At 40.7% G+C, this 72089-nt stretch overlaps 2 protein-coding genes across 5 annotated transcripts; one reads left to right on the forward strand and one right to left on the reverse strand.

The window, feature by feature from the left end:
- Positions 1–23861: 23861 nt before the first annotated feature.
- Positions 23862–56051, forward strand: LOC131245689 (sterol 3-beta-glucosyltransferase UGT80A2-like). Of its 4 annotated transcripts, XM_058245299.1 has the most exons (15): positions 23868–24279; positions 30639–30826; positions 31012–31254; positions 31466–31577; positions 34087–34257; positions 35086–35196; positions 42572–42635; positions 42920–42977; positions 43065–43242; positions 43941–44071; positions 53059–53161; positions 53284–53360; positions 54139–54186; positions 54281–54430; positions 55735–56051. In XM_058245299.1, exons 1-15 carry the CDS (start codon positions 24063–24065, stop codon positions 55915–55917), a joined length of 2034 nt encoding a protein of 677 aa, XP_058101282.1. In that variant the 5' UTR covers positions 23868–24062; the 3' UTR covers positions 55918–56051. The 4 variants fall into 4 exon arrangements, with proteins under 4 accessions (XP_058101284.1, XP_058101282.1, XP_058101283.1 ...); XM_058245300.1 differs by lacking the exon at positions 35086–35196 and having other exon boundaries at positions 23869–24279; XM_058245302.1 differs by lacking the exon at positions 30639–30826 and having other exon boundaries at positions 24054–24279.
- Positions 56052–65233: 9182 nt separating this feature from the next.
- Positions 65234–66294, reverse strand: LOC131247248 (zinc finger protein 4-like). The gene has a single exon (XM_058247655.1). It carries the CDS (start codon positions 65875–65877, stop codon positions 65365–65367), a length of 513 nt encoding a protein of 170 aa, XP_058103638.1. The 5' UTR covers positions 65878–66294; the 3' UTR covers positions 65234–65364.
- Positions 66295–72089: the final 5795 nt, after the last annotated feature.

Here is a 72089-nt window from a genome sequence, read left to right on the forward strand (position 1 = left end):
TTGTAAGATGGTTGGAATTAGATTTGCATACGAATGTTTGATGGGTTGGAGCGTACATTAACAAATGTGACACACATTCCTGATCTGAAGAAGAATTTGATATCTTTAAGGGTGCTTGATGCTCTTGGATGCAAGTTCTCTGTCTATGATGATGTTTTGAAAGTTTTTAAGGGGGCGTTCACTATAATGAAGCGACATAGAAGCGGAGGCCTCTACAGGTTGATCAGTAACACTATATTGGGTGGAGTTGCAGTAGACTCCACATCGTCACGTTTATGGCATGCTTGCCTGTGCCATGTGAACGAGCAAGTTATGATGGCACTACTTGATCGTGGTTTAATTCGTGCTTTTAAGAATTACATATAAATGTATGTGAGCACGGCATATATGATAACTATTCAAAATTTTCTTTTAAAACTATAAAACATAATAGTAAATGATTACTTGACCACGTACATTTTGATGTGTGGGGGCCATCGTCCATTGTTTCTGGAAGGGGGTCATAGTGTTTTGTCGGGTTCATAGATGACTACTTTAGAAAGTTGTGGGTTTATATTTTAAAATGTAAATCCAATATTTTTACCACTTTCAAGTAGCAGAAGGTTATGGTGGGAAAACATATAGTGCGGAAACTGAAAGTACTTAGAACTAGCAATAATAGAGAGTTCACTTCTACAAAATTTAATTAGTTTTGTAAAGATGAGGGGATCATATAGTACAACATAGTTAAGGACATACTAGAGTCTAACGATTTGGTTGAACGTATGAATCAGATTCTCTTGAAAAGAGTCTGAAGTATGTTGATCAATGTTAGGTTAGGTAATGAGCTACGGACTAAGGCCATTAACACGGCTTGCTACTTAGTGAATCAGTCTCCTTCTACGTTGTTTGATTGCAAAATTTCATCAGAAGTATGGAGTGATCATAAAGTTGGTTACTCGAGGTTGCGTATATTTGGTTGTGACGCTTACTCTTATATACCTTCGGTTGAGAGAGATAAGTTAGACCAAAGAGTGAAGAAGTGTACCTTTGTTTGTGATGGTGATGGTGTGAAGGGATATAGGCTGTATGACCGAGTCACACAAAAGATCACAATTAGTCGTGACGTCAAGTTTAATGAGAGCTCCTTATTCCGTAAAGATAAACACAATAAAACATAAAAGCCGGTGGTAATTTATATTAAAATCAAAAAGGGTGAGACACGGATAGAAGCCAAGCCGCAATAAGAGGTACAAGAGTAGGCAAAGCAACCACTTGTCAGAAAAAATCCAAAAAATAAAAATAAAAATCACATAATGTCATTGTGATACATGAATGACTCAAACGTTGCGTTTACCTTAATTACAGATGAGGGGGATCCATCTATCTTTTAAGAAACATTAAACAATATTGATGCTGAGAAGTGGATGGCGGCTATGTACAATGAAATTGACTCCTTGTACAATAATGATACGTGGGAGCTATTAGAGCTTCCGTTGGTCGAAAAGTGAGTGGATACAAGTGGATCTTTAGGAAGAAAACATGATATATATATATATATATATATATATATATATATATATATATATATATATAAAAGCTAGATTGGTAGTGAATGGTAATGTGCAGAAAGAGGGTATCGACTTTTGTGAGATTTTATGCTCGTGGTTAAGCGGATATTTATTATATTAGTGTTAACATTGGTTATCCAATGCAATCTTGAATTGGAACAATTGGGATGTGAAAACTGCTTTCTTACATGGGGAATTGGAATAACATATTTACATAAAACAACCAGAAGAGTTCAAGGTAAAAGGAGCAAAGAATAAAGTTTACAGGTTGAAGAGAGCATTATATGACTTAAAACAATCTCCTGGGCAGTGGTACAAAAAAATTGATTCTTTCATGGTAATTTATCAATTTACTAGAAGCGAATTCAATTATTGTGTTTACTTCAGAACATTGAGTGATAGAGAATTCATTATCCTGGTATTATATATTGATGATATGCTTACTGCCAGCCATAGTATGTATGAAATCAACATACTAAAGGCCCAGTTATCAAAGACATTCCAGATAAAATATTTGGGGGCTGCAAAAAAAATTCTTGGTGCCAATATACACAGGGATAGGGAAACGAGCATGTTATAGTTGTCTTAAGCATAATACTTTGAGAAAGTCTTAGTCAAGTATTGTAATGCCCCGAATTTTGGAGGGCCGAGTAGATACTCGACTCCCAACATCCCAGGTGCCGCTTATGTTTTGCGGAAGGAAAATTTTATAATTTGTTTCACCTGTCATTTTAGTAATTCGTAGAATTAAAATAAACTATGCGATGTATTACGCCCCAAACTCGGAAACCGGGCTCACAAAATTCTCGATCTCCGAATCCAGCGTCGATAGTCTCCGTAGTACCCCATTCTCGGCTCCCAACGCCCATTCACTAGGTTCCGATCCTAAGATGCTACGATGAGAATTTTCAACATCAGTTTGATTCGTAATAAGCATAACCAAAGGCATAACCCACAAACAACAACCAAAAACTCCATCACATTTTCACTATGATCAAAAACTTTACAAGTACAATGAGCATAAAGGGAAATACAATGATAATGGATAAGAAGATTCAAGATGATCTGCTATGCGCTCCTACCTCAGCGCTGCTACGGTCCAACGTCACCTGCACACAACGGTCATGCATAAGTTTATAAAAAGCTTAGAGGGTGGTGAAAGTATGTGCGCAAGGTAGTAATACAGTTATGCAGTATCAGAATAATGCGGAACATGCTGGTGAATCCATGAATACCGTTAGTCGTACCAAGGCTATGCGATGCAAGGCATGAATGATGTCGTCCGTACCAAGGCCATGCGGTGTGAAATGCAACTCAAGCATGTGAATCCTCATCTAAGTCCACATATCAATACAGCTCAACTCAGGAATATGACTAGGGTTTAGTACACTCCGAACCAGATTGTCGCTCCATCGCGCGCAATAAGGTGAGTGGAAGAGATCTCACTATCCGCCTACCAATATCGGGCTCGACTCATCAATAGCAAACCCTTTCTTCGAGCTGGTCAAACTCAGCCTAGCTTTACCCCCTCCTCTTGGGCGGGTAAGGTCGCACCCCCTTCCAACCGACCACGACAAATGGAAAGCATGGTCGTCTGGTAATCGTTACTCGGCGCTCATGCACCCACTCGGTCTAGACGTTAGAGCAACCTCTTGGTACCATAAGGGTTTAGGGACTTTTATCCAGGGATATCTATAGCACCCCATGTAGAACAAGATTTTCGGTATCTCATCCTGCCAACTACGATATGCCTGTGGCGGCTATGGCCCTGATGTCGCTAGGGCGTACAATATACATGTCACACAATGCGAGATGCATGAATCACACAATCCAGTCATAAAGCAACCATGCGCGTACCGCACGCTCATGTGGGCATCTCCTTTTTTCAAGGAGTCCCATAACAATATGCCCAATGGCATGTGCTATGATCAATCACTCATCTCATCACAAGTATGCAGATGATGCGTATGTGCATGTATTATGATGTTATATTGTCACGTACTCATAATTGGTATCGATAATCAACATCAATAATCGGTACCGATAATCAGGGTCGATAATCGGCGTCAGCCTCGACAATCGGCACCGATAATCAGCATCGATAATCGGCACCGATAATCAAGGTCAATAGTCAGCATCGGTCTCGACAATCGGCAGATAAACAAAGCGAGGTCCATAGATGATCAGTCGATCAACCATAGTACAAGGATCGACACCCGACCGTGGTTATATCAAATTCGATAGTACGGAGTCATCCGTCTACGGCGAATGGGGTCTTCTTATTTGGGTTAACCCATGAAGAGAATGGGCCTAATAAGGCCTAAGGGAAGGTCACAATGAGGACATCTAACCATCATTGCCCACCAATGTGGACTTTAAACCAAATTGCTCCTAAGGGGTGGCCTACGTACGGCTAAACATATAGTGGGCCCCTGGCCTCACGTACAATCATGATGGGCCTCATTTACGTCACATATGCCTCGTCGTACGGGCCAATATACATCACATCGGGCCTCAAATACACATAACAGGTGGGCCTCGCACTAGGGCCTCGAATACATCTCAATGGGCCTCTTATGTCAAGCAGGCCACATCACATGGGCCACACTATATGGGCCACACTGACGAGCTTCATGTATATCAAATATGCCGCACCAATGGGCCTCATTTATATCAAATCGGGCCCAACCTTATGTATATTTGAGACCTAACATATTCATAAGTTAATATAGGGATAGATGAAGTGAAAAACAAATATTAACTTGAGTGGGAACCACCGTGGCCCTTAAGAAGTTTTTAAACGGTGGATGTCACTGTACCCAACTATTTATTGCAATTGGTGGGGTCTACTTGAACTTTGGATCTCACTCATTTACCCCATGTCCTAAAATGATCTCACCGATGGTTGGACGGTTTGGATACAACACATGCACTATGGTGGGTCCCATAGATAGACGGTGTGGGTGAAACAGATGGGACCCACAGAACTAGCTGCCGACATAGCTAGAGAGAAAGAGAAAGAGAGACAGAGACACAGAGAGAGCAGCACGTGGAGCAGCATAGCTGCTTTTTCTTTTACTTTTTTTTTTTTTTTTGCAACTAAACAGAGGTGGGTCCAACGTAGGGCCCACCACAATATCATATATGATATATAATATATATATTATATAATATAATATATCATATATATAATATAATATAATATATAATATATATAATATAATATAATATATGTTATATACTCAACGTCCAGGCCTTCCAAGGCCTGGACAGCAACATACCTTATGGGTTGGCCACACGTGAGGTGGGTCCCACCGTCCTTGGACGGTGGACACAATACATGCATCATGGTGGGGCCATCTTATACGGATGGATGACACGGATTCAACACATGCAATAGGGTGTGGCCCAACTGAGTGGATGGACGGTGTGGGTGGGTCCCATGGACCCCACCGTCCAATCACCTTCTCTGCTAGCCACCTCCACTAGGGAGCCGTACCAAGACCTCAACGTTGAATGAGGTATCTTTCACTCCGTCTGCTAGTTGAGCTATGGATCTGGGCGTGTACACGCACCAAGGAGGGCCCACACGGACGTGGGCCCCACCGTCCAGGGGTGATGGACGGTTTGGATAAAACACATACAGTATGGTGTGGCCCACCAAAAGGGATGGATGACGTGGGTGGGTCCCATGGACCCCACCTTCAGTCCACACCCATGTCAGTACACACTCCATGTTAGCCACCACCATAGGGATCGATACCAAGACCTCCAGTGTTGAAATGAGGCATCTTTCGCTCGATCTGCCACCTGAGCTATGGAGCTGGGGTGGGCCCACGTTGGATCACACTTCACTAGCAGCCACCCCCACTATTAGATACCTCAAGGTGGGCCCTCCCATGGACGGTTGGGATGGCATAAAAACATCATGGTGTGTCCCACATGGATGGGGTCCACCGATAGATGGCATGGATAATATACACTCATTATAGGTGGGCCATAATCATAGAAAAAGAGAGAGAGAGACATCAACGAAGATGGAGGTGATGGAGGGGCCCCGCCACTATGGGCCCCTCTTTGATACAAAACATACATCAAGGTGGGTCCCACATATATAGACCCTTAAATCAAACAAATGAATGAAATACAAAATCTAAGATCACCCACCGCCTTCTTTTTGCTCCATTGGCTTCCTTTGCTCCTTAGCTTCAATCCTAACGGAGGAAATGAAGTTTTGATAGTTGAGATGGGAGACGAGAGGGGAGGAAGTGGGTCACACTAGAGTTTCTCCATGAGAGCTTGGGAAGCTCATACGTGGGATATTTTTTGTTGCTTGGAAAAGTAATTTGAGGAATGAGAGAGGGACTGTTGTAAAGAGAGAGAGAGATGTGATAGAGTGATGGATGGGAGAGAGAGGGATGAGTGTGTAAGAGACTTTATTGACTTTTGAGGTATTTTGTGTAAGAGGGTTATGGGGTGTGTAAGAAACTTTTGACTTTAGGGGTTGCTTGGGGAAGGGTGAGAGGTGATGTGTACTTGACATGTACTTGACATGATGGGATTGAGTGATTGATTGATTGAGGTAACAAGTCGTAGAGATTCTCTTGGAATTCGCACACGCGGCTTTTTCCTCGCACCGAACGCTGGCTCACATCTCCTAGCCAGAGTATTGGATCGGCGCGCGAGACGTGGCATCGAAACCGTGGCGACAGCACAATCGCAAGGGTATAAGTCTCAGGTTGAGTCAACTCGGTTGACGGCGTGTGACGGAGGATCGTGCACATGCCGGTTAATGGTCGAAGGTTGCTGAAATTTGACCGGGAAGACCGCGGAAGTCTACGGAACGGTACGGTCTAGGATATGGGGCTTACAACTCTCCCCTCCTAATAAAATTTTTATCATTTAAATTTATACAATCATCACAACTTGGCATAACTCATGAGAGATAAGAAACATAATCATCATCATATAATATCAGAGATAATATGTAAAATACAACACATAATCAATTATCAAAGAGATGGGCATAGTGCTTTCGAATTTCGGCATCGCACTCCTAAGAAGCCTCCTCAATAGAATGTCGACCCCACTGAAGCCTCACCAACGAAATAACCTTGGTTCGGAGGACCTGTTCCTTCCGATCAAGGATACGGACTGGCTGCTCAATATAGGAAGCTTCCTCCCGAACCTCTAACGGCTGCCAATTAATAACAGGAAAAATGTCTGACCCACACTTCCTCAACATAGAGACATGAAAAATGTTGTGGACGGCAGACAACTGAGATGGTAAGACAAGCCGATAGGCCACTGCGCTAACACGCCCAGTGATTTTAAAAGGTCCTATGAATCTCGGGGTAAGCTTGCCCTTTGCTCTAAATCGAACTACGCCCTTCATGGGCGAGACCTTGAGATACACATGGTCCCTTACATTAAACTCTAAGGGACGGCGCCGACGATCAACAAAACTCTTCTGTCGGCTCTAAGCTATGCGCATCATCTGCCTGATGATATCAATAACCTCTGACTTCTCCTGCACAAGCTCGGGACCTAGAAGACGGCGCTCTCCAACCTCGGTCCAACAACTCGGTGATCTGCATGGTCTGCCATATAATGCCTCAAAAGGAGTCATGCCGATGGTCGCCTGATAGTTGTTGTTGTATGCGAACTCAGTCAATCGCAGATGCTTATCTCAGCTACCTCCAAAATCAATCGCGTAGGCCCGAAGCATATCCTCAAGGATCTGGTCGACCCTCTCAGTCTGGCCATCGGTCTGCGGATGGTACGCAGTGTTGAGCTGTAAATTAGTTTTCATTGCTCTTTGGAAGCTCCCCTAAAACTGAGACGTGAACCTCTGGTCTCGGTCAGAAACGATCGAGGCTGGAACGCCATGTAGTCTCACAATATCCTCGATGAATAATCTCGTAAGCCGGTTCAAAGGCCAAGTCGCACGAATCGCAATAAAATGTGCTGACTTCATCAGACGATCCACAACAACCCAGATGACGTCATGACTGCGCTGAGTCCTTGGCAAGCCCATAATGAAATCTGTCGACACGTGCTCCCACTTCCACATCGGGACACTCAGCGGCTGCATAGACCAGGGGGTCTCTGATAATCGGCCTTAACACGCCGGCACGTGTCACACTCGGCCACAAAACTGGCTATCTGGCGCTTCATCCTCGCCCAAAAATACTGTTGCCTCATGTCATGGTACATCTTCGTCGAGCCAGGATGGATAAAAAACCGTGATCGATGTGCCTCGGTCATAAGATCTCTGCATAACTTAAGAATATCTAGGACACATAATTGGCTTTTGAAGCGAAGTCCACCATCTGTACCGATCTGTCAATCTGCCTGACTATCACATGTCGCCTCAGCCATATAACTCTCCAACGACTCATCAGCCTGCTGAGCCTCGATCACCCTTGTGACAATTGCACGATAGAAGACTGCAGGCCAAACTCAAAATCATACTCTCCTATATCCTCAAGCATCATTTACTCACGGATCATCATATGCGCCACCAGGCCTCATGGCTGACAGCTAAGGGTATCTGCCACCACGTTTACCTTGCCCAGGTGGTACTGAAGATTAAAATTATAGTCCTTCAGGAGCTCCATCCAGCGCCTCTGCCTCATATTCAACTCAGACTGCGAGAGGAGGTACTTCAAGCTCTTGTAGTCGGAGAAGAGCTCGAACCTAACCCCATAGAGATAGTGTCTCCAAACCTTCAGTGCGAAGACAACTGCACCCAACTTCAAATCATGCGTGGGGTAGTTCAGTTCATGGACCTTGAGCTGACGAGATGCGAAGGCCACTGGTCTCTCGTACTGCATCAGAATAGCACCCAAACCAATATGTGAGGCATCGGTAAATACAATAAATCCATCACTCCCAGTGGGAAGAGTGAGGACAGGAGCGGACATGAGGCGGTCCTTCAACTCCATAAATGCTCACTCACAGGCGTCGCTCCAAATAAACTCCGTGACCTTCCGAGTCAACCTGGTCAACAGGGCTGCAATACGAGAGAAGCCCTCAATAAAACGCCGGTAATAGCCCACTAAACCAAAGAAACTGCGGATCTCGGACGCAGTCGTGGGCTAGCCCCACTGACGCACTGCCTCAACCTTTGAGGGGTCCATTGCGAGGCCCTCCCTCGTCACCACATGACCGAGGAACTTCACCTCCTCCTACCAGAACTCGCACTTCTCCAGCTTCACATATAGCTGGTGTGCGCGGAGGGTCTGCAAAGTAACCTCCAGATGCTGCTCGTGCTCCTCATGGGTCTTCGAATAAATCAGAATATCGTCGATGAAGACTATAACAAACTGATCGAGATAAGGGCGGAAGACCTCATTCATCAACTGCATGAACACTACGGGTGCATTGGTCAAACCGAAGGACATGACCTGGAACTGAAAATGACCATAATGCGTCCTGAATGTTGTCTTCGGAATGTCCTCCTCTCGGACTCGAATCTGATGATAACCGGAACGCAAGTCAATCTTCGAAAAGAACTGTGCACCCTGCAACAGATCGGACAAATCATCAATCCTCAGAAGCGGATACTTGTTCTTGATCATGACTTTGTTGAGCTCGCGGTAGTCTATGCAGAGCCTCAATGAGCCATCCTTTTTCTTCACGAAGAGTACCGGTGCTCCCCATGGCGAACTGCTTGGAAGGATAAAGCCCAACTCGCGTAACTCGTCCAACTACTTTTGCAGTTCCCGCAACTCCAACGATGCCATACGATACGAGGTTTTCAAAATAAGCGCGGTACGGGGCATAAGATCAATCTGGAACTCGATGAGTCGGCGAGGCGGTAATCCCGGAATCTCCTGGAACACATCGGGAAAATCATAGAAAATCGGCAACTGATCAATACAAGCAGCAATAGGCTCCTCAACGGTGCAGGACATCAAGCACGACAAATGGCTCTCCCCGGGGCTCTGTAACGAACTGAAACTATGGTAAGCCTAGTATACAAAATGTGACTGTCCTCGCAGAACAGTCCAATATGGTGTGGTACTCGGTAAGCCAATCTATGCCCAAGATAACGTTAAAATCTGACATCGGTAGCACGTACAAGTCGGCATGCAAGAAAATCTCTCCCACTAGCACGAGGCAAGACGAACAGAAGCGGCCTAATACTGTAGTCCTCTCCAAGGGCGTCGATACGGTCAACCCATCTCGAGCAGACTTTGTCGGTAATCCAGTCGAACGACAGAATTCCTCGGACATAAACGAGTGCGAAGCACCGGAATCAAATAAAATTCGAGCGATGCATGTAGAGACTGGAAGTATACCCTCAATGACTCTTCCAGATGACTGAGGATCCTGCTGGACCGCATAAAATCTAGCCTGAGCCGGCTGGGGAGGTGTCTGTCCCCTCTGATCGTGCTGCTGCTGCTGCTGTCATTGAGGCGGTCGAAACTGCTGCCTCTCATGTTGCTGTCTCGGAGGCTGGTACTGATGCTGCTGCTGTGGGGTCTCTACTGCTGTTATGGTGGAGGCTGCTGTGGACCTCTTGGCTATTGCTGCTGCTGCTGGGGGCGGGGACACTCCCATATACGGTGTCCCGTCGCACCGCACCTAAAACAAGTGCCTGTGAACTGCCTCGGAAGTGATGCTAGCGCTTGAAAGGCTGGGTGACTTGTGCGCTTCTACTGCTGTGGTCGACGTTGCTGGGAGTCATCGGAAGGAGCCTACCTCTTCCGGTCTCTCCTCTGACCGCGATCAAACTGAGAACCGGCCCACTCAGCCTCATAAATTTGGGCTTTCCGTACCACTCCCTCGAAAGTCAAAAGCTCATGCCCAATGATAATGCCTCGAAGACCGTAACGCAAACCATCCTCAAATCGTCGGGCTCTCTGCTCCTCATCATATACCAAGTATGGTGCAAATCTGGACATCGCTACAAAACGAGCCGCGTACTGAGCCACCGTCATATCACCCTCCACCAGGGCCTCGAACTGCAATGCTCGCTATCGTCAAATGTGATCAAGAAAATACTGTCGGTCAAGCCGATCCATAAAATCCTCCCAGGCCCATACAAAATAGGCGCCTTCGCTCTTTCCTATAGATACTCGACTCCCGACATCCTATGTGCCACTTATGTTTTGCTGAATGAAAATTTTATAATTTGTTTCACCTATCATATGAGTAATTCGTAGAATTAAAATAGACTATGTGATGTGCCTTGGAATAAATATAAATTTTAATGCAAGTAAATCAGTTGACAAGTGAAATATATCTATCCAGAGTACAGGACTACAACTGAGGAAAGTTTACAGTTCTAAAAATATAAATGTGTAAAAATATACAAAAATAACCATACCCTATGGTCTCATCGCTGGCCCTAGGGCAACTATAGTGGCCCATCCAAGAGCTAGCAATAGGAGAGCTCCACCTCTGAGTCTATGGATGTCTCGTCCAGCGCGTCGGATTCTTAGTACCTGCATCTATGAAAGTGTCTGATTGGTGTTTTAAAACACTGTCCTAGAGTGAGAGTGAGTGATCAACTCAATGAGTTCCATTAGCAATAAGTTACACAAGTTATCAATTTCATAGGAGCAATTAATGAAAAGCATATAAACACAAAGTTTCTAACTACTCTTTTTAATGCATATCTATGTCATTATGATATGATGCATGCCCTCGCCATCCAATACTCCCTCGAGCAACACCATCTAACGTTCGCAATGCCAAACACTCCATCAGTGCAACCTCGACTGCCAAGTCGCTAACCTAATTAATGCAATGTGATGTAAATATGTTAGTCAAGTATTTAGTTACGTTCATTCATCCAGCAGTTTGGAAAAACTGGGACACCTTATCAGAGTCAATACCATATCCCGATCATGGGGCCTAGGTGGTCGCGGTAGCCTTGGGCTTGCGATCCTTGATCCTTTTGTGTTTGTCACTCCCAGATAACACATACGAAGACAGATTGTTAGCTGAATCACTCGCTGTCACTATGAGAAGTCTCGTCACCCCAGCATAGGCCGACAGCTTGAGCATAGTGTCTCATTCTACCATGCCCGGCTCACGAGGTGGGTTTTTACCCTGGATTACTCGCGGTCACTACGGGGAGGCTCATCACCCCAGCATAGGCTGACAGCTTGAGCATAGTGTCTCATTCCACCATGTCTGGCTGCCGAGACTTGTGGATCGCATCATAGTTGTTACCGGTGGGCGTTACATGTGTGCAGGGTATCTCAGGTTCAAACAGGCGCGATCATACGTGGTTAACAAACATGGTTGGTCAGTTAGTGGGCCAATTTGTTCAATTTAGGCAAACTGCGGAACACATGACATTAAGTGCGAGCATCCCACGTAGTCTAACTACTGCCGGTTATCCGTGTTAGACCTAAATTGTTCAAATTGATTGTTGGGCGGCCCAACCAATGGGGCTGCCCATATGGGTCTCGTAGTTTCGTTGACCAACCCATAAAAGGATTTAAATTGCCTAACATTATAGAGAAGATCATGAATTACTATGGTTGTATAAAATTCATGCATGCATGTATATAAAGTTTAATTTGCTTAATATCAAAAAAAAGATCATGAATTACTCCTGTGCAAAAAAATTCAAGTATGCATGTAAATAAATTTTAATTTGCTTAATATCACAAAGAAGATTATGAATTACTCCAAGTTGTAAAAAATTTAGGCATGCATGTAAATAACCACAAACATTGACCCAATTTAAACGTGTAGAAGACATGCGGCACATTCTCCCAAATTGCCTCAAATTTGGGAATGAATCAAATTCAATTTCACATAATAAGAAGGGAGAACAAGGAAAAGGGTAACATTTTAATGACTTAGTCTAGTCCAGCATGGAATTGAGTATTAATTATATAAACATGGTAAGGCAGATTTGTAAAGAAATAACTGCCAATGGATTTCTCATAAATCAACATGTAAAGCAAATTTCACACGCATAATCATTAATTTTAGCCTAGGTTCGATAATTGGCCACCTAAGACTAATAGTCCGCACCCAGGACTGTTCTGACAGTTCGGAATGCCGCTCTTAAGGTTCTGGTCCTGCGGGTTGGTGTATCAGAGCCCTACGCTGATAAAATCTGCATGTTAGAGCGCATGTAAGTGGTTTAAGACATTAAAATTTGAAAGGGGTTAAACTGATTACCTTTCTATTGCCGGTGGGCCGCTTCTACGGTGGCGGAGTCGTGGGCTCTGATGCGAGCTGTGGTAGGAGGAGAAATTTCCTAAAATCCAACTCCTTTGGAGCTCTCTACCTCCACTCTCTCCACTCTCTTTCTCCCTTCCAACAGAAAATTCGTATGAGAGTGAGATATTTGGACTTATATAGTCTAAAATTTGTATCTAAATGGCCCTAGAAGCTCTTTTTCTAACATACATGCCCCTAGTGGGTTGGATCTTAGCCCATAGGGCCATTCCAGTGGCCCCCTGACCCATCTGTGTCATGGGGTAGGTGCCTCATTGTCGGATGAGTGGTTGGTTCGAATTTGGCGGCAAATGGATGACCCGATTGGCCGCGGGAGCCTGATTTACGATCAACAGTCATTGATGATCGATCGGGCCCACAGTTATACGGATATAAGCAAGAAAATATCTTTAACTCATCCCTTAAGTTTGGTTGCGATCTAATAGTCGGAAAGCCACAACTTCGCGAAAGAGCGGAAAGTCTATTTCACTTAAGTTTTCAGATTTCAGCCTAGGAAATTCGCGCGTTTTAAGCACTTAGCTTCTGGCCCAAGTTGAGCAGTTGTAACATCCTTGATTTTCACTGTTTTGGATTTCCAAAAATCCATCAATTTTTATTTTTTTATTTTATTTAATTAACTTAAATATTACTTAATGACTATTAGCACTCAATGTCAGTGTATACAGGGGTGGTACTAGTAAAGAGCCGCACCAGTCCAATTAATCAGCCGTAGGAAGCCAATGAATTTGCCCGATCACTTGAACATTAGGTGTAGTGTAACGTCCCACCCAACCAGAACAGTGTCCTGGGGTGTCCACGTAGGATTTGCCACAGGACCGTTCGTTTAAGCCCCTCGTAGTGACTTATCACAAATAAATTAGACCAAGATTAACCCAATTGAATAGGTCAGACGGGCCCTGATAGAACCTGGTGTGGGCCTCCAAGCCAGATGGTCGTTTACACTTAGCAACGGCCCGTGCGGGCTATACTGCGACACGGAAAGGTCAGAAAATTATAAAATTTTTAGGAAAGCATAGATCTAACTGGGCTTGTGGTCCATCGCGGACCACGGACCTAGTGGACACCCAGAAATAAACTATTCAGGTCGTCCCAACGACACTTGCCAAATGCAACCTACCAATGCCAGAATTGAAATCTGACACGGGTAAATAAAACTGAGATGTAAGACATTTCAGCCATCAAATTTCTTCATAATTTACGATAAAGGTCTAATGTATTTTTCTACGCCCGCCCACAAAATCTGAGTCCCAATCGTGGTACGGTGACCGTTGATCGCGAATCGGACCCGTGCGACCAAACCCCATATCCGATCGACCCCAAACTTTACATGGCCCTTCATCGGGACATGGAGCACCTATTCTATAAGTTTCATGGCCAAAGGGCCACCTAAACTGCCCCGATTCTCCAAACAAGCTCTAGACCGCTCGTTGGTGGACCACTAGTTCCAAAACTATAGAATAATGTCCATCTTATTGGGCTTGACGCCCATCGTGGGAGTCGGACTGGGGTATTGTCTAGGACCGGTTAACTTGAGCTGAAGGACGAGTGCATGAGAAGTGCAAATACCCTAAAGGAAGGAGTTGGAACTTAAGTAAATTGAGTCGTCCACTCTTATGCAAAGTTGAGAATTTCGGACCGTCGGTTTGTGACCAAACTTTACCCGTGGAGTAAGGATATCTTCCTGCTCATATCCATATAGTCGCGGCCCTGATCGACTATCGGTGACCGTTGAACAGACTTTTAATTATATCTGTCGATCGACGCGTCCAAATGGCGGGCCGATCATATACCTACGTAGATCATCATTAGGGCCAATTTTCTAACGGTGGGTGTCGACTCCTACTCCCCATAGTGGGCCCTAGAGCTTAGAAAAACCCTCTCATAGGTCTAATATGGTAAAAATCTAGCACTTGGGACCATTTGCACCAAATCTGGCATTATAAAAAGGGCTTCTTTGGGGCACCCCTTTCCCCATACGAATTTGCCCTAGAGAAAGGAAAGAGAAAAGAGAAAAAAGAGAAAAAGGGAGAAGAGGAAGAGGAGAAAGGAAGAGAAAGAGAGAGGAAGAAGAAAGGAAAGGAGTGTGTGGTAGGAGGTAAGGCCCAAGGAAGCTTGGGGCCTTAGAGAAATAGCTTTCCTTTTCCATATCCACAACTACAAGCCACTTCTATCCGAATGAGGAGGTAAGCACCCATCATTTTTGGTAATCTTTAGGTTTGAGCTAGGAAATGCATGTAATCCTAACATGCAAGTGCATTGTCTTAGGATTCCGGCCGATCAACATCGAGTTCGGCGCTTCTAGGTCGTTTTCCAAGATCTCAACGATCCATGGGTGCGAACTATTATCCTTAGGTGGCCTAGCACCAATTATAGTTGGAGTTTAATGATTTTGTTTGCTTGGTATGTTGTATGGAATAATCTAGAGAAACCTAGGGATGACATATTGTTGGAATTATATGAATGCATGTTTATTTCTCTTTGATGTTAATCTTGCCTCTCTCATGATCTAGTATATGGATGATTACATGCTCATGTTTTGTTGATTTCTTTTCTCATATGTGTTGCTTCATATTGTGTATGAATCATTTGCTCTTATGTATTTGATCCTTTGAGGATATTGTGTATGAATCATTTGCTCTTATGTATTTGATCCCTTGAGGTGTAGGAAGTGCTTAACTTCCTCACCAACCCACACCACACACACACACCTTATTCATGATATTAATAGTTTGCTTGCTAGAGAAATTTGAATTGTATGTTGAGCAACATGAAATATGGTGTTGAATATGCTTGATGTTACATTGGTAGTTGGTATGTTATGAGTCACTATTCCTACCCTTGGGTTGGTCAGGAACATGAGGAGAGCGAAGGTGGTTCTGTTGGTAGGACCACCTTGAGGCTAAACCCATGAGTTTGGGCGAGTACGTGTGGGCGGCAATAGTTAGGCTACAAGGGTCGCTTGTACCCGATGTCGTTCCGCCACATACTTGCCTGGGCTCGTGCGGTTTAGTCCACTGGCTGACCCACCTGGTTTGTTAACCTTATTTTCACATATGTATGGAAACTGGAACACCCTACCACCGTTGTAGCCCATCGATACCAGTTGGAATAATGATCCACAGTCTCGCAAGCGGGGCATGGTGAAATGGGACACTGTGTCCGAGCTGTCGGCCTGAGCTGGGGTGATGCGCCTCCCCGTAGTAACCGAGAGCGATCCTACATTCAGCACCCTCCATGTGCTTGAAGTCGGGGATGGGGGAAACCCGACGGGGTCAAGGATCGCGGGGTCTCGGCCTCACGCATTGGGGGGCCTTGGCCTCGCAACTAGTTTAGGGCATTTGATATGTGGGGTGTATCAGATTTTCAAATTTGCTGGATGAATGGACTTAACTAAGAACCCTGTTAACATTATCATTGCACGGCATTAGCTAAGTTGGCAACTCGACAGTCGAGGTCGCACTAAGGGAGTGTTGACATATGCGATCGTTAGACGGAGTCGCTCAAGGGAGAGTTGTGGTGAGAGCATACATCATATCATCCACCATGCATGTGCATTAATAAGATTAGTTAGGTATTTGTGAATGATTGTTTTTCATTAAATTCCCATTATAACTGATGCTTGTTGCAACTTAAGACTAATAGCACCCACTGAGTTGATCACTCACTCCCACTCTGGGACGGTGTTTTAAAACACCAACCAGACCCGTTCATAGATGCAGGTGATACAGATCTCGTGGAGCCTGACGATGCGAGCCTCGAGGAGGAGAATGAGTTCCCTTACCCCCGTCGGATCAGTAGATGGGTCGTTGGATCGCCGAGCAGCGGCCCAGCTTTATTCATTTGGGCATGCCGTTCTTTTTGTGATTTTGTAGGGCGTCACCTTGTGCGCCCGTTTGTATTCTTTTGAACATGTATATATAGGTATAGTTGATTTTTCTTCCATTTCAGTAGACTTGTGTAGTTGTGCTTCATGTTCTAGGAAATTCCAGAATGCGCATTTAGACTGGATTAATCGCATATTAATGAAAACTGATTATAAGTGACCCCGGGAACTCGGGAGTCGAGCGTATGCACGACCCTCGATTTCTAGGGCGTTACAGTAGTTCTGGCTACTTTTTTGGTTTTCCACCCATAATGGACATCAAGCCCACTAAGATGAACATTATTCTATAAATTCAGAACTAGTGGCCTACCAACGAGCGGTTTGGAGCTTGTTCGGATAATCAGAGCATTTTTCGAATGAATTGGTAGGGAGATTTCTTGGCCGCAATTGTTAGGGTTTGGATTAACTAAGTTCACAGTGTGACCTATTCGAAATTAGTGAAGATGGTGATTTGGTCATGATCACTCTAAACCGTTGGTTCTTAGGTTAAATATGTAAATAGATTGACTTGGACCGTTAGTTAAAATTCGAGCCCTAGCTGGCCCGGCTTTGGGTAGATCTTCAATTTAATTATGGTTGTCTTGATTAGTTGGTGATAGGTCGGTCAGATTTAGGCCCTAGATGAACAATTCACGAGGCTAGACTTGAGGTTTAAGTAATCAGGCAGATTCGTTAGCATCATACGGTTGGTTAATCGAATTTGTGTGGTTATTTATTGGTATCACTTACGTATAAGTTCACCTCAAGCGTCAAGGATCAATAAGTAACGATATGGGCTAGTTATATAATTTTTTAAAAAAGGATTTTTGGCAATCCAAAATAGCAAAAATTCAGGATGTTACAAGTATTGGACTTGATATGGCTATATTGGTTAGCACACTCCGTGTTACTCACTTTCGGCTTTCTTCAGAACAATGTCCTACTATTGATGAAGAAAAGCATCATATGTATTATGTGCTTTACTCGAGAGTAATTGGTAGTCTGATGTACGACATGGTATGTACTAGACCAGACATTTCACATACAATAGGTGTTATGGGTAAATATATGTCAAACTCCAACAAGCATTTCTATGAGGTAGTGAAATGACTACTTTGTTACATACGAGGTACGACTGACTACGTCTTGACATTTGAAAAATCAGAGGAGAAACTGATAGGTTATGTGAATACTGATTATGATGGAAACATGGATAACAGAAGGTTGACTTCTGGTCACTCGCTTGTGTTATCAGGTGGAGTGATCAATTAAATGTTAAAGTTTGGGTATGTGGTTGCTCTTTCCACAACCGAAATGAGTATATGGAATGATAGAAGTATTTAAGGAGGTGATCTGGTTGAGAGGAATGATGAATGAGTTATGTAATGCCGATGAAAATAATTTGAATTTGAGAAAGAGATTTCGTATCTCGTCTTTCTCTTATCTAAACCTAATCCCTAATCCCTTATCTAATCTCCTATCTTATCTCTATCCCTTTATTTTTTAGCTCTCTCCATATATCTCTCAACCTCCCAAAGAGCTTTTCCTTTTAAGGAATGTGTTGTAAGAGGAATTATACTCCAACTCAAATATCAACTAAAAGGCTCCCCACATACAACTGAGAAAGAGAGAAAAGATTTTGGAGAGCTTAGATCCATTAAGTTTGTTATCATTCTTTCATTAATTTTTATGCTTATAATTTAATTTGACTCAATGTGTGTAATAAACAGTGTGGATTGGCTACACGTTCATTAGATTGATCTGTGGGTAGATACGATGTAAAAATGATGGAAAACTAAGATTTCATACGAAGTTTCTTGTCTCAGAGATTGATTTGTGTGCATCTAGTTGAATCATATTAAATCTGTACGAATCATACGATCTCATACGATCCTTAATGCCAAAATATATAAGGGCCCTAACTTATAAATCGATCTAACCATAGGATGGGCTACACTTGTCAAATATGGAAGTGTTTAATAAGGGAAGCTCATATTTTTGCGCAAGTATTTGTATCGCTTGGCATAGAAGGTCAAGATAGGCCATCGGTGTATGTGTGGTTAGATCCACACTATTCATTTAATGTGCAGAGGCAAAATATGCCAAAACCTCAAGAATTTGGATGATCCAATCGTCCGGTGGGTCACACCGATCAATTACTTACCATTCAATTTTAGAATCTAGAATAAAAAAGCATATAAATGGTTCAGATTAGCAAATCAATGAGTCTTCTTTAGTGTTTGATGTTCACAACCCCACGTATAGGGTCGCGATGTAGTAATAATCTCGGTAAGACTGAGATCAAATCCACAAGGATTAATCTCGTACATTTTTGAACGTAACTAGGAGTAGAACTAGAAGAAGATGTAAAACTAAATCTGAAATATTTGAAAGAGTAATTGTGAATTTGTAATTGAAACTTATGAATTTAAATGTGGGAACTAGGGTGCCAAGGATCTACTTGTAGCTATTGGGAGGCCACCTCACATGATTCAAGAGATCCAACTGGAATCAAAGTCTTATCTTATCCAGTTAGAGAAAGAAGAGATGGTCAGATCTCTGAACTTCTTATGAACCTAGTCTTAACAGATGAGAGTTGTGAGGGATTGGAAGTAATTCCATCACCCAATCATGCCCAAGAGACAATGACAAACAACAGGATATACCAATCCTACAACCAATCATAGGAGAATTATAAAGATTATGAAGGATTCCATCACCCAACCATACCCAAGGGATGATGGTGAATAACGGGACTTGCTAATTTCACAATCTCAAATAAGGAAAAGAAGATATTCAAAGTAGCAGATCTATTGTAATTTGACACAACAAATCATTAAAAACTAAAAATATTCCTTAAATAAGAACTAGAATTCATAAGGTTAAATAAAAATATGGATCAAAGTAAAGCAAACAAACATCCCAATCACGCTACAAGCTTCACCTCTTAGCCCCAGCTAAGAGGTTAGCTAACCATAGACATGAGTAAACTAAAATCTCTTAAGAAAAACATGAAAAACAACTTAGGAAGAAGAAAGACTCTTGGTGGTGGCTCTCCATGCTTTTGTTTCACTCCTTAAACCCTAAAAACTCCTTTGGAGCATCCTAGGAACTCTTATTTATAGTTGGGGAACTCCAACTTTCATACTAAGTTGGAAAAAACTGAAAACCACCACAAATTTACGTAGTCCGTACAAAATCCGCATAACCTTAGGCGAGTCGAAGGTCATCTTCGACTGGTCGAGAATCATGCAAATTTAAAAGATAATGTTGTTAGAGTTCGAGCCGAAGTTTCTTCGACTAGTCGAGGTAGAGCTTAAACTGGTCGAAGGAGGGCTTAACCTAGTCGAGAATCATGCAAATTCACTCTCAAATATTCGATTTTATTCATTCCTCACTTGATTTCCTTAGATCTTTGGCTTGTGAATTCTTCAATCTTGGTCTCCTAGGATCCATCATTTGCTTTGGTGATTCTTGAGCATAAAATTCATGCTTTTAATATTTTTTTAATATAAGCTCTCAGATTCACCTTGCAATCGCAATACGGTTGATGGTTGCTTGCAGCCATTGCATGGTTAACTGACTATCTCAGTTGAAAGCTTCCATTCTTTCCGAAAGATAACGAATCCTTATATCATCGTCTACAGGATTTTGGCTCATACCTTCGTTGTTTGCCATCGGCTCGAGGGGAATTCTCGCTTTGATAGAAATTGACGAAGGGATGAAAGTGATGAAGTCGATCACCATCTTCCTCAAGGATAATTACTTCGAATCTACGAAGCTTCTCTGGACTCCTTACAGAAACTTCTTCAATCCATCTTGAATCCAAGAGGAAAGAAAACAAAAAAACAGAAATAAATTCTAATAAATTTGAAATTTAATTGATCAATTGAAATAAACGAGTTCACAACCCTTTAAATAGGGATACCAAGAAATAATAGAGTAACCTAAAACAAACTATAACTAAAACTCCATAAAATTCGTAACTTACTATAAATAGTAAATTTACTTTTATAGTAAGTGTCATATGTGACTTAACCATGTTATTCTCCAAACTATTCTAAGCACTTTTCATGTTGGACACAACTCCTAAAGCCCAGTGGATGAAGAGTTATAGTCAAACTAAAACTTACTGTTTATAGTAAAAACAGAACTAAATATGGAATTCAGCCATCGATATGATGAAATCTTGCAAATTCGGCATGGGTAACCCGACATAGCGGGGTTGGTTGGCTAAAGTAGCTCATCCTACTCCAAAATCATATAGGTACGTTGAGTAATTCATTCCGATATGTAAGATATGCCTGTTTTGGTTTGGTTCTCCGTTCTCGTAGAGATGATGCCAATCTTTCTACCATCTTTAATAGATTTAAATGCGTTATCTTAACTTCTATACATAAAAATAATAGTACTACAATAGTTGATAAAGTCATTATGGCCGGGATAAATTGATAGCACACCTATCAACCTCATGCAAAACATCTGTTCCCGCAGCCCTTAACATCCCCCTTTTCGTGTTGTATGGTTCGCTTAGGTATTGAATTTGCCTTACTTTTAGAATCCTGTCCTATTTTAGCCTTGCAAAACGGACTGACGGAATGGATTTGTCACGGACATCTAGTGGGCCCTAGACATCCCCGGGCACAGGAATATCTCTATGCCCGGGGTCACACGAAATCCTCGTACTGCAGTTACGAGGGTGACCAAACTGAGACCGAATCGCGACCAACCGCCAACCTTGCACATATGACACCATTTTAACGGTAACGATAGAGTGAGGTGCACCACAGGGGCCCGCCACTCTACTTTAAACGTGGCATATGCCTCAAATCCGAACCGATCAAATAGTGGGACCCAACTCAGATGGCTCATAAGCTAGAGATTACTCTTGAGTTATAGTTGTAACTTGCCAGATTATCTACATTTAATGGACGGTAGAAATCGAAAGTAATAAGCGGCCCAAATTAAGAAAACGTATTTCACTTAATCAGAGGTCTAAATTTTCTATTCAATCTCATAGTGGGATATTTAAAGAGGGTTATACTTTTTGGGTGGTTGGTATTTGATGTGAGCGCCACGTGTACGGTAGCAGCGGCTAATAGCACCGTTGCTGTGGTAAATAACAGTGTAGAATTCTCGGTTCCATAGTTTCTACAAGTAGGACCCATGGTTCAGTGATCAGGACCGTTGATACGGTGGCCCTTCCTGTGGATGTGGACGTAGATATAAAGTATTCTTCTGGGTGATACAATCGTAATACTGCCATTAGTGTCCTGCAAATAGATGTTTAAGAAGATACATACAACAAAAATGGATGGATGTGATCTTTCGACCTGAGAGATCTTACGTACATGGTAAGCCAGCCTTGGGTCATCATATCAAAGGTCTAGATCATCGAACCATCTCCCCACCTATAAAGTATGAAATGACCCAAGGATAGTATCCTTTTGTCGGTAATCGCATCTGATGCTCCTCTTCGCTTCTAGAGGGAGCGAATTCGGTCAGTTCGGGTAGCACCGAGTTCGGTCAGGCCGTGATCGTGGGCCATGATGTATTTGTTGTATATCCATGCCGTCTGTTCATATTTTCAGCTCATTTTGGACACAAGCCTAAAAATGAAGAAGATCCAAATCTTAAGTAGACCACGGCACAGGAAATAGTGCTGTCTGACCATTAAAACTTTTTATGGGCCACGAAAGTTTTAAATTAAGCAGATATTTGTATTTTCTCTTCATCAAGGGCTTGTGTGACTTTATCAACGGGTTGGATCTCTTGCATCTTGGGACAATGCCCTAAAACGATCTGTCAAAACGGATAGACAGAGTGGATATACGACAGGTACATGAACACACGGCCTGCCCGAACCTGGTGGTACCCCGCGTGTCCTTGCCTAGGAGCAGACATGTGTATGGGTTTCATCCACACCGTTCATCCAATTTTTAGTATCATTTTAGATTACAGGACTAAAAATAAAATAGTTATAAGACTAAAATGGACCACACAGAAGGGATTAAATAGTCACCGTTGAAAAAATTTCGAGGGCTACAGAAGTTCCAAAAGTTTTGGATCAAGATGATATTTGTGTTTTTAACTTTATTTAGGTCCATTTGACCTTATTAACAGATTGGATGGCAAATAACCATCACGGTGAACCCTAAGAAGATTTCAACAGTGAGTGTCATCATCTTCACTAGTTCATGTTGTGTGGTCTACTTGAGATTGAGACTTGGATCTACCTCATATTTTATATTCTAACCTAAAATGATATGTAAAAATGGATGGACGGGTCGGATAAAACCCTTACATCACGGTGGACCTCAAAGCCCCTGTCCCTTCCTGCCTAGGGCCGGGCAGGGGTAGTACCCAATCCGCGTCCACCCCTACCTGACCGAATCGAGGGGAACAGCAGTCGGGCACATATGCTCTCTCATTTTCATCATAAAAGAATAGGAGAAAGGAAAACATCATACCCTTGACTATCCATAATGCATGTACGTGAGATATCCACATCGATCATATTCGTCCAATTTCGGTCACAAATACAAACATATACGGAACCAAAATCAGATCGGATAACAATAGCCTCTAATTAGTAGACATCCATTCATTTAATTTCGATCATTTATTTTATTTCGTTCAAAGAATTCATTTTATAACCCAAAAATCTAGGATCTTCCACCAAATAAATTTTTTTGGTTACAATTCGGACGGTTTGGATCGAGTTATAATACATGAAACTTGTAAAATTTCTTTATTGCTTGTGTATGATTCATCATTCTCTGTCAACACACCGAATAAATCTTCAAAAGAAGGCGCGAGCTTGTCCACCACCCTGGTGGCGGTGCATTTGCAAAAGCCAGAGTTCGTTTTGCCTCTGTCGCGACTCAGGATCTGTGCATCCATTGTCGCCCACTTTCACCGTCCATATTCTCTTCACTATCACAAATAACCGATTTGCCCATGGTCATCCTTCATTGAGTATCCTAACCTTCGATTCTTGAGTCGAATGCGAGCCATTAAAATATTTCTATTCATAGTTCTAAATTCATCTAGGTAGATTGGTGGTCAAGATCATTTTTAAGCAATTTTTCTTACCGAGCACACTACATGGACGGTTCAGATCATTGGACCATTCAACTTGTGGCCCCAGTGCTCAGCGACACACGCTGGTCTCTGAGTCGCGACGGAGGCGAAACGAACACAAAAAGCCGCGCCGCTTTATCTCTCTCATCCTTTGGAAGCAATCGCCTGCCCCTCTCTCTCTCTCTCTCTCTCTCTCTCCCCCCATAATAGCTTACGGAAGCCGAATTCTAGGGTTTGGAACTCTCGGGAATCCGAATATCTTCATGGAGAAGGAAGAAAGCAGGGTAAGGTTCTGTACATTTGGATCTTGAAAAGGCTCAGCGATAGGAAGAAGATTCTTTGTTTCGACGACGATGACGAAGGAGAATCAGCAGAGTTCTTTTGGAGTTTCTGAAGATGTCCCCGTTGCGTTGGAAGTGGAAATCGAGGAGGGAGTTGGCTGCGTTGATGAATCAGATAGCAGACTGGCGTGTGATCCTGAAGTAGATGGTAGATATTTCTTGGAATCTGCTGGGATGGTTTTTGGCCAGGGAAGTTCTGCCCTTTCCCCCTATGGAGACTCGTCTTCAGGTTCGTAGATTTTCGTTATTGTTAAATGATACGAGTGTTCTAATTATTTTGGAGATACTGTATGATTTTGGATTTGAAGAAGCTGGGTCTGTGTTTGAGTGGGCGATGGTGCATGTGGGGCCCAATGTTCTGTGATACTGAGCTGTTCATACAGGTAGCCCTGCTGTTGCAGAAAAAAATACCTTCACGTGATCGGTGTAGGCGAGGCCAAAACACATAAAAGTGCCAAACAAATGCCAAAAAGGCTAAACCAAAACGAGAGACAATTCACAAGTGATTTATGTGGTTCGGCAATATGCCAACACAACTTTCTTCTTCACTATAAATAAGAGAAACAAAAATACATGACTTACCTCTCTCACACTTGTACAAGGAATTCCACACCAAGGACTACCCTGGAAGTTGAATACAGTGAAACACTTCACTCTACCCATGTCCCTGCTTATATAGACCATACAAAGTGAGAGAGCATGTCACAAAGCCCTAGAGAAACATGCTTCACCTCACGTACCTGGCCGTACGTATAGACGCACGGACACACGCACAAAGACAGAGAGAGAAGAGTTAGAGAGAGATAAGGAAACAAGGTAGAGAGAGACTCTCCCAATGGGAGACGTCAACCCCCAGGATGGTGCTCTCCACCGTCATAACATTCTTCCACTTGAAGACTAGTTTCTCTAATAATCAGTGTTGTCATGTGTGATCGCATGTGCACATATGCAATCGCATATGCGCATCTCCATATGCAAGTCGCATATGCGACCATGGCACATATGTGGCATATGCGAAAATATGTGATCGCATATGCAATGTATGCGATCGCATATTGGCCATGGCACATTGAATTTTATTTTTATTTTTTTGCAAATTTTTTTTTTCCTATAAAAATGCTTCCAAATCTTCTCCATTTGCAATTTTCTCACTCCAAAACTCTCTTACTCCATTTTTCTCTTACATTTCTTAATTACAAGTGGTCATAATCTCTCTCTCTCTCTCTTGTATTTCCTATTTCCATGTGATCTTAATCTCTCTCCCCCACATTCCCTCACTCTTGGAAGTTGGAAGATCAAGATTCAAGCACTTTCAAGTTTCTAGGAAGATAGCTTGTTGATTTTCTACAATAATAAATAAATAGCTTGTTGATTTTGTGGTTACTTCTTGTTAACTATATTGTTCAATGTTGATGACTTGATGTTTAATTCATTGTTTTATTGATTTTATCTCTCTCAAATGTATTTTAAATATGTAAAATTAGTTATTTATTAACTTAGAAAAGTTCTCCTTAGTTTCTTATATATTTTTACATTTTTTTGAATTTTTCCCTATTATATATATATATATATATTATTTTTTCAAAAAAAAATAAAAAATAAATATGCAGTCGCATATGCGATTGTGCGATCGCATATGCGCATAGGCATATGTGATCGCACATGATCGCATATGCGATTTGACAACATTGCTAATAATGTGAAAAACACTCCCAACAACAGCTGCCTAAATGTCACCAATCGTTATGTAACAAGCCCAACAGAAGTCCTGCACCAAACAAACTTTTCCTTTGCAATAAGCTTCGTCAACATATTTGCTATGTTGTTGTCGGTGTGAATCTTCTGTAATGAGATCTGACCATTTTCCACCATATCACGAACAGAGTGATACTGAACATTGATGTGTTTGGTTCGAGTATGAAATACAAATTTTTTAGCCAAGTGTAACGCGCTCTAAATGTCATAATGAATCACTACCACTTTTTGCTTGAATTTCAATTCTTCTAGCAATATCTTTAACCAAATAGCTTCCTTGCATGCTTGTGTAGTTGAAATGTAACTGTTACAATGAATCACTACTAATTTTTGCTTGAATTTCAATTCTTCTAGCAACCTTTTCAACCAAATAGCTTCATTGATGCTCGTGTAGCTGATATGTATTTTGTTTCTGTAGTAGAAAAGGCCACCATTGGCTACAATCTTGACATCCAATTAACCACACCGTTGGCCAAAGAAAATGTATAACCCGTGGTAGATCTTCATTTATCACGATCTCCTGTATATTCTATATACACAAACCCAACTAACTTTAAATTTTGGCCACTATAACAAATAGCTGCCTCAGAGTACCCTTCAAGTAATCAAGGATCCATTTCACAATTGTCCAATGATCTCTCCCCGGATCCACTTCACAACCAAGACCACAAAGGAACAAATAATTAATAGATTTTTCGAACCATACCTCTTCAAGGATCTTGCAATCAAGTGCAGTCATAGGAGATCGATTTATCAAATAACAAGCTGTATTAACAACTTTCGCTCAAAAACATTGCTTGAACCTAACCGAACTCAGCATGCTCCTAACCCAATACATAAGTGTACGGTTCATATGTTCTACAACTCCCTTTTATTGTGGAGTACTAGGGATCGTGTAGTGCCTCTAAATGCCACACTTACTGCAAAAATCTTTAAATTATTTTGAGGTGTATTATCCTCCATTATTAGTTCTCAGACACTTAATTTTCTTTCCTTTTGATTATTTGGTAAAATAAGTGAAAGTGTCACTTTTCCTTTTCAAAATGTAAACCCATACTTTTCTAGAGAAATTGTCAATAAAAGAAATAAAATACTTCAAACCTCTCAAAGATTCGACATGAGCCTCCTAAGTAGCAGAATTAATAAGATTTAAAACATCCTTACTTTTGGCAGTAGATGAGGGAAAACAAGCTTTATGAGCTTTCTAAATAGGCAATCATTATAAAAATTTAAATTAATAGACTTTAAACCAGGAAATAAATTTTGATCAAGTACTTATAGTCTTTGCTTGCTCATGTAGCCCAACCGTCTGTGCTAGATTCTAATAGAGTCTGTCATGACATTAACAACAATTGCATCACCAACCAAGGTATCACTAATCAAATGATATAAACCGCTCGTTAACTCTCATTTCGCCACCACCATCGCCCCTTTACAATTTTCAATCGACTCTTTTCACTAGAAAATTTATAGCCATCTTCATCAAACTTTCCCAATGACAGAAGACTCTTCCGCAGGTTTGGTACTTACCACACACGACAAACTGTACGTGTGATACCGTCAAACATAGTAATTCTAACATCTCCAGTCCCCACAATTTTACACGTGCTATCATCACCTATGTAAACTGTGTCACCATTACATGACGGATATGTGTAAAAATAATCTCTATGTGGAGTCATATGGAACGAAGTGCCTCAATCTAAGATTCATTGATGGCTCAGATTCTCTTGCAGAATCAATGTAGACAACACTTCTCTGTCCTCGGATGAATTGTCTTTCTCAACTAGATTTCCTTGGAAACCCATTGAATTCGATGTTTGATCATGCGAATTAGGTTTGTAAATTTTTTTTTTTTTCCTTCTTTCTTGAGTCTATAACTTTTGCACAAGTGACCCTCATTTCTGCAATTCCAACACTTACCTACTTTGTGCCCTTTTGACGTGTATCTTGTCTGATCTTTCTCATCAATACCTTTTTCGATAGATCTTCCTCTGATCATCATAGCATCACTAGCAGATTCTCGATGCGTTTTTTTACGACTCCTCAGTAAGCAATGTGGACATGGCTGACACCATAGTGAGATTCGGGTTGTTGTTGAGATTCATAATCAAACCATCTCATGAATCTGCATTGAATATAACAAAAGTGCGACCTTTTCTTCATCGTCGATTTTCACATCGACCGTCACCAATCTGTTAATCAGGGTGTTAAACCCATTAAAGTGTTCTTGCAAGGATGACCCTTCATCTTTAAGTTGTATAGTTTGCTGTCGGAGAAATATCTTGTTCGACATCGATTTCCCTTTATATGAGTTTTGCAATTTGTCCCACAAACCTTTTGTAGTTGTTTGATCGGACAGGTTGAACAAAACCAAATCATCTGAAGCAAGAATAAGATTTTCCATGTTAATTGATTTTTCTCTTCAAATATCTCTTCTTTCATCTCTTCAAGCTACTTTTCTCTTCAAGATCCATCTAACTTTGGCACATCGAATCTAGTAGAACTCGATTCAGCCATCTGAAACACAAAACATCAACACCGATCTTGTGCTAAAAGGTTTCTCAACCTTTGGCTTTAATACCAATTATTGCGGAAAAACGTCTGCATGTGATCAGTGTAGGCGATGCCAAAACACAAAGAAAAAGGGCCAAATAAAAGCCAAAAGGGCCAAACCAAAACAAGAGATAATAGGAATAGAGATTTACGTGGTTTGACAATATGCCTACTCAACGGGGCAACAACACAAAGCTTTTTTCTTCACTGTAAAAAAAAGAAACAAAAATACAAGACTTCTCTCCCACTTGTACAAGGAATTCCACACCAAGGAATACCCTACAAGATGAATACAATGGAACACCTCTCTCTACCCATAGCCCTTCTTATATAGATAAACATCACAAGCGAGTGCACGTGCTAAAGTCCAAGGGAACTAGGCTTTAGCCGCACCTACGTATGTAATTAGGTACGTACCTAAAATGGTGTGCCGTAAAGGCTGTTACGTAAAGGTAACGGTGGCAACTGTTACACGTTATGGGGTTGTAAAGGTCGTAATGGCCGTTACGGATAAAATGACCCGTAAGGCCGTTACAACCCCCGTAATGGCCTGTTACGTCCCCCGTAAAGGCCATGTTTTTCGGGTTTTTTTTTTTTCAATATAAAAAAAGAGAGACCATAACAGCCGTTATGGGGGCCGTAACGGCCGTTATAGCCCGTGTTGTCAAGGTAACAATGGTGCCCGTTACAGCCATTGTTACGGCTACCGTTACCATTACAGAATACCTACCTACCTACGTAAAGGTAACGGTGGCAACTGTTACACGTTATGGGGTCGTAAAAGTCGTAATGGCCGTTACGGATAAAATGACCTGTAAGGCCATTACAACCCCCGTAACGGCCTGTTATGTCCCCCGTAAAGGCTGCAATGGCCCTGTAACGGCCCGTTACGGGGCCGATACATGTTTTTCGGGTTTTTTTTTTTTTTTTTCATTATAAAAAAAAAGAGACCATAACAGCCGTTATGGGGGCCGTAACGGCCGTTGTAGCCCGTATTGTAAAGGTAACAATGGTGCCTGTTACAGCCATTGTTACGGCTACCGTTACCATTACAGAATACCTACCTATACAGAGGAGATGGGGAGATGTCTCCCATGAGGAGACTACTTATGAAGACATCTAAGGATGCCACTGCCTCAGGACTGCAAAAGGTCCACCGGGGAAAGTCTCCATTATCTCCCCCATCAGAGAGTCCTAGTCATCGAATTGGCGACATGCATGTGGACTGTTGCAGCCAATTGTGTATGTTTAACAAGGGAAAAAATGGGACCAGTTGGATGGTTAGGATCATCCCATGGGAAATTACTTCTTTCATCTAAGACATGAAGTAAACTTGGGCCCCTTGAAGTAATCTGAACTGTTCTGGCTGGCTTCATCAGTCTGGTTGCGTATACATCCCCTTTCAGATGTTCATCGCGGCAGAATTCATGGCTTTGCAAATGGACTGTTGCAGCCAATGCTCCACATTTAGCAAGAAAAAAGGGGGCCCAATTGAATGGTTAGGATCATCCTGTTGGAGATTTTTTTCCGAATATCTCACATCCATAATTGGACCTATGATATTAACACTTTGAATCATTGTAATGGACCACTAACATTTTCCATTGTCAATTTGAAGTCTGCAAATCTGACATTTCAACCACAGGCATCCACCATGGGGCCTACGAATTCGACGATCTGTATTCACCAACACGCGTGCTGTGGAGTGGCAGTTGCTTAAGACTGGTTCCCGAGTGTTAAACCAATTTTAGCCTCTTAGAGAGATTACAGTGGACAAGAAGGTATGGCATAGTTGGTCAATGACATTTATTTGGAGACTAGTGTAGAGAATTTACAATGCACTATAAGTAACACATCGATTCTATGGCATATATTCCAAGACAGGTTTGTTGTGATGCACATGACCGATCCATCTGAATCCTCTCTCCATCATTTTGTCTCTTATTACGACTGCTATTAGGCTGCTTTGACCTCATTCCTAATTTGATCCTTCTTTCTCTTTTGTCTTGACATTTTCTCGTCTCTGCAACACAATCTCTGCTGATGATGCCTTCTAACTGGCCCATATAGCATAGCCGGTCCAATGGCTGCCCTTACAAAAAAGAAAAAAAATAAAAAAGAGAGAACTGCTGCTAATCTTTCTAGTGATTTTTTGTTGAAGTTTGGTGGTTTTTTCTAGCCACATTTACCTGGAAATGGTTAGCACCTGTTACTTGCAGTCAGTCTGGTTTTACAATAATTCATGCGCTATGTCACTTCTGAATCCTTTTTATTTAGGGTTTATCGATAGGAGTTTGCCTAGAGCAAATACTCTGCCTGTGGAGATAGCAAGTGCCAACAAACCAGAGTCATCACCAAGTCAGATTAATTTGAAAAGATCAAAAACTGAGAGGCAGAGAGAGAATTATATACGTGGTGACAAAGCAGCACAATTGTTTGATGACAAGATATCTACACGAAAGAAGGTCTGAACCATTGAAAGGTTTTTATGAAGTTATTTCATGATTTTTTTTTTTTTTTTTTTTGAATCTGACAGATGATGGCATTTGTTATTTTATCTTGTTTACATATTTGATTTTGTTTTTTGTGTATGCATTTCTTCTCATCACATGCCTGTTGGTATTGTAACTGGAATATCTGTATTCTGCAGATTAAAATATTGAAGCGAATAGCTACTGTGAATGATGACGGTACTGTAGAATTTGTATTTCCTCTCAGTGTCAAACATGGAAGCTTTCATTTGGTACGTCAAGATGTTTCTACTGAAGCCACTGATGAAGAACTTGTGGACTTGAGTGACATGCAATTTATACCACCTCTTCAAATAGCAATGCTTATTGTTGGAACTCGGGGAGATGTACAACCATTTGTTGCCATTGGCAAACGCTTGCAGGTCGTCAACCTATTCTTATTGATTTTTCTGTCTATTACCACAATTTTTTCTATCTATGGAGCATGGATTCTTACATATCCTTTAGGAAGGATGGTTCACTGGCTGAATGTGACGAAAAATATCACTCCTATGTATTAGTGTTCATGTCACTAAAATTTTTATGCCCTTTCTTCTACCTGAGATATCATGGATCATGGATGTTCACATGCAGGACCATGGACATCGTGTCAGATTAGCAACTCACTCAAATTTCAAAGAATTTGTGTTGGCTGCTGGATTGGAGTTTTACCCATTAGGTGGAGATCCAAAAGTTCTTGCTGAGTGTATGTGACCTACCTGCATGTTCTTTCTCATTTGGCAATCTCTTTTTGCATGACCTCCTCTTGGATTTGCTACATGTTTTCTTGACATGTTCACAGAACCCATTTTCACATTGCTGATAACATCGGGATAATTTTTTTAAAAGGTAAATTACCTTTATTTGAAACACCAAAGACTAAACAGAAAACCAGCCAGTGACAGGCAAGCTGGCCCAGCAACTGCAGTACAGATCCACTACTGTAGGGAATATGTAATAGAGCAGATCCTTCCACTACATACTTCTATAATCATAAGTCAACAAATCAGTACTAGACGCTACTGCCTTTGTATGGAAATTAGTGAAATCATTTGCTTCACGACCCACCCACCGACCCACCGAAAGGAGATCTGCATTCATTCCCCTATAAAATCCAATGCTTTATCTACCATGTTTGCAACAGACTCTTTCCTGACACAGCCCAGATAGCATTTTTTCAAATCACCTTATACGACCATTGGGATAATTCCTCCATCCTGTTTTTTTTTTTCCTATTGCCCACAGTGACCTTGTACAGGGAACTCCTATACCTTGTTTATGGAACAAAAGCTGAAACCATCTAGCATTGCTGTCATTGCTTACCATAATATCGAATATCTTCTTGTGACCTCCAAAGCAACTCTTCATTGTTATCAAGATAATTGACCTTGAAGGGCTTGATACCTTGAGTGGAGAAGATCATATGTATGAATAAAACCTCTAAATCTTCATTCATTTGAAAGAAGAAAGATCTGCTCTGTTTCACCTTTTTTTAGATTGCCTTTTTGATGAAAAACTATAATTCTTGATGATCAATCATGTGTGCGAGAGAGATGGTTTAAGGGGGGTCGTTATAGGATCTTATTGTAAAAAGTATGGTAGTACTCACCAAATTACAATGCCAGTTTTGAAAGAACTAGGATCTAATTAGAGTTGCAGACTTCTCAAAGAGGATGGGAAGGCAACACATGCTAGAGAACTCAAAATATTCATTTGAGGGAGGGCAAAATGTACTAAGAAACTCGATATCGATTCAAGGGAGAGAGGGAAACACATGCTAAAGCAAACTTGTGCTAGAAAACTCAAAATATTCTTTCAAAAATCAACGGGAGAGGTTTTTGGAAGCAGTGTGTTAATGGTTGTGGCTATGGTTCTACTGCTCACCTATCTGGTCCTGGGATGTGTTGAGAATATTGTTTTTTTTGTATAGGGGGTATTATTGGCATTTTTGCTTTTATTACTTAAGTATATAGGGAGAAAGAGTGGGGGTTGTGTAGCCTTAGTCTTCTCTTCTCCTCTTAACTTTTTCCTCCTCCTTTTCTCTTCTTTTATTCTATTTTCTCTTTTCTATACTAGCTTACATGGTATTGGAGTGATCCTAGAAGTGGTTTGGACCTGTAATTCCTCCTGATCTAACATAAGTTGCTGGATCTAATTTTTTAGGGCCTTCCAAAAAATTTAAAAGTTGTGACGATCTCCGATGTTTTTCACTGGTAGGGAATTACGTGTTATGAATTCCAAGCTGTCCCTTATAAAGCTTTGAGAAGCTAGTCTCTCTAACGACTTCGATGGAGGGCCAATGCTAAATCCGGAGGAGACGGATAGATGGATCGGGATGCTCAACATTGCAGGCGGCTCCTCTCTCAACTAATTTTGTTCCACTGATTCTACTCGCTCTGTATTGAGGGAGTTGACTTGGTTCTGTATGTTTGGATGTATTTGGGTCTGCTCCAGCCTCCATGTCATCGCTTTGGCATGGCTAGTTGGTAAAAAGTAAGATCTTGGTCAATATCCGTGCCATCGACAAACTAAGGAGAAGAAAATCCCAATTTATGCATAGTATGCCTTTAGGAGTTGGTGGATCATCTCTTTATGCATTTCAGTTATTCCTCGCATATATAATAATAGGGTGTTCCCCTATAAATAGAGTTCCCGGTAAGGGTGTTTTTAAAGGCAGTGGCAGTTGAAGTTGATCGATGAGAATAGGCCAAGGCCTCTCTCTCTCTCTCTCTCTCTCTCTCTCAGGGGTGGGGGGTCTCGTGGTTGGTTTGAATGGGCTAATTCTTCTCCTTCTTTTTTTTTTCTTCTTCTTAATTTGTTTTTTTATTTGTATTTTGTGTTCTGATCAGTCTTTCATTTGCATTTTCCTCCAAATATGCTTTGTGCAAATCTTTAGTTTAAAATTGCAGTGGCATCATCTCTGGCTTGCATCTTCTTTCTAGGCTGGCTTATGGTATTCATTATATAAGAAAATTTTGCTTCTGTTCTCTCCCAATTTCTTTTACATTTTTCATATTTCATCTGAATTGGATTTTTGTTTATGAGTAAATAGCCGAATTTTTAACTAGAGCTATTACCTTGTGACATTTAACCCTTTGGAAATTTAGAATATGGAAAGTATGGGTCAGATTCTCCATTTTCAGTTTGATTAATTTCCAAATGCACAAATTTCTTCAAGTTCTGCATTCTAACAATGATTTTCATTTTGTTGATAGACATGGTCAAGAATAAAGGTTTCTTGCCATCAGTACCTTCTGAAATATCTATTCAGCGAAAGCAACTAAAGGAAATCATACACTCTTTACTTCCAGCATGCAAAAACCCAGATGTTGAATCTGGTATCCGTTTTAAAGCAGAAGCCATAATTGCCAATCCCCCAGCATATGGTTAGGTTTCTAACTTGATATTTGCTTTTCTCTAATGCTCTCTCTCTCTCTCTCTCTCTCTCTCTCTATTTACTCATGTTTGATAACTATTTTGTTATTACTTGTTTGGAACTATCAATAATTTAATATATATTCAGAGCATTGCAGGATTGATACCATAAATTGTCAGGTCATCAAGACTCTTACTAGCTTCATGCATAAAATTCAAGTGATCTAAAACTAGGTAGAACATATTAATTCCTCCAATTTGTGTAAGGCGTTCTAGAAAGCACACTTGTGTTGTTTGGTGCTGTTAATGTATGCTATCAGCAAGGTCTTGAAAACAGTTAAGCAATGACTGTTATGGCCATTATGAAAAAAATGGCCCGTTATGGGCCAATAATGGTTGTTAAAAAAGAAGCCGTAACAGCCATTATGGTCTGTGTTGTAACAGTAACAATGGTGGTCGTTATGGCCATAACAGTAATTGCTTAACCATTTTCAAGACCTTGCTGATAGCAGTTAACAAATATGCTCCCCTTCCTTTTTGCTATGCAAGATCCCCTACCTTTTGCATATTTGTAAATTCTCACTGCCTTTTGATTATTTGTAAATACTCCCCTGCCTTTTTTTTGCATATTTGTTAACTCCTGTTGGTATTTAACATGATGTAGCAGAATTTAGGTTTTCAAAATCTAGATTTTTGCTTAACTCTAATGGATCTCCCTCCGCGATCATGCCATATTTCAGTAACACAAAACATATATCCCATAATGCATAGTTATGAAAATTTGCCCATTTTGCCGCTGTTGATCTCTCAACGTAGAGTCTCTCTTTGATCTATTGTAGGTTTAGGAGGTTGGAGAGCCATGTCAGATCCTTTGGTAGGAGCCAAGGCTGACCTGAACCGTCCAAAGAGTGGGCCTACAGATGGGCGTGCGCACATGTGGGAGAATGGAGGTGCAGACATCCCACCTTTTCCTTTTCTCTTCCATTCTCCCTCTAGCTCTCACTTTGGATGTCCAAGGGCTCTTGTATTTGCCTCATATATATATATATATATATATATATTTATATATGGGAAAAGGTTCTATGCGTTCGAGCTCATGGGAACTTCCCATGAGGTCGAGCTGTGTGGGCTCCACTGTGAAGCATGTCGAACATCTACCCCATCAGTCAGATGCACCATTCCATGGTGGGCCCAGGGCTTAAAAATCAAGTCAATCGGTGACTTGTGTGGGCCACACCACATACAAAAGTTGAGAGGGGTTTCCCTCCATTAAAACATTCATAATCATTTGTTTGGCCCACTGAGAACTGGTTCACAAATCCAGCCCATCCATTATGTGTGTCCCACTTGGATGAGGGGTCAGACCAAGTTTCAGACACATCCAAATTTCAGGTGGGCCCCACCAAGTGCTTTTATATGTTTTAGCTATGTCATCACATGATTTTAGATGGTATGGCCCACCTGAGTTCCATATACAGCTGATTTTTGGCATATCTCATAATTTAAAGGGGACCCATCAAATGCACGGTGTTGATGTTTGACATGCATCATGGTGGGGCTCACACAGCTCGACCTCATGGGAAGTTCCCATGAGCTCGACTGCATAGAACCTTTTCCCTATATATATGAGGAATTGGGGTTTCAAGAAGTGCGCCATATTATGGTACCCCACCACCCTATAGGTCTTTTATGTACCCTACTATGAAGGAAATGTGTTCACCCTCCCAATCCATGCACCCCAACTATATATTGATGGGATTTTGATGAAACACAATGGAATAAACATTTTAAAATCCTTAATTAATCCTAAGGATTGCTATCTTGATCATTCCATATTTCACAAACAAAACACAAACCATACATCGTAAGATCATACTTTTTTGCGGAAAAATTGCTCGATATAGTCATTGTCGATCTCCCAATTGAAGGAGCCTCTCCCCGATCTATTACAAGTGTAGGAGGGCGAGAAACCGTGTTATGATCTTTGGTAGTGGTCAAGATCTGACCCGAGCCGTTTGAGGAGTGGACTGCACACGTGGATGGGAGATGAGGAGGTGGCACTCCACCTCTTCCTCTCTCTCTCTCTCTCTCACAAGCTATGGGCATTTAAGGGGGCTTGGACGTCCAGGGCTCTTTCCCTCCCTTCCTCCTGGATAGGATCTTAAATAAGGAGGATTAGGGTTTCGAGAGGTGCACCCGGTATAATGTTCCATTACCCTACATGCTTCAATGTATCGTACTATGACGAAAACCTATTTACCTTCCTCATCCATGCACCCCAATTGTCTAAATCCCTCCATTAATGCAATCCCACGCTATTCCCAGGAGTGGTTGATTGTTTTTTGGTCATTGACTGTCCTTAAGTATGTTTTAAAACAAATCAATGGTTAAAACTAGAGCTGGGCATGGAGTCGAGTTGGACCGAGTTAGGGCCGACTCGACTCGATCCGGTTTTGAAATAAACCTGACCCGAACTCGATACTGAGTCCAGCATGCCTGACTCGATCCGAGTTCGGTCTGGCCTGGACTGATCCGGACCAAGTCCAATCCGGTCAGAAGTACTGAGTCAGGTCAAGTTGGCATCGAGTTGGATTGAGAGATGAGGGAGGGAGGGAGTAGAGAGGATAGGGAGGAGGAGGGTGATAGTGGTGGGTGGTTGTCGGGCTTGGAAGAGGTAGAGGAGGATGAGGGAGGGAGGGAGGGAGGGAGAGAGAGGAGGAGGGTGATGGTGGTGGGTGGTTGTTAGGCTTGGAAGAGGACGATGGGGGAGGGAGAGAGAGAGATTAGGATCAGGTCGGGGTAGGGTTAAAGAGTCGGGTTGAGTCGAGTTTAACCGGATTGAGTTTCGGGTCGAGGTACTGGGTAACTTGAACTCGACTCGGTTTGAGTTCGGATTGGGCAAAGCTTGCTTGGTTCGGACCGACTCACCCATTTGGTTTGAGTCGAGTTGGATCGGACCGAGTTGGATGAGTCGAGTTAGCCAGATCGGGTCGTCCCATGCCCACCTCTAGTTAAAACTCAAAGTTAACAGTTAAATGCCTACGATTAACCAATTGAAAACTACAAAAGAGTCGGTCAACCTTTAAAACACTTGATGGACAGTCCAAACCCCATGATAAACTCACATACAAATGTTCCGAGCAAATCAAGCGGATCCCATGTTGTATCGTGTAAATTCTGATGACCCTATTGTGAAGTAAACCTATTTACCTTCCTCATCCATGCACCCCAATTGTCTAAATCTCTCAATTGATGCAATCCCATGTTGTTCCGAGGAGTGGTTGATCGGTTCTTCTTGATCATTGGATGTCCTTTAAGTAGGGTTTAAAACAAATCAATGGTTAAAGCTTAAAGTTAGCAGTTGAATGCCTACGATTAACCAATTGAAAACTATAAAAGAGTCGGCCAACCTTTAAAACACTTGATGGACGGTCCAAACCCCAAGATCAACTCACATACAAATGTTCTGGCCATTATTCAAATGTTATGGCCCCGTAACAACCTGTTGCATAGAGAATTTTCTCGAGTGATTGGTACGACCTTGTAACGCGTACAGGACCACCAATAATGTTATGTAATGACTGTTAACTGTTTTTTAATACATTGAACTAGACCAATGAATAATCAATTCATAAAACATATGTCAAGGAGCAACTAAATATTGGTTTTCTAGGGCACTTCCCCAACATCTACCAACCTTAATCAAATTCCCTGCCACCACAAGGTCTAGATCAACAGATCTTAGCCATTAAATCTCCATCCGGTTGATTTAAAACAAATCAACGGTTAGAACTCAAAGTTGATAGTTGAAAACCTATGATTAACCAATTGGAAACCATAGAAGAGTTGGCCAGCATTTAAAATACTTTATGGATTGTTCAAACTATAAGATGAGCCCAGATACCAATGTTCTTGGTAGACCAAGTGGATCCCGCGCTAGATCATGTGGTCCTGATGGACTTGATGAAGATACCTAGATCACCCACTTTTAGTGGCCATGTAGTAGCCTCATAAAGTGAACCAATGCATCAACAATCGAGCCATCTTGGCCCACACATCCTCAAGTCTAAGGATATATGATGGAGCTAGTGCAAACCGCATGTATTATTCTAGCCCGGACGTGATGGGTCTTTCAGCCTAGAAACCTGCAAGCATCCTACCAACGTAAGTGACCAACATCCCAATATAGTGTATCATCTATGGTGACAGACACACTTTTGCGGGGTAGGGCGAAGGCACACTGACATCAAGTCGGGCTAGATGGTGGAGACCATCCATCTTAACACGCAGTTTGCCCCCCACAGAAGATGACCATCTATCAACAATCAAAGGTTTATCCTATTATACATGGCCAAGGCACTGAGATTCATGGACCACATATCTCCCTTGGCCAATGGCTGATGAGTGCAATCTTAAGAATGTGTAAGGACTTAAGAGTTAAAACCCCTTAAATCCACGAATATAATAAATATGTTCATACCCAATAACTAAGGTATATGAATGAATGAAGATCAATGCATAACCAGGTCAATGTATAACTAGGTCCAAGAGCAACCAAACATTGGTTTTCTAGGGCATCACCCCAACAACTGCCTCTGTTAAATTCCGTCAAAGATCTTGATAGAATGTGTAGGGTCTGTAAATGCGATTATATTTGAATTATTGAAGTTAGATAAGGACAGTTTTGCCATCATTTTGTTTCAAAACATGTCTTTGACTACAACCCGCCCCATCTACATACATTTTTCATGTCATGGTGACAAATATTGTCGAGATTTTGAATATGTGGTGATATTTTCACAAAAAAGTAACTAAACTATATTATTGTGATAACATCATGATATTTTCAAAGCACTAGAAAATTTTAATTTTTCACTATTGTCAGGAGATTGTCCCAATGTCAATGTGAAATCATTTAAACTTTTAACCAAATCAATATGTAATTATATATTAGATTTTAAAATAATTTATTAATTTATAATTAAAAAAATTAATTTTTTATTTTTAGAGTGATTTTCCTGATAATATACCGAAAAAATCTGTAGATTTGAAAGTCTCCTGTGAAATTCCCAAATCGAGAAATTCCCAAGAACAAGATTTGTCACTAAAGGTTCATGGACCCTATGCGTGTGTGAGCCCTATGCAACGGTCATCTTAAGTGTTGATGCCGGGCCACACATCGACCCGCAATATTGTGTATATCTATGCCATTTGGCATGTGTGCTTCCATGAATTCTGTCATCAAAATTGATTATACAATGAGCCACCCATCAAGCTGTGGGATCATGCATGTGTGAGGTCCATCCAACATCAATCTATGCTGATCTTGTGTACGTGGGGCCCATCCCACATCAATCCATTTCAATTTTCATATGTGGAACCCATCCATCGATCCTTCAATTTGCATATGCATTTTACAATGTTGCAAAAGGCAAGGGGCTTTGCAAATACAGAAAAGGCCGGGTCTTTCTTCTATAGCAAATGAGGAGGGATATATGTAGAAAAAAAAACTCATAATCTAAACATCTGACCATTTTTGGGGGTCAGATGACCATTTTTAGTTACCTGTTTGGATGCATTGAACCAAGTAGCCTTTTGATGGCCTCCAAGTAGTTGTTTGACAACTGTTTACATGCAAATAAAGAAATGGTGAAGATTGGATGGCTAGGTTCCAGTCTGTCCGATCGTGGTCTATCCAATTTGGACCCATCATTTTAATGGCTTAGATCAGCCATGGTCTTGCTTATGTACCAAATGTGACACAACTTGATCTTTAGGCTTTATTCTATAGGACATTAGTACCCTGCAAAATGTGTGCCTCACCGTGAAGGTCACCTTGAATAAAAAGCACACCAGTTTGGTCATTAGGTGGACCACACTGTTGGAATAAATGGACAACCAAAGGTATACATGTGTGGGCCCACCTATGAAGCGGATCAGACTTATTTTCAGGAAGGATGGTCTTCATGGTGGGGTCAGGGGTCTATCATTTGAAGGGTAATGATTCCCTAACATGTGTACATTGGCATGTGTTGGGTGATTTGTCGCTTCAATCTCTTCTCATGTGTGTCACCTTAGCATTCCTCCTTTTACTTTGGGAAGCACAATTGGTTCTTCTTCTCTCCAAAAATCAATCATATTGGTCTTTTGCAAGTTGGCCTTCTATAGCCTATTTCATCGGGTGGGTAAAAATGGTGACTGCAGCAGTGCATCCAAACACATGACAAAACCTGCTTGTTGGTTCAAAGTGACGGTTTCATCCTCAAAACGTATGTTTTGAGGGTACGTCAAAATGGCCCCCAAAGTGAGAACCAAAATTGGAATCTCTTGCTGGCTGCTATGGTTCATAGTCATATGGCATGGAGTTGTTTCAGAGCATTTATCAGTGATGTGCCTATTTTACACGGACTCTTCCAAGTAGGAGTTGTATTACATCTTGGTAGAATCCAAACTAACACATGAATGGTTCACAGATGACATCCTAATGGATCATTGGCATGCACGGCACCCACCTATAGTACATGGGATGTATAGCACTCACAAACAATACATGTGGAATGACTGACATACTTTATCATCATCATTATCACCTCATCGCAGCTATTTGGGATAGGCCCTACGCTTTCTTCCGTATTAGAAAAGGAAAATTTGTCATTCAGTAATTGTACCATGCTCTACTGGAAAGTGACATTTATTTGCAAATAAGTTAAAATAAATTGCCTAGTCCAAGACTCCTAATTGTCGGGGTTTGACAAATCTGATACTACGATGTTAGGTGTTGGCTTTGAAAACCCATTTTTGTGTCCATCCAACATCATGGTGGGCTAATGGCGTTTAAGAGTTGCTGGAATCAGTGCCAGTCATCGTTCCTATGTGTGCATCCACTCATATTCTCCCATTGTTATACTCAGTTTGTTATACTAGCTTGGGTGTTGCCTTTTTTTTTGGTATTAAAGGGCTTTGATAGTTTTTAGTAATTTGCACAATTCGATTGCACATACCCACATTTCTTGCAGATGGAAGTAATTCAGTTTTCTGGTCTTTCATGCCTACATATTATCAGTGCCAGTCACTGTAAGCATGTCACTTCATCTCTTCTTGGTCATGCAAAAGAATGTAAGCATTTTCTATATAAATGAAAGAAAAAGATGCACAGAATTATTGCTGGTCATATGCCCAAAGCAAACCTAGCAGGCAAACTGGGCTGAGATTGTTTCTAAGATCTGATCGGATGGAGCTGAGTGCTGCAACCTCTTCAGTTCCTGCTTAGCCATGGAAAAGAAGGAAAAAAGAAGAAGAAGAAGAAGTCTAGAACTGGTGGCTGTTTCACTTCAAACCATCGCAATTTGGTTCGAGTGTAGGAGCCAGGAGCAGAACAGGAGCAGGGTTGCAGCATTCCCTTTCCCACAAAAAGAGTATAACAAGCATCTGTTGTCTAACGTCATACCTGAACTGCAATGAATATGGAATCTCAGACTAACTTAACTGGCATGCTTGTAGCCTCTGACTAAAGTATCTAAGCTGCCAGGTTCTGCCTAAAGCTCATCCCTGTGCAGCAGCTTGTCTCTTCTACCATAGACTAGGGCCAGTTGCCATCATTTACAGTGAAATTTTACTTTGAAACGAAAGCCCAGGCGGGCAAAAAGCAACTCACAAGGAGCAAGCCAGTTTCTGTTATTTGACACATTGTTTTGTGTTGGGTCACATCTTCCTCTTATGGACTTAGGAAGGTTGGTTGTAAAAGTTCTATTATCTTTTCTGAACTGGGGCAGGCATCTAACCATCAATTCCAATTGGCACATTTTTTTGTTCGATTTTTCATCTCCTACATCCTTGGTGTTTGCTGTTGTCCTTCCCTTTTGTGGATATTTCTTTTGCAGATGCAAGTTTCTGTAATCATTGAGGTTCTGACAGAATCACAATTTAGAAATTTATGTCATTGGTTGTTTTAATGGGTTATCATTTGATCTGGTTCGGAGTAATTAGAAAATTCCAACAATTTGGTTGTTTACTTCTACCTCAGCACAAGAATATAAGCTGTTGTTTATGTTTTTGTTTTTTTTAGCTTTCTTATGCAGCTATCACTCATGATCCATATTTCACATGATATGTTTTATTTCTGGGTTTTTGCTATTTGCTTAGTTGCAACATGATTTCTGTGGAGATTGCTACCAAATCCTTTTTGAGATCCATTACACTGATTTCCAATGTGGATTTTTGTCTTACATAATTTTTTTTCTTGGACCAGGAGATTGTCAATATTTCTGTTTTATGCGCAATTTAAGTCTGGAATTCATCTGCTGACCCATTCATATGCTTGTTCAGGACATACACATGTGGCTGAGGCACTGAAAGTACCGCTTCACATATTCTTTACAATGCCTTGGACGTAAGTCTTGTTGTTTGAGTAGAAATCCAATACTCTTAAAATTATCGGAGTCACCACCTCATCATTATATTTCACCTGCATTCTGCAAGTGCCTTTTCTATATGCCATATTGATCATTTGTCACTGTCACATTTTTAGAAAACATGATAAAGCAAACATAAACTTCAGTTTTCTGCTTCAGATAATATTATATTCTTTTGCTTTGCACTTACAAGACTTTTCCATTCTAACCTGAGGTGCATTTGAGGTCGCAACAAGGTTTGGTAATTCTAATGTGTTGACAGGTCAACTAGCGAATTCCCACATCCTCTTTCCCGTGTCAAGCAGCCAGCTGCGTATAGAGTGAGGGAACTAGTTTTGAGGCCCTATTTTTAGTTTGGACTTAATATATCAACTTTGCTATGTCACTTTCCTTGCTTTATTTTGCAGCTATCATATCAAATTGTAGACTCGTTGATTTGGCTTGGAATACGGGACATCATAAATGATTTCAGAAAAAAGAAGCTGAAGCTACGACCTATCACATATTTGAGTGGTGCCCGGGATTCTGGTTCTGATGTTCCCACTGGATATCTCTGGAGCCCTCACCTTGTCCCCAAGCCAAAAGGTCTTGCTTTATATTTTTCATCTCATACCTTTTGCGGAAGTGTATTACAGTTTACAAGAAGTTCAATGTGAATAGGTAGTTCATCATCATCATCATCATCATCATCATCATCATGTAACCCTTATCCAACTAATTGGCGTCGGCTTCATAAATCCTGTTCTGCCATTCCACTATATTTGGATTTGAAATGTCATACTGTCCGCATTCATGATGAAAGTTATGGCAAGAGTTTCATGGCTGTTGCAAGCCTAACACAGCCCTTCTTTGTCTGAGCTTGGGACTGGCAATGAGAGCACAAAACTCCCATGGGCACTTTGTAATAAACTATTACATAGGTTGATTAAAATCAACGAGTTAGCATGAATAGGTAGTTATTGCGACAATACATCTATTAGTTAAAGGTCAGGGTTCTTCAGATTAGGTGTTTAAAGCAGCTCTATCAACAAACTGCTAAGGTATTTTGATGCATTTTTTAAATTTATTAATAGAGTGGATTTGAGGAATTCTTTCTCAATTAATTTAGAAAATGGTATAGTTTTTCTTTCCAAAGAATATTTTCCATACTCTCTCTCTCTCTCTCTCTCTCTCTCTCTCTCTTTGCAATTTAGCAATTTCCTGTGAAAGATCAGAATGGATGTCACTGCTTCTTATAAGGATCTCTTTTTTCACCCATTTATCCTAACCCTAATGATTTGCAGACTGGGGGCCTAAGATCGACGTGGTTGGGTTCTGCTTCCTTGACCTTGCATCAAATTATGAACCTCCAAAATCACTTGTGAACTGGCTTGAAGCTGGTAAAAAGCCTATTTATATTGGATTTGGTAGCCTTGTGAGTTTTTTTTTTTTTTTTTCTGTCCTCTCTTTCTTTTTCCTATCCTTTTTGTATCTTCTTTTCTAATCAAATCCATAGAAGTTTGTATTCCCTTTTCTGTGATTTATTTGTCTTTGTAACTGATGAAAAAATGTCATTTTGTGACATAGAAATAGAAGAAGTTTGCCTCTTTATTTTTTGGCGTATCATGTAGGACATGTAGGTTCAAGACATGAACCTTGCTATTGAGTTATTAGTCTTTATATTGATTTAAAAAAAAATAAAAATAAAAACACACATTGCTAAGCTAAATTCTATTCAGGTGTTCATCTCTGTGGCTACCAACTGCTCTTAGCCATTATATTAGCTAGATGTCGAAAATGCCTTTTTGAATGGTGCGATCTGACTAAAGAAGTTTTCATGGAGCAACGTTCTAGGTTTGTTGCTTAGGGGTAGAACAAAAAAGTTTGCAAGCTTAGAAAAGCCATAAATGGGCTAAAATAGTCTCCAAGAGCATGGTTCAGAAGTTTAGCCATGTTATGCTAGAATTTGGCTCTCACAGATGCTATGTGGATCACTCCATTTTTGTAAAAGGGACATCCAAAGGAATCATAGCATTGGTTGTTTATGTAGTTGATATAATCATCATCGACAATGATGAAAGTTGATGCAGGACATGAAAATTAAATATGATATGTGAGATTTCAGGCTTAAGATCACGTTAGTTCAGAAACAATTAAACAAATTCCATATCCCACATGAAAGTCCAAACATTCAATTAAGGGGAATCTATGCGGGTCCAGGCCTACACATGATAGGGCTGGATCAATAAAAATTATGAACCAAACGATACTCAAAGATAAGAAATAATCATCCACGCATGCATAATAATCAGTCCCTAATCCCAGGGATTCAGAAATTCCAATTCGGGGAACCCTAGGGTAAGAAAATTGGCAAATAACTTAGGGAAAACGTAATCTAGGGCTAGGATTCATGAAAAATGGCTATGAGAGGATAAAAGAGGATAAAAACTTGAGCCAAAAGACGATCCCGCGTGTGGATAGCAACAATGGCCCAGATGGACGTGCGTGTGATCCCGGCCGCACGTGTGGGGCCCACTATTCAGAAAAAGGCCACCTTGGCCCTGGTCGGCCAGGGATAGTCTCCAAAACCCCCAAATCTTAGCTCGATCCGATGTACGGTTTGTGCGTGGTGCTCCGCCGAAGTTTCAGCTCGCCTGCGGGCCAAAATCTGGAAACCTACTGTAATGAAGAAATCTGATGCAACAAAATGACGAATTTGAAGTACGGATGGTGGGGGAAGATGGAAAAAAAGATGATGGAGGATGGGGGTGAATCGGGATTGATGTGGCTTCGCACTACGATAGTTAGCCCTTCGAAAAGGGAGGGCTTCGTACCCACTTTTGAATTCTTCCACAACTCACGAAGAGAGTAGAAAAATAAAGGATGAATTTTTTTATTAACTTCAATGAATCAAAAGAACTACAAGGGGTGCCTATTTATAGGGAAAATCCTATACCCTAAAACTCGCACCATGTGCGCAACCTATTACTTGGCGATGAAGTAAACTAAAATAAAAACCAAACAGAGAAATCTAAAGCATTCACAATGTTCTAAATAATAACAATAAACAAAACTTAAAATATGAAATCAATCCGACGAGTGGGCCACGATCATGAGATCCTATGATGGGCTTTTCTTGATTATCGGGCCCAATCTTTTGAATCAAACTTCGTCTTCTAGGTAGGAGGCCCTCCCTGGATGTCGTCATCGAGACAGATTGATGGTGGGGCCCTCCTACTCCGTGCGCACATGCGTAGGTGACGCGGCGTGCGTGCACATATGGGCGAGATGTCCCCATCAAAAGTGGAATTGTTAAAGTCAAGTTGTACGTCGACGAAAAATTCTAGCCCGAAGATCTTGGTTACTTGAGGTATTTCCTAGGTATTGAAGTAGCCTGGTCAGTTGTTGGAATAAACCTATCCCAGAGGAAATATGTGTTGGATCTATTGACTAATGTGGTGTAAAACATGAGACACTTCAATGGATCCTAATAGAAAGTTTTCTGATGATGAAGGAAAACTATTTGAAGACCTAGAGAGATATAACAGACTGGTTGGGAAACTTATTTATCTTATTGTTATGCAACCAAACGTCTCATTTGCAGTTGGAGTGGTGAGTAGATTCTTGCACCAACCTTGAATCCAACACTGGGAGGCCGTCATCCATATTCTTCGATACCTAAATGCTCCTGGGCAAGGTTTTCTCTATAAATCCCATGGACATCTCAGAATTGAATTTTATGCAGATGCTGACTGGGCAGGATCTGTCACATATAGAAAATCCATGTCAGGATACCGCACCTTCGTTGGATGCACTTGGTGACTTGGAAAAGTAAGAAACAAGCAGTGGTTGCCAGATCAAGCGCCAAAGCATAATATAGGGCCATGGGCAGTGTTCAAATTGTCGGCGAAAAATCGATAATGTCGCCGATATTATCGGTGTCGCCAAGCCGGCAATACCGAAACCCCCTAGTTTTGTATCTCTTCCAATTGTCGGCGATTTTTCGGCGATAAATAAAATTATCGACGATAAATAAAGTTATCGGCGATAAATTCGCTGTAGCTAACCCACCGAAAATTTCTAGAGTGCGTAAATATGAAAAAAAAAATGAAGAAGATGAAAAATCATTCCGATCCATGTAAGAGGATATTTTCGATACCTTTAAAAGAGGATTTAGAGTTTGGAGGTAGCACACCAGTCGATCGATCGTCGAAATCTGTGCGTTGTTCTTCCGTATGTAAAAAAAAAAAACTTTGATTTTTCCTTCTTTTTTTTTTTTTTTTTCCTTCAAATAAATGAAAGATTTCAAAGGAGCGGCAATTTCGGCAAAGAATCTTTCATAGATGGGTGGATATTTCCTAAATTTTGGAGAGAATTTGAGAAATTTCAGGGATTTGAAGGATTCGAGGGCTTCGGAAGATTTTCCCCAAAATGGTTTCCCGCATCGAAGCTCCCTTTCACGGGATGACCGCACGTGAGACATGAAGTGCTCGTTGCTCTGTGGGCCCACTATGATGTAATGTGTTTCATTTACGCCGTCCATTTATTTTGAAAGATCATTTTAGGTCATGAGCCGTTAAATGAGTCAGATCCACATTTCAGGTGGACCACATCAAAGGAAACAATGGTGATTGAACGCTTACCATTAAAAACTTTTTAAGGCCCACTGTAACGGTTATTTGCCATCCAACTATTTGATTAAGTCACACAGATTTTGATGAAGGGAAAACACAAATATCGGCTTGATCGAAACTTTTGTAGCTCCTGATGAGTTTTTAATGGTGACCATTCAATAACCATTGTTTCCTGCCATGTGGTCCACCTTAAATTTGGATCCGTCTCATTTTTTGTCTGATGCCTTAAAATGATTTGCCAAAATGAATGGACGGTAAAGATACACAATTGTTGATAAGATCTCGTGATGTTTATTTGACATACAACATGTTGAGAAGGTACTCAACTGTTGATAAGGTCACGTGATATTTATTTGATATCCAACGTGTTGATAAGGTATACAACTATGGATAAGGTCACGTGATCCTTGGGCCCATCATAATGTTTTTGTGATGTTTATTTGACATCCAACATGTTGATAAGGTCACGTGACCGTAGATGAAGGGAAAAAAATAAATCTCAGCTTGATTCAAATTTTTTGGAGCCCATTAACGGACAATCGCCACTTTTTCCTTAAGGTAGGGTCTAACTGAGAATTGGATCTACTTCATTTTTTGCGGTCATGCCCTAAAATAATCTTAAAAATTGGATGGACAGCATGGATATAGAAGACATACATCAAGGTAGTCCCCACACTAAGGGTTACACCGTCTCGTGTGAGTTTGCACCTAATCTTCATTAGAGCGTGTGACTTGGGTGTGACCCCAGAACCAGTGGCGTCGGTGCCTATAGGGCTCACTTGTTAAGGCGTGATTAAAAAAAATTAAGAAGATATAAATTATAGGTCTTCCACACTACAGGAAATAGTGGTTGAATGCCTGGCATTAAAATTTTCCTAAGGTCCACGGAAATATTTTTTGACCATCTAACCTATTGATAAGGTCAAACAAACCTGAATGAAAAGAAAAAAAAAAAAACACACACACACAAATATCAGCTTGATCCAAAACTTATGTGGCCCACAAAAGGTCTTTAATGGTCATTAACCAATGTTTCCTATGGCCTGGTCCGCACAAAATTTGTATCTACTTTATTTTTTAGTCCACACCCTAAAATGAGCCGGCAAAATAATGAACGTCGTGGATATACAATGCATACATTGAGGTGGGTCCTACGATCAAGATTTAGACGATGACTACAAGCCACCTCATCACTCCATGTAGGGATGAGGGATGGCAAAAAAGGTATGCTTTGTTAGTTTATTTAATTTTACATATCTTAATTATTGTACTATAGTTGCATTTGTATTATATAAATTCATTTTGATTACTATTTGAGTGATTTTTTGCGACAACGCATGCCTTTTGGTCCCCATTAAATGGAAACTTCTAATTTAATGTATTCTTGAATATGTAAATATGTGTATTTAGGCATGTCCTGAAGTTTCACTGAAAAATTCCACCATTTTCTCTATGTTTCCCCCCCTTTTCCCAGCATTTCCAGTTATCGGCAATATTATCAGCGATAACGATATTATATCTTTATCTTCGGCCAGCGAAACTTGTAACGATACCAACAACTCGGACACTGGCCATGGGTCATGCTGTTTATGAGCTATTATAGATACGATCTCTTCTACAAGAGCTTAACTGTTTAATGGAGAACCAATGATCCTATATTGTGATAACCGAATCGCATTGCACACAGCGTTTTAAGTATCGGTATTGCTACAAGTTTTGCTTTGCCGAAGATACAGAAACAATATCGATATTATCATTGCTGATAACTGGAAATGCGGGGAAATATGGGGAAAACGGTTGAATTTTTTAGTGAAACTTCAGGAGATGCTAAAATACACATTTGAATATTTAGGAATAAAAAAATTGCAAAAAGAAAGCATGTATAATAAGTTTCCATTTAATGGGGGCCTAAAAGCATGTGCTGTCGTAAGAAATCAATCTATCCATCCCATCCATCCAACCATCCAACCTTCCATCCAAACATCCCTTGATATTTCAAAAGATCGATAACACACGATATTTTGCCAAGAAATCGTTGATAACTGGAAAGGAAATGAAAGATTGTGGTTTCAATATCACCCATGTTGCAATAATGATGATATCGCGATATTATTGATATTATCATCTACAAATCGAACACTGAATACAATCATGCTCCCATAAAAAAATTTGAAATGGAATTTTTTTTAATAAACAGATTTTTGGTGATATCGATACATTGGTGATATTATCGAAATATTGCGGATACACGGGCGATACTAGCGATGTCTGGAATTTAAACTGTAAAAAATATCGTCCAATTGGCGATATCAATACGTTGGCAATACAGGCGACACCTGGAATTTACACAGTCAAAAATATTGGCAATACTTGGCAATACATCACCGATACTTGAAATTTCTGATATTACTAGTGTTATCAGTATCGCTACCGGTGTTATTGGTATCACCGAGCTGGAGATATAGATAATATCGGGGATACTTTGAACAATGATTGCACATAGCCAACAATCTGGTTTTCCATGAATGAACAAAACAAATTGAAGTGGATAGCCACTTCATTAGAGAAAAGACATTGTGCGAAGAGATTCTTACTCAATACATTCCATCCAAGGCCCAATCTGCCGATATATTCACCAAGCCTCTGCCAAGTTCACAAGGATCACTTATTAATAGCAGGTTGCACATGTTTGATGTATATGCTCTAGGTTGAGGGGGAGTGTTGAAACGAACGCAGTTGAATAAAGGTAATACTGAGTTGAGTAAGCAGTAATGTAGTAGTTGAATAAACATTGTATTGGGCCTAAGCCCACCTACGAAAAGCCCATAAGTCTCACACGGTGTATACACACAATATAATCCTATAAAAGAAAGGTGAGGTCTAGGATTTTGAGATAACCTCTTTACTCCACGCTTTCATTGTATAAAGCCTCTCTCCCTCTCTTTTTCTTTCATCTCTGCTTTCAACTTCTTCTAAATATATCTTGGTTTTCTAGAACATTTATGAAGGTGCAGAGAATTTTCTGTTGAGAAGAGCACCTACACACTCCGGAATAATAATTTCCACACGGAGTCTGTTATGATGTCTCAGAAAATGGGTTACAATTAGGGTGACAATATGCCATGCTTGCCCCTTTAGTTTCAGGTCGCTTCCCCTGAACATTTTTGGACTCGGGCCCGTTGTAGAGATTCGTGTTTTGGGTATGTACCTAGATTTGAAATCTGATTAATAAACAGGTGGGCTTGAGCCTAGGCTTTTCAAAATTTTCTTTGAGGCCCAATCCGAGCTCAAGAATAGGCCTGCTTATAATGGGCAGGCTTGGTTCTGAAAATGAAGGCCCAATTACTAAACATGCCATGTTTAGGCCTTACCTTTAAACTCACCAAGTTTGGGCCTGAAATGAAGGGCTGTCTATTAAATGGGCCAGGTTCAGACCCGTTGGGTTTTGGGTCCCGGCCAGATATAGTTCGGACTCGGGCCTGTAATGGTGATCCATAGGTCGGGCATGGACCTGGATTTGAAGTCTGATTAATGAACAACTAGGGTCAGGCCTAGGTTTTGTAAAATTTTCTAGCAAGGTCCAACCTGAACTCATGAACATGCCTAGTATGTTGTTAATGGGCAGGCTTGGTAATGCAGGAGCATTTTCACACCGGGCTCGAGTGGGGTAACTTGTGGGATGTGGGGACACACTCGAGGTGGGTGGCCCATGTGAAGTGTGGCCCACGAGGATGTTCGCTAAGGTCCTAACCCATGCGATGTGGGGCCTGGGCTATGAGATAAAGGGATTGATTCGCCACTCTCTATCAATTCAAGCTTTTAGAGCAAGTGGTTAATTGTCCTGCATCAAAGTGGTATCAGAGCGGGAAGTCTCATGTACGAGACTCCTCACCGAGGGTGATTAATGCGGGGGCATTATCACACCGGGCTCGAGTAGGGTAGCCTGTGGGATGCGGGTACACACTTGGGGTGGGTGGCCGTGTGCGGTGGAACCCATGTGAAGTGGGTTAGGCCTTTGTTGTCCCTGATGGGTTGTGTTGCCAGCTATCTTTGGTTTGTTATTGGCTTAAATAGAACTGTGGTACTGATGTTAACACATGTATATTGTATTTTTCCCCTAACTCGCTACCTACATCTATAAATTCATTTTAGCAACTTACCCTGTCATTCCGTCTATTTCGTCATTTATCAACATGCACCAGCCAATTATATGATGGCTCGTCTAAAGAATATTTCGGATCTTCCTATCATCTTGATTGATGGTTGATGTATCTGAATAAACTTCACTTGCATACCGCGGCTGTTGTGTCCCTTTTACTCCATTCTTCCATTTCAAGTACAAGCATTCTCCCAACTACACCGACCCTTGTATACATGTGTGAATGTGAGGGTTTGGCTTGTCTATACTTTGGAAATTCACAGCCTCAGTAAATTTGCAATCTCCTTGAAATCTAGGCTAGTCTCTTAGCCCCTAGCAAGAAACCACCACCAGCTCGCCCAAAAGGTGGAAATAATTATTCCCAAGTGATGGTTGAAAATACCACCGTGGATATTTGTTGCCAATCAGTTCAGAATTTCTTCACAAAATGAGGGTTTATCCACATAAAGCCAAACACACACACGCGCTAATGTAATATATTCATGGTGATTACTACGAGAATGTGCGAGCAGTCGTGAAACAAAGCATGAAAAATCTTCCTCATAATGTTACATCAGTCAGTGAATGCATATGGTTTATCTGAAGTAGCTAATGCTAAAGATGACAGTGGTCAGTGTTCGGAGTATCGGTATCACTACAAGTTTCGCTGGTTGGGGGTATGGAAACAATATCGATGTCACCGATAACTGGAAATGCGGGAAAACATTGGGGAAACATGTGGAAACGGTGGAATTTTTCAGTGAAACTTCAGGATATGCTAAAATACACATATTTACATATTTATGAATAAAAAATTTGCAAAAAGAATTCGTATATACATTTAATGGGAGCTTAAAAGCATGTGTTGTCGTAAGAAATCAGTCCAACCATCCCATTTATCTATGTAACCATCCCATCTATCCATCCAACCATTCAACCTTCTATCCAAACATCCATCGATATTTCAGAAAATCGACGACACGATATTTTGCCAAGAAATTTACGACAATGGGAAAGGAAATGAAAGATTGTGGTCTCTATATCACCCATGTTGTGATAACGATAATATCATGATATTATTGTTGACAAATTAAACATTGCATACAACCATATGCCCATAAAATTTTTTTGAAACAGAAATCTTTTTAACAGCCAGATTTTTGGCGAAATCGATACTTGGAGATATTATCTAAATATCTCTGAGACACTAGTGATATAAGCAACACCTGGAATTTACACAGTCGAAAACATTGGTGATATAGATACATTGGTAATATTAACGACTCCTAGAATTTACACACTCGAAAATATTGGCGATACATTGGTGATATCGCTACATTGATGATACTTAGTGATACATCGCCGATACCTGGAATTTCTGATGCTACTAGCGTTATCGGTATTGCTACTAGTGTTATTGGCATCACTAAGCTGGAGATACTGATAATATCGGGGATACTTAGAACAAGGGTCATGAAATAATTGGGTGAGAAAACTATAATTTCTTTGATAGAAGTGAAGCTAAACTTGGCCCTTTCCCTGTTTTTTGCTAGCCTTAATCAAAACTATCTCTCACAAATTGCCATTCTGGCTGATTTTTTAGAGCATCTATTTCTAAGGCTTCTGTTTGTATTTCTATTGACATGATAGCCTGTTGAAGAACCAGAAAAAATGACCAAAATCATCATTAAGGCTCTGGAAATCACAGGACAGAGAGGTATCATCAACAAGGGGTGGGGTGGTCTTGGAATATGTAAGTTTGCGGATTATGAGCCACAATGCTTCACATGCCTCTGCATACCGTATCTTATTTCTTCTGTTGCATTTTTGTTCAATATGCGGGCAATGTCTTGACCCAAAGCATTTTTTTGCCAGCCGCAGAATCCAAAGAATCTGTGTACCTACTCGACAACTGCCCTCATGACTGGTTATTCTTACATTGCATGGCTGTGGTAAGTTCTTGATTGGGCATATCTTCAGTATCAATTTATGCTGTGTTGCAAAATCAGTGTTTCATTGCATTCTGTCTATGAACCCAAGAAATTCATATATCAGCTGGATAATTTCTCTCAGGACTGCCTATGTTTCCAATTGCATGGCCATGGAATATTAGCATGGACTTGCGTGAAATGGAAGTAGCGGTTGTGTTATAAAATCAAATTTGTATCTTCTGAAGCCAATGTAGCCCTATTTCATTGGTTAGGTAGTTGAAAACTATACATGTATATTCGGCCAGAAATTACCCAAAACTCACCAACAAAAAAGAGGGAAAGGAACCCCAAAACTTCCTTTTGGCATACTGATACAAAAGAAGAAAGCTTTCTTTGTTTTTTCATGAAAATTTTGGCATATGAATACACATTGAGGTTGTTAGCCTCTTTCCTCATTTGGAAGGAAGTCGATCAGTTTGCAGAATATCTTGCCAGATTTAAAACTACTGAGAGGGAAGGTGGACTTGTTTCTTTCCATATACACTTATAGTTTATAACATCCTTAGGAAATATATGTACCATACAATTTATTAGCAAACATGTATACTTTCCTGTCGTTTGAGATCTTCTAATATTCTGTGCATGAATACCTTTTTTTGGATCACATACTCGCATCACATTCTTTGCTAGCGAATCTTTGATTACTTTCAGTATGTTTCAGTCACACTTTTGTGTTGCTTATGTGTTCCTTATGGATCTGAAACATGGGGTGGGGTATCATTCTGTTATTTGCTTTCAGGTGCATCATGGGGGTGCTGGTACAACAGCTGCTGGTCTTAAAGCTGCGGTAGGGACTCCTGTAGCTTTGCTTATTGGTGTTTCTATTTCAATCAGCTCTCCTGACCAATCATTGATCCTCATTTTCTTGCAATGATATCCAGTGCCCAACAACTGTTGTGCCTTTCTTTGGAGACCAGCCCTTTTGGGGAGAGCAAGTGCATGCTAGAGGAGTGGGCCCTCCTCCTATCCCAGTTGATCAGTTCTCATTAGAAAAGTTGGTTGATGCAATAAACTTCATGTTGGACCCCAAGGTAAGTTATCAAATGAATCTTTGATGGAGTGCATTCACTGAGAGAATTTGAATTTTTTAATCACTCGAACCCAAGATCTCAATGTCGAATGTACTCACATCACCGGACTTCTGACTGAGCAGGGGAGATGCCTATGTAGCATGTTATGAACTTCCTGTATGGCTAGGGTTTATCTGCCATTCTACCTGGTTTTTTCTTGACCTAAGACTGATCGTGTTGGGTTTGATTCATTTGCGTGATCCTTGCCTAGTTATATTCTGCTTCCCGCTGAACAATTACTCAAAAGGGGAATTTGTGAACATGATGATATGCTATTTTATTGCTGATTGCCTTCCTAAAATGTTTTTTAAGAGGCCGTTTCTAAATGATCTCTAGTTAATGGATGCTTCGGGAATAACGGGGCATCTTTGGCTGCTGTTTTCTTGAGGGTGTGTCTGTTTTAGGGATTAGGCTCCGTAGTCCTTTCGTTTTGTTGTAGTTTCTCTTGTTTCTCTTTTGTTTTTTCTGTTCTTTTCTTCTAATAAAATTCTCAATTCTCAAAAAGAAAAGAAAAAAAAAGGAGTAACTACTGGTCGTCATGCATCAGGACACGAATAACGTTCTGATGCACCAGTATATGCAAGCAGGGTCCATGGTTGAGTGGTGGCAACCATTCAGATGATGGGCACTGCCATGGATGGGGAAAACCCCAAAAATCTTCTAGGGTGGAAACTTTTGACCCTTTGGTCAGTGGGCTACCAGTAGACGGTAAGAAATAAATGGAGCAATGGTTTCAGAGAAAGTGCTCAAGATTGAATCCATTGTGGGGCTGTTAGAGCAACAGTCTGGATCAACATACCATGAACCCCATCACGACATTGTCATCCTAATGCATCTGGCATCCTATTATTTCTTCACTGAGAACAGTTTTTCCCCCCTTTTCAGAGAAACATCTGTCCAATGCATAACTCCAACTCTCTTCGGGAGCCCTGCTGAAACCACAAAAAGAAGTGCTCAAGGAGATGGAAGCATTGGTGTCATTACCGTAGAAGTGAATAGGTTTAAAAAACAATAAAATCCATTTATCATTCTATGGATGGTCTGATCCTGTCCCGTGATGATAACATGATAGTGAAAGAAGAGACGTTGCATGGATATCTTGGACATTCTACAAGTCCTGTTTTGGTTCTTAAACATGGCATCTTGCTTGCTTTTACATAAAACTTCCATGATAGCCTGCCTTTTGTCAGAAAACTACAGGAGACTTTTGAAAGAGTAGCAAACTAAAGAACCTAATGGTTGGATTTGATTATATGTATATGCAGGTGAAGGAACGGGCTGTGGAACTCGCCAATGCCATGAGCTCTGAGGATGGGGTGACAGGAGCGGTGCAGGCCTTCTTTAAACACCTCCCTCGCACAATGCCTCAGCCTCAACCACCAACTGTCCCATTCGGTCTCAGCGAACCTTGGTCAAGCCCTGTGAAGAGATGTTTTGGCTGTTCCTGATTTTCTTAAAAACTGGGCCTTAATGTTCTGATCTTTCAGTGCCTTTCCAACTAACTGTTGCAATGTATATGTCCTAGAAAATATTGCTAGTTGTGCTGTTGTAAATCAAGTGCCTTGCCTGTTTCTTTCCTTTATTTTATTTCATTTTCATTTATATGTTTGCTAGTCTTTGCAACCACTGCTGTTGCTGCTGGCTGTTGATTTTCCCCATAGATAATAATGGGCCCAGCTTTGATTTAGCCATCTCCAATCTGGACCTCATGTGCCATATGTCCCATGGACAATTAATCAATCACGTCCAATTTAAGGGCCTCAACCCGGCTGTTCATCGTCTGGCAAACCCTCAACCTTTAATCAATAGACTTTCACGTGGAGCTTATTTGCTGTTTCAATCAGTTTGCTTGTTGCTCATAGAATGAGTGAGAGCGCCTGCTTGGTCTAACTTTTGCACTCTAGCCTATCTACAGCTAGTCCCATCAGATGAATGGTTCTGATCAACCTAGATGTGCCACTTATGGTCGAGGATCAATAGAAAACTGGGTCTTAATAATAGCAGTCGAAATTCGATGGAACAAGGGTTGAGATGGTAATGCTTATGTGTATTGGACCCAGACTAAATAGTTCATCATTTGGGACCAATCGAGTTTTGCTAAGCCTGCACGTATACAAGGGATCCAACGTACACTGCGACATGTACCACTACAGCAGATGAGTGCAATATCAAACCTCTACGTCAGGTGGCCCAACCATAATGGTTTTCTGGAAAAAAATTTTCAGGCTTGGTTCGCTCATCAGGTAGTAAATGATCAAGAAAAGAGAGGGACGGCTTAGATAAATTCAGCAGTGTTCTCTTCCAACCCTACATTTTATTATTATTATTATTTTTTTCATACGCTGTTGCTATTCAATTTCGGACACGTAGCCACACGGTGGCCTGAACGCGAGCTGACTAATATTCTTTGAGAAACGGGAAGGAGAAACGAGCGGGATCCCGAGGCTTTTTCTACATCTCTGGTCGTGGGGCCCACTAGTTTGTGTACAGAATTCAACACGACGATCTAGACGTGAATTTAGAAGTTTCGAGTGGATGTCCATTGAAAATTTCTATGTTATGGCCCACTTAATTATTGCATAGATGGTAGTTTTGGGGCAGCTCTGGAGGGTTGGATGGCATGTATACAGAATAGTGGACCCCACACAGGCAGTTGAATAACATTTGCACATAGGTGAATAAGTTCGTTCCGCACATTTCAATAAGCTATACAGACAGGTGATCCTATTCCTAGATGTGTTTTCTTGAATTAGATGGGAATGTATAAATTGTTTAGTAAATCTCACAAAACTAAGCATTTCTGCAGATGCGAATGCTGACACACAAGTAGAGATATATGGAATGCAAGTAATTCATATATGATTTGTCAAAATCCGAAGTAAGCATTGACATTATGTATATATATATATATACACGGTATTTTTCTTGGGATTAGGGTCATCCGCTCCGAGCGGATTGGGTACTACCCCCTGCTTGTCCCGAGCTCGGCATTCCGGGGCTCTGAGGGGCCCACTGTGATGTATGGGTTTATCTATACCGTCCATCTATTTTTTCATATCATTTTATGGTACAAGCTAAAAAATGAGGCAGATCCGAGGCTCAAGTAGACCACATTATGAAGCAGGGATGATAATGATGCGTATTGTCGAAAGTTTCGAGAGGCCCACCGAGATGTTTATTTGCCATGTAGCTCCTGCACAGTGGGTTCGAGTCCTTACCTCGGTGGTAGACTCTGAGGAGTTTCAACACGAGGTCTTGGGTGCACGAGTTCAAAAATGTGAAAATTTTGACCGGTGCGTAGGAGGGTCTCTTGCGTAAACATGGCTGTACATGATAAGCCAAGCTTACGTGAGAAAATAAATGAAATTTGTACAGCCAAACGATCAGATACTTTATAATGCTGAAGACTATATAAGGCCATTGCCCACTATAAGCTTATATAAATAGCACTCAATGAAGAACCTTGGAACTCACCTCATTATAATTAAGTACAAGTATATTTTTCTGTCTATGATGGACATTTATCTTTTTATTTATTTATTTTAGTTTAGTTTTAGATCTATTGCTTCTCATAGCATGAGACTCCTAGTTTTTAGTTCTTAGTTTATCTTTCCACCCTCTATTCATGATATCTTGTTGAATCATAAGGAAAATTGCTCAGTTTTGAACGGAATGTTACAGGGCTATCACCAAACGATGAATGGATAATTGATTCATGGTCGTGTTGCCACGTGTTTGGTTCCATCCAAGTCCACGAACAAGCTATCATCTCACCGGCCTTCTCACCACGAAGCCCAGTTTCAATTGAGCAATGAATAAATTGTCGATGATCCGTTCTTCATCAGTCGTTTTGCTACAAGGCCCGATTTCGGTCAAGCAATGAACATACAACCATTCTACAGATTACGACCATCTCGCTACGAAGCTCGATTCTGATTGGGCAACGAATAGATTGTTATCCCTGAAACAGATCATGAGGGTCATTATTATAAAATTCCTTAATAGAAACACACCTCATATATATTCTATTATTTTTATTGTTGAACTTCAATAGAGAATCATACTGAAAGAATAAGCTCTTAAGTTTATATGCGTATGTATATTGTCACAAGGGAAAAAGAATTCATTTGGAAGAATTAACCCCATTTCCTTTCATAAATCGCTGGAATGAAGCGTAATATCCATGGTGGAGATGACTTTGGATCTTGTGTCCAGTCTTCCATTTATTTATTTTGATGAAAGGGACATCAACAATTCAATCAACTCTTGAGTCAGACAAACTTTGACACACCCAGGCATCTTATTAACACACAAGTGCATTAAATCTAGGCTCTTGCTAACACACACGTGCAGCCTAATTGGATTGAATTGAGAGCAACACTTTTCATGCGTTGATCAATTAAGGTGAAATGTAGTTCACGTCCCTTACACCATTTTACTGCTGAATTTGGACAGTTGGTTGTTACTTGTTTTCAACCGCCAGTTTGGATCCCATTGGTTGGATGATTAGGATTCTTTGTTGAGAATAAAATCATCAATGGTAGTTCAAAGAGTTTAGATGGTCACGATCATCCAATCTTGGCTTCATACGTGTGTCAATTCAGACACATGCTAATAATGGTTATGGCAATAGGCGTTTGAAAAAAGGAGCTCCAACGGTTTTCTCACCTTTCCCATTGTGAGCCAGACATTTCACTTCCTTCTAATGACTAATTAATTTCCTTAATGTACTTATAAATTGAGAATTTTACATTAAAAAAAAACTACGTACAAATTGAAAATTTTACAAAAAACTTTAATATGTACTTTACATTCCACTATCATTTTGAAAAAGTTTTCAAGAAGCTAGCTTATTAATTTAATCAATTATAATCGTTAGGAACTTAGGTTGGCATGATTAAAGGAGTGCGGTAAACCTCACCTAATGTTTATATGAAATCCACCCAGGCTAATGGGTGCACCTCAGCAAGTTAGTTTCAAGTTGAAAACATCAAGCTCATTCATGATTCAGATGAACCATACAATAGGAAAGAGTGTTAAGGGCCAACCTCACCCTTTAAATTATTTCCTTGTTATTGCTTGGATTCGAGCCTAACGTTTGAAACTCAAGTATAAATTTTAGTGTGACATATAATGATTGGAATGACTTTCATGTGCTCATCACGGTGGACCTTAAAAAAAATTCAAGAGTAGGCGTCTCACACTATTATTTCATTTGGTGTGGCCCACTTAAATCACAAGTCAATTTGAAATGGTTGAGAAGGTGATAGTTGCTCCGTACACTTTCCATTCATGTGGTCCATGTGAAACACTGATGAGTTGATTTTTGAGCCCTTAGCTTAACATAGGATGACTCACGTAATTATCATTTCACATAAATATCATGATGGCCCCACTCAAGCCAACTAATCCATTTGCTGGCACAGCCAACCCAGCCTCCTATTAGAAATCTAACGATAATTACTTAATTATTTTGAAAACCTTTCGAGAAAGGCATCGGAATTCAAATTCTATATTAAATAGGCAGTTTCTTGTGAAATTACCTTTCAAATTTTAATTTTTATTTATTTATTTATTTATTTAATTTTTTTTAAATTTAAATGTGAAACACCGTTCGTAACTAACTTTGGCTTCAGGTTCTTACCCTGTCCTAAGTCCCAACCGCCAAATAACAGAACATGTGGGGCCCAACCTTTTTGCTATACAGATCGGTCATGAGGTGGCCCCATGGTGGATGAAAGATACCCAAAAACGTTTCCAGGGAATTCCTAACCGTCTGATTGGATCTAATTGAATGTTGGCCGTATGTTGTTATTCTCTCCCTCATTCAATGGCTAGGATAATCTTAAGAGTCCATATATCGAGCAATGACCCATCACCTAATGAAAAAAACAGCAGCTTTTAAGCATTGATATGGTGGGCCCCATCACGGGATGGGCAACTCCTTGGTGTTTTGACAATCAGAATATCCTGGCCCTGCCATGAGTGGGAAAATAACACCTGATGGTCAGGCCCTGATCATACTAAATTTCCAACGGTGAAGATTTAATTTTTGAGTTCATTTTATCCATCATGGGGCAGTCTATGAACCGTTTGGATGGCAAAAGGTGGACCACGCATGCATCAGCCGATCATATTCTCCATTGAAAGGTAAGTTTATGGGAAGATAAAGCAATCACCCCGGGATACTAGGCAAAAACCAGACAAATCCTACAAATATTAACCATGGATCAACAACCTATAATATGAACGGTCAAAAATTTTTTAACAGAAAAAATAGGTCCAATCAGAAATCTGATCCATCTATTTGTTAGGGACCATCAAAGATTGCTTATGATTCTAAAGAATCACTTTTGTTGGGTAATCAGAATCATTCCATCCATAGATTGGAGAAAGGATGACTATAGAAAATAGTAAAAAATTAAGGCCTGGAATATATCATTTGATAGTGTGATTTTTAGATGGATATCCATGAAATGTGCTCTGGACTTAATGGACAGTTCAGATTGATTGAATGAACGGTCCAAATGGATCGATGCAAATAGGAGTACCATAACTTATCGTTCTCTGGGAGCACCGGAGCATTTCTCTATTAGATAAATTCAAACAAATTTGGTTTAATACTGAAAATACTCATTAAGGAATTTAATTAGTCATTAGCTTTTAATTAATGAGGTGAAATGCGAATAAGGAAAAAGAGAGAAAATCACGTCCATTCGATTTCTGTTCTGCACGCGTCCACGCATGCTGAAGATCGGATCTGATCATCCAACCAGGACCCTAGTCCGAAATTTATACTGTATAGATGATCCTACTCGTCCAAGCAGTGGTAATCAAACGGACGGTTGAAAACAAGAAACAGCCAACGGTCCTAATTCCCGAAAAGATAGCCGGAGGGACGTGAATAGCCTTTCCTGGGGAGGAATGTGAAATGGATAAAATTTTTGGTCGAACATGGCATCACAGCATGATTTGGGCAGCAAATGGTGGACCCCACATCAGGCCCCCACATAACAGCTTCTATAGGGCCCGATCATGATATATGTGTTTTATCTATGCCGTTCATCCATTTTGCGAGCTCATTTTAGTGCATGTAGGGGTGGACATCGAACCAGTAAAACCGTGAAACTGGACTGGAACCAACCAAACATCCGGTTTGGTTCGGTTCTAGAGTGCAACGGTTTCAGTTTTGGTTCTAAAAATTAAAGAATTGATTACATCGATTCAGTTCTTGGTTTTGGGGTATGTAGAACCCAACCAAATCATTAATCGATCCGCAAAACTGACCTGTGGATCTGAACTGCCGAACCGAACCGTAGAATTGAACCTGGAACCGAACTTGGAATTGAACCTAGAACCCTTTGGTTGTTTCCTAGTTGACTCATGATTTATGATTTACAATACACTATTTGATTGCTTTCATAAATATATTTTTACATACCTTATACAATATCTAAACCATTCATCACATAGATTACAATACGAATGGACATAGGCTAAATTATAAAATAAAAGATACAATTGGGTTGGATCATAAATAGTCTAGAACCATGGAACCGGTCCGAAACCGAACCGGTTTTAACGGTCCAATTCTAGTTCAGTTTTAGGGTGCTAACAGTCCCGTTCCGTTCCGAATATCCTAGAGCCGTTAAAAACGGTTTGGTTCTGGTTTCACCCTAGAATCGAACCGAACTGGCCCGTGTGCACCCCTGAGTGCATGAGCCCAAAAAATTAAGCTGATCCAAATGTAAGGTGGACCACACCACATGAAAACAGTGGTGATTAAACACCCACCATTAAAAACTGACTATGGCCCACTGTAATGTTTTCTTTCCATCCAACCTACCGATTTAGTCAGAGATCTGGATGAAGGGAAAACACAAATACCATATTGATCCAAAACTTTCGTGGGCTCTAAGAAGTTTTTAATGAAGGCATTCAATCACCACTGTCTTCCTATGGTGTGGTCCACCTGAAATTTGGATCTGCCTCATCTTTTATTTATGCCCTAAAGTAATAATTCAACATGGATGGACGGCGTGGATAAACCACATACAACATTGTGGGGCCCACAGAGCACCGTCCAGTAGCCAGGTGGCAGTGTCAATAGGCCATCCGCGTCTTTCTACAAGTGCCTAGCACCCACGTGTCATAGATCGGTCCATTATAGCCGTAAGGATTTACAAAATGGACACGTGGCCTATAAGAAATATCAATTATATCCAAATTATTGGATTAGTGGACATTTATTGGACGGTGAAAAATAAATGGGCCATATTCAATTAGCAGCCTCTCACGTGAAGGGTGTGACACATGTAAGAGATCCACGCGCATGGAACGCATGTCAGAGATCCGGATCATCATCATTAGCAGCACGGCAAACATGCAGTATTCCAAAAACCAGGTTAGCTACACGTGTACTACCTTGAATTTCGTCCGTTCGACTTTTTCTTTATTTCTTTATTTCCTTTTTCCCTAGCCGCTCATTTTTCTCACACAAGTTTGATATTGTTTTTGATTAGTGGACCAAAATTATTTAAAGTGCACATCTGTTAACATCGAGCCTTAATGACTGGCGTGGATTTTGACAAGTGTTGCATACACATGTATATCTCACACGTGCTTGCCTCAGCTTCAAGTTGGATTTGAACGAGTTGAATTAGTTTTTGTGGCACGGAAATTTTTTCGAGTCTTGAGATTTTGTGAGCTCGACTCAACTCGGTTCAAACCTTAACTTGAATTGAGTTGGATTGAATAGGCTCTATGACTTGATTATTTTTAATCTTAAGGCTGTTGACGGAGTGTTTGATGTAATGATTAAATAAAGTATTGTTTTGAATGTATACATTATCCGTAGAATCAATTACTGATGAGGAAGAAATGGATATGAAATAAATTATTATACATCAAAAAACTTTATATCATGGAGCTGATCTCATAATAATAATAATAATAATAATTATTATTATTATTTTTATGTTGCTTGTTTAGTATTTAACGAAATACTTATGAGGTGTTATTATTGTTTTGCATTTTGTTGGGACTACAAAATGTGTCTTGAGCTCAGCATGAATTGGCCTTAGCTACTAATTGAATCAAGCTAAGTTAGCCTATCAAACTCGTAGACTGTGCTTAGCTGAGTTCGAGCTAGGGTTAGCTATTGGCCGAGCCGGGGAGAGCTGTGCTAAGCCCGGCACGGTTGACACGTGTTAGTTCAAGATTGAATTAATTTTCGCAACCAAGATTTATATAATAATCCGGCAGCATTCAACGCTTAATAGGCAGCACCCGCAAACTGTATAGGCAAAGTATATTATCTCCCACGTAGTCACGTTAAACAAATTAATGTAGAATTCATTGTCCCTTACATTCCCAATATCAGATTTATTAAACAATCCTGACCTTTAATTCATGGACGCTTGTTTGTGGAAATAGGATCATAGAAATTTTTTCATTTCTAACTGTCCGGTAAAATATCCACCAACCCAATATCATATAATCGAATAAGTGTAATTTTTAGAACATGGCGCACCTAAACTGGGGCCCCTGATTTGGACGGTTTAATTTGAATTAATTACATCTCATGTTTGTAATTTCTAAGTGCCAGCGTATCATTCACAACACTGCCACTGTATATATATATATATATTTTAAAAATAATAATAAAAATAAAAATTCTCTCAGCCAATCTGATTTTGGGACTGACTTCGCAACAGATGATCACTACAGCTGTAATTTGAGATACAGTATAACACGTGTGCAATTTCTGACTGCGTGCGGATCAGGTGTCGTACTCTGCCCACGTTGGTGGTCTATCCTCTGACAAGCATACCATACGACGGCAGAGCCAACCGCATGGGAGCTTTCCTGACGGCCTACCTTCCATTTAAATGCCCTATTCATATGATCAGCTACAGCGGCCGTCTGGTAAGTCCTGCTACAGACTTTTTTGGCTGGGAAGGTGCCACGTGAGTAGAATGGACGCCGATTGCGTACTGATCAAACTCTGTGATTTATGTATTTCATCCACTCCGTCACTCGGGTCCAAAAATGAAGCATATCCAAAGCTTAAGTGAACTACACCATAGGAAAAAATGTAAATTGAACGTCTACCTTGAAAATTTTTTGGGGGCCACAAGTTTTGGATAAAGCTGATATTTGTGTTTCCTTTCATGTTGATCATATGAACAGGTTGGATGCCCTGTAAAGGTTTCAACGGTGGAAATCATTATTCCTACTGTTTCCTGTAGCGTGGTCCACTTGAGCTCTAGATTGATATGCTTCAATTTCGGATTCAACAACTAATATGAGTGGGAAAAACGGACGGACGGCGTGGATATATCACATACATTAAAGGTGGGCCCAACGAAGTTTACTCAGTAGGATAAAAGCCTACTCAGTGCGCAATCAGATTTCGAGCAGAATACCCCGTCCTTGAAAAAGGCTGGCTCACCGTGATGATTACCTGACATGAAAATTCGGCCCATCTACTCATCGATCAGGACACAACTTCAAAATAAATATACAGAAAATGGCACAATTCAATGTACTGATGTGGCCCACCCAGCCAATGGATCGACCTGATTTTCATATCGGGTTTTAATCATGATGCCTTCGTACTTTTGCACGGATTGGATTTTCTACAAATTTGACAGGTGGTCGGAAAACAACAGCTGGATCTTAACTTACGATACAGCCACTGTAAATCTCCCCACTCAAAAAAAAGGAAAAAAAAAAGAAAAAGAAAAAGAAAAAAAGAAAAAAAAAGAAAAAAAACATCTCCTTAGCGTTAAATAAAACATGAATTACAACTACATTTCACTAAAAATTAAAAGAAAAAAGAAAAAAGTGGAATTTTATTTCTCAATATCTGAAACTACTCAAATTCCAATTTCCTACAAATGAAGGGAGAGATCCAACGTCTCTTTTTCTTTCTCTTCAGACTCTAACCTCAGATTATTATTCACCAAAGCTTCCGTATCTGCCGCCACCGACGAGCCTTCATCTCCGTAGTGACTCCCGAAGCTCCTTTGCCAGTTGAAGAGGCTCTGTTCTTCTTCATCTCCAAAGCAGGGAGTGCTGGTGTAGAACCCGGGCTCGAACCTCGGCGCACCGCTCGGTCCGAAGCGTTGGTGGGGAACGAAATGGCCGTGACTGGCAGCGTGCGACGTTATGTAGAAAGGAGGAGCGAAGAGGATGGGTGGAGGTGGAGATGCCAAAGCACAGAGCCTGTAGTCAGATGCTGCTCTTTGTGCTTTCCTTGCTGCGCTTCTTTCTTTTTTATGGGCGTTTTGGTGTCCTCCCAAGGCCTGAGAGCTGTAGAATTTCCTTGAACAGAAGAGGCATGGGAAGACCCTTGCTGTCTCTTGACCTGTGCTAATATCAATAGCTTTCTGTTCATCTGCCATTTATGTATAAAAAGGAGAGAGAGAGAGAGAGAGAGAGAGAGAGAGAGAGAGAGAGAGAGAGAGAGAGAGAGAGAGAGATTTTAGTTATAGAAGAAGACCCAATTGAGAAAAAGGTGGTGAAAACTGAAAAGAGAGGGGAGTTTGTGTTCGATGAGAATGATTAGATAGAATTAGGAAGAAAAACCTATGTGAGAAGGAAAAACGGCAGCGCTTTTACTGGTTGGAACAGGAAGAGAACATCATGTCAATGTATAGAGAGAGAGAGATAGAAGTAGAGAAATCTCTATATAATCTGATTTTCTTTTCTTTATAAGGAGAGAACAGTGAGAGAAGTAATAAGAAGTGGGGTGGGATGGGAAGGGTCTGTTTTAAACAGTTGGCAAAAGGGGTCTTGTGAGAGAGAGAGAGAGAGAGAGAGAGAGAGAGAGAGAGAGAGAGAGAGAGAGAGAGAGGATCTTTCCTTGGAAGATGATGCGGGAATGCATGCAAGGAAGTAGTGATTGGGGTGTGGGGGAAGGTAGAAGATAAAAATCCACTGACATTTATCGATTTCATTCATGGGCACTTGTTGCCTTTGCAGGCGTTTCTTTCCCTTTCTTTATTTCCTTTCGCCAGTTTTTTCCCCACTCCTTTTTTACACAATACACGCAGGCATTTACCATACTCTTACTGTAGTGGAAAGCTGGGGTTCTATTTCAAATCCAACGGCACATTTGTCATGCATGTAGTTTAATCCTACCGCTTCAATCATGGGCCCGTTGTAAATGAGATCTTCTCAACAACAGTAACTACACCGACTTCGAATTGTTGCTTTTCTTTGAACCATCTTCTTCATGGCCCACCAAACATACGGTTAGGATCATGGCTCCAGTTTGGTTTCTGTTTCGGTGGACCCACAATCCAGATGGTTTTGATACATGAGTGACTGACACGTGCACTTTCTGACTAGTATGGTATCATTCCTCCGTCCCCCGCTCTCTCTCTTATTGGAGGACAGACGTGCAAGATCAACTGGGTGGGAAGCGGATTGCGCCTGTGACCCTGGGCAGAGAGATATTCCTGTTACCGGATTCGTATGGGGCGTACAGAGATGTCTGTGACAAATCCACTCCGTACATCTGTTTTTCAGGACCACAATACGTTAGTTAACTAAAAATCAGGCACATACAAAACTCATGTGGGCCATACCACACGAAACAATGAAGATTGAACACGTGGGGCTGACAGAAGTTTTGTATCAGGATGATATTTTTTCCTATCGTTTATCTGAGCGGTAATAACCTTATTAACAGTTTGGATGGCATATAAACATCATGGTCAAATCCAGGAACGTTTCAACGGTGTACATTTCCATTCCCACTGTTTGGTTTAGTGTGGTCCGCCTGATTTTTGCATCTGCCTGATTTTTATACTACTGCCCTATTTTGGTTTTTCAAAACAGATGGACAAAGTGGATTTGTCACGGAAATTTCTGTGGGCCCCACAAAGAGGTCACAGGCAATCCCCTTCCTATTGGATGTGAAAAACTTCGATGCTCCAGCAGGATATGATGGTTCATACGCGTGCACTCAGAAATTATACACGTGGCATATCAAATTTGAACCGCTAAAATCGTGGGTCCCCTTTATTAATCATTGATTTTTTTTAAAAAATCATTAAGAAGCAAATCCCCAACAGACTGATTAGTAGACGAGTAATGAAGAGTCAGAATGAAAAAATGAAATAAAATCTAATCATAGATGAATATGATTTTCGGGTTTGAACTAAGTGGGCCCCATGGTTTGCACGGTTTAATTTCAGTTACATCTATATTGACCGGTAAAGTGTGAGTGCATGTGTATGAGCCAACAGAGTCTGCCAGAGTATCAAATAACTCTGCCTTATGGGATTAGGTTCTTCTGGATTGGAAAGAGGGATGTAGGGTTGAGTTGCTCGCTTATCCATGCATGCAGTTGCAGGGTTAGAGTTATGGGACTTTGCTCTGACTTCTCAGACTCTCTTCTCATCTCTTCTGCGGTTCTGCCTCCATCCATGCAATTTGTTATCCCTTCTTAAAAGGGAAAGATGCTCATGTGCACGTACCTCATTCATGTGCACTTACCTCACACGTGGGAAAAGTTGCACATGTGTAATATCAGAGCCGTTCTTCAGTCAATCCATCAACTTATATCTAAATGAGCATGCCTGTATGATCATTGGGTGGTCCATATCTATGATAAAGAAATGAACGGTTAGGAAAAAATGACCAATGGTTCAAGGTATTTGTAAAAGAAGGGCCCATCTAATGATTTTATTTAGTTTATTTTAGATTCGAGTATCCTAAACAGCATGGATTGCTTGGCGAACTAGTCTGATGTTATGCACGTACCTTTCGTTTTCACGTGTGAGCGAGTTCGTTTTCAAAGTTCACCTGAGCGAATGGAATTGGCGTTTCTCATCCTCTTTCTCGCATGCACTGAACTCCACGCCTAAAGGGGTAGAACCGTAGAAGCCACGAGAGCTGATCTGATGCCTCTGGATGCACTGGTTTTTCGTGCTTCTATGTCGGGAAACGTACCGCGTGGCAGATGTGTGTGATCATCCCAACCAGGCAACTTTCGAGATCCACCGTTGATTTGACAGAAACAAAAAACGGCTCTTACTCGATCATCCCAACCATCTAATAAATGCCAGTGCTATAAACGGATGCGAGCCATTGGCGACTGTTACCATTTTGTAGCCGCTGTTAGTCTGCGATAAATTAAAGGGTTAAGAATATTAAAAAGTTTGGTTTTTCTATTATGTCCCATATACTATTTGACGATCAAATGAAGGCTTTAGATCATGTACACGTATACCACGTGTACAACAATATTAAGTGGAGACGTTTACACTCCCCGGCGCATGCACGGTTTTTTTTTTTCTCCTCTTCTTTTATACGATGTGCCCCGTAGATAAGGAATTCTGGATGAGAATAAGGAATTCTATTTCTGAAACTAATTTTCCATTTTTTAGAGACAAAAGTGCTCCTCTACAACAGCTGTACCTTATATAGCAGGCTTTTTACTCTGGAAGTGAGATGTCATTTTGAAAGGGGACGTATATAGCTAGAGGTGTACACGATCTGAGCTAGCTTGACTCAACTCGAAAAAGCTCGAATCGACTCGGTTTGAAGCTGAGTTCAAGCTAAGTCCAGCTGATTTTTTGAGCTCGAAAATGAGTTCAAGCCGAGTTTGAGCTAGCCCTAGATCAACTCGACTCGGATCCAACCAGTTCGGTGACTTGGTTACTTTGATATTGATGTTGCTCACCAAGTGTTTGATGAAATGACTCAAACAAGTGTGGCCGGTGGCAAGGAAGGTATTTGTATGAAACCAACACCATTTTTTTCTTAATTTTTATGTTGCTTAGAAGGTGTTTGATAAAATACCTATAAAACCATTGCTGCAGTCTCAAATACAATGAGATTTTAAAGGTGCAGTCCAGGTGTTTGTGAAAATGCTGCAATGGCTAACTTGGCTCGAACTGGCCGGAGCTGCTGACTGAACCGAGCTGAGCTGACCAATCAAGCTCGAGGACTGAGCTGAGCCGAGTTCGAGCTGAGGTCAGTTAGTGGCCGAGTCGAGTCGAGCTTAGGCCAGCTTGACTCGGTTCGACTTGATGTACACCCCTATATATAACATATCAGATTTTCACTATTTTGGATTTTCAAAAACTCTTGAAAATCTTCAATATAATTAACATACACTGTCATTTACTAACCCCTTAATGCTTAATGTGAACTTATATGCGAGTGATATCAGTAAAGAACTGCACAAATTCGATTAATCAATCGTTGGAAGCTAAGGAATCTGCTCGATCACTTAAACCTTAAGTTTGGCCTCGTGATTTATTTATATGGAGTCCGAAATCTAGCTAAGTTATCACCGACTAATCGAGATAATAGTAACTAAATAAAGACCCTAAAAAAACCGAGACTACTGGGGATCAGATCAAACCAAACTGACTTAGTTACTCCTTTAGCCTAAGAACCAGCGGTTTAGGGTGATTAGGATTAAATCATTGTTTCTGCTAATTTTGAATAAGTCACACAATAAACATAGTTAATCTAAACCTTAATTAACAGGCATAAAAAAAAATCTCGCTATCCAATTCATTTCAGAAATGCCTCGATTTTCTGAACAAGCTTTAAAACGCTTATTATTAGACCAATAAACCTAAGGCTATAAAAAGACATTCGTCTTAGTGGGCTTGACATCGATCGTAGGACAGCGAGCCGAGATTATGTCTTGAATTACACAACTTGGACTCACAAGGGCAGTGCATAAAATGTGTGAATATTCTAGAAATTTATCAAGAATTTAAGTTAATTGTCTATATCTGGTATTTGCCAAAATTATGGCTTTCGAACAATTAGATAAAGACTAAATTTAGGGCATCGATCAAAATTATTACCCTTCTCACATTCGTATAGTTATAGAACCAATTGACACTCGGTGATAGTCAATCTGAGTTAGGGTCTTCCCGGTTGATTGACACGTCCGATCATCAGATGGTTGTGTCTAAGCATAGATCGCCTATTAGGACACTTGTCTTATGACTTATATTGACTCTTACACCTTCCAATGGGTCTCATTAGTTGAAAATAACCCCATTTAGGGTTAGTATAATGAATAAAGGGTCATTGGGGTCATTTGTGCACACCTTGGCACTATAAATACCATTTCATTTCACACCCCCTCTCTCCATATGAATTTACCCTAGAAATTGGGGAGAAAAAGGATAAAAGAAGAGAAAAATGGAGAGAAAAAGAGAGACTGGATGAGAGGAAGAGAGTGGGGTCCTTGGTGTTTACTTGCATCGGAATTCCTTCGACAAAACCCAAGGTATTACTAAATTCTTCACCAAATCTACTCCTACACACAATCGGAGGTAAGGAATGCTTCCTACCTCCTGGTTAAGCTACCTCATATTATATTATAAGTGTCACGCCCTAAACTCAGAAATCAAGCTCACAAAATTCTCGATCGCCGAATCCGATGTCGACAGCCTCCGTAGTACCCTATTCTCAGCTCTTAGTGTCCATACGCCAGATTCCGATCCTTGGATCCTACAAGGAGAATTTTCCAACGTACATTTATCTCATAAAAAGCATAACTACAAGTTTACCCAAAACATAAAGGCAACATCATCATCACATATCCATTAATATAAACAGTTGAATACAATGTTGAAAGAAAAATACATATATCAAAAATCAAAGCTCCAGAAGACCGCTGCACACTCCAAGCTCAACGCTGTTGCAACCTAACGTCACCTGCACGCATATATCGTGCATAAGCTTATAGAAAGCTTAGAGGGTGGTGTAAGTGTGTGTATGAGGTAATGCCAAGTATACAATACAGGTCAATAAATCATACAATGTCAGAGATATTAGCAAGTCTATAAATCGTACAATATCAAAGTGTGCAATGCAGATAGATTATGCAATTAATGCGTAGACATAGAGAGCCAAATATCTGATGTCGAGGATGCAATGCAATATATAATCCCTGATGAGACCACGAATACCGTCAGCTGTATCTAAGCTATATAAATGAAGAAACATAGTAACCCAAAATGCCATATGCCGCGGATGTAATGTAATATACGGTGCGAATGGAATGACCAAGCTGGAGTGTGAAGTTGGAATGATAGTACGTAGTATCACAGCTTATGGGGTCCATCACAAGGGACTTCTATTCAAACCAGTCCCATACCTAAATTTGGATAGTCACACTCAATGTGGTAGACTCCTGATCTCAGGTTAGTCACGCGCCCCAACCAAAATTTCAGTCATTGCGAAGGTACACGTAACAAATAGTTGCACACCACTAGCTCGAGTGGATAGTGAATGAATGAGTATGCAACTCCTACTCAATGAGTTCACATATTAATACCGTACATCTTTGGGATCATCACCGGGGTCTAGTACACTCCAAACTAAGTCGCCGCCCCATCGCACGTAACAAGGTGAGTCAAAGAGACCTCACTATCAAATTGCCAATATCGGGCCCTACTCGTCGACAGTGGACACATTCCTCGAGTTGTCAAACTCAGCTTAGCTTTGCCCCCTCCTCTCAAGCAGGTAAGGCCGCACCCCCTTCCAACTGATCACAACAAAGTGGGAGACTCGGCCTAACGGTATATGGCCCTCATGCGCTCATGCATCCACTCGGTCTAGACGTTAGAGC

The sequence above is a fragment of the Magnolia sinica genome, chromosome 5 (assembly GCF_029962835.1).
Source record: "Magnolia sinica isolate HGM2019 chromosome 5, MsV1, whole genome shotgun sequence".
Classification (NCBI taxonomy): domain Eukaryota; kingdom Viridiplantae; phylum Streptophyta; class Magnoliopsida; order Magnoliales; family Magnoliaceae; genus Magnolia; species Magnolia sinica.

Coding starts and splice junctions, on each gene's coding strand:
- LOC131245689 (XM_058245299.1), top strand. CDS start 24,063: ATGACGAAGGAGAATCAGCAGAGTTCTTTTGGAGTTTCTGAAGATGTC. Junction 42,978..43,064: donor AGCAGCCAGCTGCGTATAGA/GTGAGGGAACTA, acceptor TTTATTTTGCAG/CTATCATATCAAATTGTAGA. Junction 53,361..54,138: donor TCTTACATTGCATGGCTGTG/GTAAGTTCTTGA, acceptor ATTTGCTTTCAG/GTGCATCATGGGGGTGCTGG.
- LOC131247248 (XM_058247655.1), bottom strand. CDS start 65,877: ATGGCAGATGAACAGAAAGCTATTGATATTAGCACAGGTCAAGAGACA.